General features: G+C 37.1%; 1 protein-coding gene across 1 annotated transcript; it reads left to right on the top strand.

The window, feature by feature from the left end:
- The first annotated feature begins 19,874 nt into the window (after positions 1-19,874).
- LOC139129153 (uncharacterized) lies at positions 19,875-68,355 on the top strand. Its single transcript, XM_070694800.1, has 7 exons — positions 19,875-19,986; positions 20,223-20,507; positions 35,679-35,861; positions 36,207-36,517; positions 57,027-57,498; positions 68,068-68,137; positions 68,327-68,355. Exons 2-7 carry the CDS (start codon positions 20,322-20,324, stop codon positions 68,353-68,355), a joined length of 1,251 nt encoding a protein of 416 aa, XP_070550901.1. The 5' UTR covers positions 19,875-19,986; positions 20,223-20,321.
- The last annotated feature ends 3,734 nt before the right edge of the window (positions 68,356-72,089 follow it).

Below are 72,089 nucleotides of genomic sequence, written 5' to 3'. Positions count from 1 at the left end.
AGAGTACTATCCAATCAAAAGTGAACATGTCAGATTCTGTAGACATCTGGTACATTTTAATATTCAAATTTGGTAACACAGCAGAAACCAGCTGCAACACAAAATCTGCTGTGCCCTAGGGCATTCATATAATGTGCCCTAGGGCATTTATAGGATGTTCCATTACATTGGAAGGCTATTTCACAAATAAAAGTTTTAATTCATATCCTAAACATGTTACATTGACAAAGGGGACGGTTGACGTAAACACATTGAAAACGAAAATATATCAGTAGGGGCGATAGTTTTTAAGTCGGATAAAACCCTCGTACTCGGGCTCTTCTGGTATATAAAGTCCAACCCTACGATAAAATGTCTCGGCCTGCGGCCTCGACATTTTATCGTTGGGTTGGACTTTATATACCAGAAGAGCCCTCGTACTCGGGCTTTATCCTATACACACACACACATATATATTATATATATATATATATATATATATATATATATATATATATATATATATATATTATATATATATATATATAAAGCGATGAAATTCATTTCTTCGCTTCGATAAAGTTTTTATGTGCGATGTATGATTGTGAGCATGCGTGCGTGAGTGCTTCAAACTCTACAGCGTGTTGAGCGGTCTCAGTCGTAACAACTTAGCCGGCTATTGAACCACTCTTTTTTGGGAGTGGAGATTTAGCCGAGCGGTTCTCTCTGTGGCCTCTCCACTAGGCGACTGATGCTGTATGTTGTTGGTTCGAACCCGATTGAAACTAGCCGTATATATATATATATATATATATATATATATATATATATATATATATATATATATATATATATATATATATATATATATATATATATATATATATAGTTCTATTAATCGAGCAATCGATCAATTTATTCAATCATTCAATCGATAGAAAGATCGATCTATTGATAGATCAGTGCATCGATCGATCAATCGGTCGATCTATCGATTGATCAATGGATTGATCGATCGATCGAGGATAGATCTATCCCTATGAATCTATTCCCATGAATCACTTGATCCAATACATTATCAGTTGATTTGATACGTTATCGGTAAATTTGTTGATACGTTATCGGTTAGGAAAAATTACTACGTTATCGGTAAATTTTTACTACGTTATCGGTTAGAAAAATTTACTACGTTATCGGTTCGTTACTACGTTATCGGTTGATTTACTACGTTATCGGTTAATTTTTACTACGTTATCGGGTTTGATACGTTATCGGTTAGTTACTACGTTATCGGTTGTAACACGCCCTACGCTCTAAAAACGTCGATGTCATCCCCTCCTCATTGTCATTCGTATCCAAAGACGTGGGACTTCGGCACATCTTCGAGTTCAACCATAAGGCACCGGACCTTAATTTACTCTGCCTAATTTCCGACAATTTCTAGCTAGTTACTACGTTGGACAAGTTGCAGGCTGACGACGAGTAACCATAGAGCTATACCTCCATGGAGTAACTGACTTTGCTTGCCCATATATCGCCCACGGCGATCATTTTCCTGGCCTATGTTGAGCCCGGCTTTTTCTGTCACGTCCGACCGCTCAATCCGACCCATCGTACCCATCCAGCGCCAGCCCCGCAAGAATTTCATAAGCATTATTCAGATGACTGCAAATCAACAGGACACAACAGCCTGACGCCATCAAGATGCGAACGTAACGACGGTCATAGTGACCACATTGACTCCAGACTTGGCCGACCTGCCTGTTTTGGTGGCGGGCGCCCTGAAACCTCATCAAACCTGATGTCATCAGTTCCTATCACGTACATCGTATCACGCTACACCAATGTCCAGCAAGAATCGACAAGAGGATCAGTTGACTGACCGACAACTGTATCAGTTTCCGATTCAGAATAGTAATTAGTCGTACTAGCCCGTCTTAGAACAGCTAGCTGCATAGGGAAAACAACGGACCATGACCCTGTGACGCCAAAACAAACTCAGTCTTAGGACCAAAGATGGCGGCGCCCATGTGTCATTTGCCACAGCGTCACTCTCTTCATGTCGAACAAAGATCACAGGCGACCATTTAATTAACATCTGCATGGTTTCAAGCATACCAACGAGTCCTTCCGACCAGCAGTTCATAACGATCTACACACGGCCTCATTTCCTGTTTGACTGAGTGAGTGAAAGCGAAACAAGGTACAGTTTCAACCCATGACTCGATTGAGCCAAGACTCTGTTTACGCGGTCAACCAACAATGACTAGCAATTTCTCCGAGCATGTAAATATGCGGCAGCTCAAGGCTACCCCTACGTGACAAACTTTCAGACTGTTAAGCAAAGAGTTAGATGCGTATCAACATGACACTCCTGCGTTTGTGGACAATCAAGTCAGACTAGCAAATAAATTCAGAGCACACATATGCGGCAGCTGAAGGCTAACTCGCTGTAAAACATCCTATCTGTGGCCTACTTAACAGTTGTCTCACCAATCGGACGTAACCTGCTCCCAGCTACCTACTGGATGTTACAGACCAGTTACACCTGTCAGTTAATGTGTCACCATCAAGCCCAGCTGCTGGATGTCACCGATGATCTCTCCTTACTTCTACCTTGGATTACGCTGCGGTGCCACAAGAAAGAACCAACAAACTACAGCTTGAGATCGAGAACACACCGGTCATCCTTTATCGCCTTCCAGACTGATGTTTGCCATCTCGTTGGCATGTTCTGTCTGCTAGGGTTGACTTGGCAATGAATCTTGCACATTACATGTCTCGTCGTGTTTCACGTCTGTGTTCTGTCACCTAACGTTCCTACATGTATGTTGTTTCAACCTGGGCTCACACAGTGTACCTGTCCCCCAGGACCCCTCCCCCCAAGCCGTATCATCACCACGGTGATCCCTTGGGCGCGAGAACCTCGTCTTCGTTCCATGTTTCCACCCGGGCTCGCACAGTTTACCTGTCCCCCAGGACCCCCTCCCCCAAGCTGTATCACCACCGCGGTGATCCCTTGGGTGAGAGAACCTCGTCTTCGTTTCATCATGTTTCCACCTGGGCTCGTACAGTTTACCTGTCCCCCAGGACCCCTCCCCCCAGGCCGTATCACCACGGCAGTGTTCCCCTGGGTGCGAGAACCCCTTCACTAACATCATTCTCAATTTCTTCCCTCCTTTTGGGGGTCACTTCAGTCATACTTCCTTCGTTTGGGCTTTGGATTCCATCCTGACCCCCATTTCTCGAGAATTCCACTCCTTTCCCATATTGCGGCCTCTCAGGATGGATTCATCATCAAGGTCATTCAGACCTTGACCCAAGGTCACCAATGACCGTTGCTCGGTTGCTTGACTGAAGGGGCCCTCTCCCATATATTTTGCTCATTTATCGTAGGTTAGTTTGCTACTTCTATTTTTTACTGTTTTGTATTGTAAGTTTTGATAGTACTTAGTTTAATTTGTGATCTGCGAGGGCACTAGTTCTATGCCCTTTACTACTTTATATTTGCCGTTTCATCTTGTGCTTTATTCTAATACTTTGTTGGCGTTTACATTCTCCTTTTTGCAATAAACCCTCCTGTCTTTCCTCAACTTAGCGGTGGTGTGTTCACAAAGTGGAATCTGTGTTTTATCACAGATGTGTTTTGTGATTACACCTAGCTATCTGCCTTCCTTACATCTTCACTGTCGTCCCCTTAGCCAATCGGCTCTTCTACCCATGACTGTTATCAATCCTCCTTCCCAGCCAATCAGCCACGTTTGCACACGACACTACATAATCAAGCCTTTGTCTCATCGCTCCCATTCATTCATTCATTCATTCATTCATTCATTCATTCATTCATTCAGCCGCTGGGTTCATGCCATACCAGCTCAGCCTATCCCACCACCATCCCCTGTCTCCTCCTCTCTTTTTCCCTTTCTTTCAAGTGTCCGGGCTTTGGATTCCATCCTGACCCCCATTTCTCGGGAATTCCACTCCTTTCCCACATTGCGGCCTCTCAGGATGGATTCATCATCAAGGTCATTCAGACCTTGACCCCAAGGTCACCAATGACCGTTGCTCCGTTGCTTGACTGAAGGGGCCCTCTCCCATATATTTTGCTCATTTCATCGTAGGTTAGTTTGCTACTTCTATTTTACTGTATTGTATTGTAAGTTTTGATAGTACTTAGTTTGTGATCTGCGAGGGCACTAGTTCTATGCCCTTTACTACTTTATATTTGCCGTTTCATCTTGTGCTTTATTCTAATACTTTGTTGGCGTTTACGTTCTCCTTTTTGCAATAAACCCTCCTGTCTTTCATCAACTTAGCGGTGGTGTGTTCACAAACTTTGCATTTGTATTTCTATGGCTCATATTTTCAAGACTGTTGACTTGAATTGATAAAGTTTATTTTGACATGTCATGTCTACTTTTCATGTTATATTGTTTGCTAAAATCAGATTTAATTTCTCTTTCAGATAACTCTAATGTGGCATTAGCATGATAGAGAACGACATGTCATGATGTATGAATGGAGCAACGACATGATTATATATAGGTTGCACCTCTATCGCAAAAGACAGCAGTTAGTGTTGAAACATGCTCAAATGAAGGAGAATGGCAACTGCTGTCTTGCTTCAGCTAGAGACAGTGCACATCTGTAGATTTGTCTGAAACTTGTGAAAGCTCTGTTTGAGCCTGAGATTTGATCGAAGGATGACAATAAAGGTGTTATTAAATTAAGTATTAATTTGTGTTTGTACCATCATTCAGTGTAGTCCATATAAAATAGATGTTGCTTTTTGCTTGTATAGTGTCTCACTTTGCAAATTCCCAGTTTACTAACAAATTTAGAAATTTACTTAAGTTTTTGAGACTGAATTTGTAAATTTACTAAGTATTTTCGGAAGCCAGAGGGGAAACAGGCATACCAGTGTGATGGGCGACCAGAAAGTCCATGGAAATCAAGCAGGTTCTTACATGAATATCGCTGTTTGGTGTGTTGATTTATGACACACTATGCTAACATGTTGAAATATCCAAAGAAACATTTGGAACTTTATGGTCTTTACAACATATTAATCAATATTTTAATTTTGTATAGGGATATCACAAAACAATGTTGTGATCATCGCGGTCCAGCTGTTATGAGTAAGCATGTGTACTTGGCTGGACCGATCAAGTTTCTCCAAAAATCAATTCACTGTCATGGAAAAGCTAAAGTGACGTCTTTAATAAATGTGTCCATTCAATATCCAAAGAAAATCAAGGCTATCAATGACTCGAAGAAAGTATATTTTTGTTTAAACTGCAGTTCTTTGACGCAGTGCTGTCGTCCAATAATCCATTATCACGGCAGATGTAGTGCATGCAATACACAGTTTACATTGTCCAGTCATGCATGCATGTTCTCCAGTTATAATTCAATTGGGTCAAAATTTTGTAGCAAGGAACATACCAAATCTTGCAGATAAATCAATTTGGATGATCTATGTTGATCTATGCAAATTCCAAGTTTGGTGGACATGTGAAAATTATGTTTTTTTGCCTTCATGTACGAGATGGCACGTTAACCAAGCTAGACGCTCTCTGCTAAAAAACAATAGGTTTTATTAGTTTCACATTTCAACCCTTTATTTGCATCTTTCTCACCAACATTCCCAAAACCTCTCTCCTGGCATTCCTGCCGCTAAATGCACGAAGAGCACAGTGTCATCATTGACGCTATTTTTTCTAAAGGAAATAAATCTGATTTTGAAGTGCCAGTACTGTCTCCATGGGCCGATGTTTTGAAAACATTCATGACTCAAATGAATGGGAGGCAAAAAAAGTTGAGTGTGTACAAGAAAATTCATGTTGAAAATTGTTAAATTGGGTGCAAAAGATGTAGGTAAGGCCATATGGCAGTGAAATTGCAAAATAATTTGACTCTCTGATAGATATTTTTATTGCAGGCATTGACTGGACAATAATCTATACCATCAGTTTTTTTCACAAGGAAATAAATCTGATTTTCAAGAGCGAGTACTGTCTCCATAGGCCGATGTTTTAAAGCCGCAAATTTCAATCCCAGGTTCTCGCATTAGTCTCCCAGTCAAAAACCTGGCCAGTACGATGTTTGATTTCTATAACATTAATTACACAAACTGATCTCAACCTTTTGTCACCTTTTGCTAATCCTGCAAACAGAGTTTAGACAAGCATTTGATTGACGGTCCGCGATCGGTTAAAATCGTCAAGGGTCATTGATTCCCCACAGCCAACGCTCGAATTTCCTAAAAATCGTCTTGAATGTAACCACAGAGTTTGATCGGCAGCAGCTTCGTGCTGACTGCTTGGTAGTCTGTCTTCGTTTTTGCGGCCGGAAAAAAACTAAAAAATGGCATTTTAATTGAGCGTGTGCCCGCTTGTTGTCGGTTTGGTGTTCACGTACACAATGAACGCCACCATAGCTTCGCGTCCTTCTAAAGGGAGGCTCTATCTTTAAATGCATTGATGACTCAAATGAATGGGAGGCAAAAAAAGTTGAATGTGTACAAGAAAATTCATGTTAAAAATTGTTAAATTGAGTGCAAAAGATGTAGGTAAGGCAATATATCAGTAAAATTACACAATAATTTGTTGAAATAACATGAAATATCTTGTCAGAAAAAAAAAAACATTTGTGTGTTTTAGAAATGAAGTGTATGTATAAAATGTAAGAGGTATATTTGTCCTACAAAGAAATATTGTTCTGTGAAAAATCTTATTTTGAGCTCCATACGACAAATTGCCATTCCTTTCAGGTTTGTCATGTTAAATAGCATATTTTCACTTAACATTGCAAATTTGACCAATATATCACAAAACTATTTCTCCCTTTGATGCGTAGATGTTGCAGGAAATGAGGCTTTAAGGAAGTTCAGGATAAGTTAAGCCAGGAAAATCAGAAGGAAAATGTACTGTGTCTCTGATTGTTTGTTTTGTTTCAATCAGGTTAAATTTGTGAGAGATAATTGTCTTTTGCTGAGCTCTCTGAAAATGTTACCCATATACAGTACATGACTGTAATTGTGTAAATGTTTATGAATTTATTTTGAAAGATTTTATTGTGACATTTTACATATGGGTAACTAAAATGCCAATTAGCCACACTGCAGTAAAAGTCTGTCAATTGCTACTTTTAGCGTAATTAATGTAGGTTTTTATAATGTTACTTTTTTGTTATGTTAGATAGCATGTTTTCTTAATATTGCAAATCTGAAGAACATCACATAATTTATTAGATGTTGGATATTTGCTGCTGAGGTCATTCTGAAAATAAATAAAACAAGCCTGCTGTAGTGAGACAGCTCATGAAATGCATGTTAAAGCCACAATTTTCAATCATCTTTCCTACAAATAGTTTACTAGTCTTAATATTCTTGTTATTTTGATGACATCACATTGGCATTGGTATTTAAAACATAATAAAGTTTGCGTGATCAGTTGAAATCAGAAAGTTTTATTTTTGCTCGGGAATGTTTAACCGCATCAACGCAACTAGCACCCATGCATCACGTCACCAGAAACGATCGATATGTTGAGTATATCTGGAACCAAGAATTGGTGCAAAAGAGTTCGAGAAAGAAGAAGATACGTTGATGACAACTTTCATTGATGTCGGAAAAATTTCAGACATAAGTCTTTTCTTCCTTTTAGAAAAAATAGGCAAGTCAAAGTAAACTTTATTATCGGGCATCCGTGCTGTGAGTTGAATTTGTCTACGATACCACGGCAGCAAGCCATATTTTTGTGGCGTCGGAAAAAATAATGAGCAATTTGCCACTAAATTGTAAATAAAAACAAGAAGCAGTAGGTGAAGTTCGTTTCTTCGTTGCTACTGCGGAATTACAAGGGATTTTCCGAAATAACTAATCACATGGATTTCATAAAATGGTTCAAATGAACCAACGCTTTACCAGACCGGTCGTACGACCATGTTGGATTGTAGTGAAAACGAGGCTCTCTGTTGCAAGGTTTCTAGAAATTTCCACGTAACTACGCCGCGCCAAAGATCAGAGTACATCGTATAGTGATTCAAACTCGCCACTCAACCTCCGCAGCACTTATAATAACACCATTTAGCTAAAGCCTGAAAACTTTAAGTTCCAGAGTGGAAAAATGGAATCAGATACTCAATATGTGTGATCGAATATATTTTACGTTTCTCAGTCAGGCTAATCAGACACCCTTACTCTTGTAGCGTACAGTAACCGTGATTCAGATTTTTTTTCTCAGAGCTGCTTTCTCTCCATACTGCTATATAATAGTACATGACTTTTTAATTTTGCCATCTTCCCGCTCCCGATCTGTCGAAGGTAGTTTATTTCATTCCTTTTTTCTGTAATTTTTCTCTACGACCGGTCGCGAGGTCGTGGCTGTAACTTTTTAGTGTTGAATATTTGCCGACATTTTTCTCCGAGACCGGCGGCCGCGAGGTCGTGGCTTTCAGGTTTTAGACTTTTTTCAGTAATTTTCCTCCACGACCGTGAAGAAGTGGCTTTCAAGTTAATGACTCTGTTTTTTTATTTTCTCTCCACGATCTGTCGCCAGGTTGTGTCATTAAAGTGCCATTGATTAATTTTTACGCTCCCATATATGCATATGTATATATGCAAATGGGAGGTATTCGTATAAGGTGGCAAAATGGCGTCTGTGTGTATGTATGTAAGTATGTATGTATGTCTGTTAGTCCGTCCACATCAAAAACTCCTAAACCGTAGCACCTACTGTCTTAGTATTTGGTGTACAGGTGCACCTAGGGGTGGAGATGTGAATTTGTTCAAATGAACATGTCAGTGCCAAAAATATGCAAATGAGGGGGGGGAAAGGAAAAATCCTGCAAATGGCTAAAACTCAGTAAGCATTGGTCAGATTTGGTTGAAACTTGGTATGCAGATTTCTTTAGGTATTCTAAATTATGTGTGCAAAAATTGGGATGAAATTTGCATGTTTGTATTTTTAGGGTATTTTTTCCGTTTTTAGTCAAAAAATCTTGTTCTCTGAAATCGCTCGTCTGATTGCTATGAAACTTAATATTCATGTTCCTCAGAATGACCTCAGTCATGCTTGTACAAATTGTATTGATATTGTCATATTTGTAATTTTGGGGCAATTTTCCCAATTTTTGATAAAAAAATTTTTAATCCAAAAACTGCTGATTTGATAGCTTTGATACATGTATTTGGTATACAGATATCTAAGATTTATCTCAATATAATGTATTGAAGGTATGTTGAAACTGGCAATTTTTTTTTTTTTTGGGGGCAATTTTTGCCTTTTTTGGTCAAAATTTTTTTTTCCTAACTGGTAGCTTTGATATCTAGTATACAGGTTCATAGGGTTTATGTTAATTAGATATATTTAAATTAGGATGAAATCTGCAATTTTGTATTTTGGGGGGCAATTTTTCTCATTTTTGGTCAAAAAATTTGTTTCTCAAAATTTACCAGTCTGATTGCTTTGATATTTAGTAAACCGGTCCTTAGGGTTTTTGTTAATAAGATATATTGAAATTAAGTTGAAATCCGGAATTTTGAATTTTTGGGCAACTTTGCGAAACTTTCAGTTTTACTGGGATATCTTTCATTTTGTATTTTTAATATTTTGTTTTTGTAATTAGCTACTATAGACTATAGTCTATAGAAGCTATTGGGATGGGTATCCGTCCGGCGTCCGTCGTCAGTCTGTATGTATGTATGTATGTATGTATGTATGTATGTATGTCCGTTTGTGAGGCGTCCGTCCACTCAAATATCTTGAGAACCGCAGTACTTACTGATTTGATATTGTTGTGTAGATTAAAAATATGATTTTGAGAAACAATTTTTTTCAATTTTTGATATTGTTGAAAATAGGCAAATTAATGCCAAAAAGGCGTTTTTGGTAAAAAAATCTTCTTCATAACCGCTGGTCAGACAGCTTTGTTATTTGGTATACAGGTCCCTAGGGATAACCCAACTTAGATTTGTTCAAATTGTGATGAAATATGTAAATGTGTATTTTTAAGGAATTTTTTTGTCATTTTTGGTCAAAGTTTGACTTACATTGTATGTAATTCTTGTACTGTATAAACCCTATCAATTCACCCAGAAAAAAATAATTAATATGATTTTAAATAATTGAATTAATTAGGAAATCATCAAAGCCAAAATAATTTTAGTGTGGAATTATCAGAAAGTACAACTTTTTTTTGACAGTTCATAGTGAATTGAGGATTAAAACATGTAAAGGCAACTTTCCTGAATCCCAACTTTGACATATTCTGAACCGTCATTTATTGTGCCCTGTATGTTATCTAAAGAAATTGCTCATAATAGTTTGTCATGATAGGGTGGTCAAATAAATAAAGATAGAGAAAGTTCTAATTTCCATTTATGGTTGACTTGGTAAGGATAAAATAAAATTACTTTTTGAGAAAAAAATAGAGTGGTCAATTAAAAGAGTGGTCAAAGTGATAGGGTTTTTATGGTAAAGCATGGCTGTAAGATTCCTCATGTGCTATTTATAGCAATTATGCAATCTGTGTAAACAGTGCATTGAAAGTGTAACATGATTCCTTATAATGCTTTTGATGATCTTGAACTTCTTAAGTTTCAAACATTTGTCTCTTCAGTGTGCTTTCTCTGAGTACGTACAGTCTCAACTTATTCAACAGAACTTACTTACAATGTTAATTTGAAAGTTAAAATGTGCTTGGTTAATAGGATGAAAATACTGATATTAAATATAATCAGCTCAAGATTCTTTATAACCTGACAGATATGCTGTTTTTTTATGACGTAAATCTTGATTGAAGCAAGTCTTGTTTACTTTAATTTAGAATGTAAGTAACTCTCGTTTATTTGCTATTATAGACTAATATAGTCTGATGAAATATGCAAATCTATATTTTTACAGAATTTTTTTTCCATTTTTGGTCAGGCCATCCTGAAATGAGCTATCAAAGATATCCACCTTCTTCATCAATACATGTGTCACAAAAGGTTATTCTCTACATAATACAGCAGAGCTCTGTCAACTGTTGAGTCGCTTGTTTTTTCAAAACGCTGGTCAGACAGCTTTAATATTTGGTTTACATGTCCCTAGGATGACCTTAGTGAGATAATTTCATACAGTCAGGATATACTTAATTTTGTATCCATGTCTATAGTAGCTTCAGGACTTTGGCCCTATGTTTTTATACCTACTGGAACTAAGAGTATATAATGTGGTGATTTAGTAAGCATTTGATATGGTAAACTGTATTTGGTGTTGAAATGCGGTAAAAAAATCCTGGCAGATTTTGAAAAAATTCCAAACAAATGCCAATAAAAATTCAGCCAGAGAAGGTTTGACAAAAAGAAAAGGTGGGAGAGTGGGGAAAAAAGAATGTACAATGGATTGGATAAAAAAGATAATGTACCTCATCGATCTTCCAGATACCATCCCTTATCAAATGGTCCACCCTGATGTATTTTGTGCACAATTAACCATGCAGTGTATTTTAGTTTAAGATGTCAAGTTAGGTAAGGATTGATAGGAATACTCAAGTTTACCACAGTTTAAATTTATCTCTTGTGTCATCATCCTTGTGTAATTGGTTAAGTTTGTAAGTTGTTCCAGATGTGGATGTACCAGCTGTTCTGGAAGAAAATTAAACAATGTTTACTTTTTCCTGTAGGGTTTCTGAGTTGATGATTGTATGTTGAAATTTCTCCATGTATCTGGTGTATGGGCAAAGTGTAAACATTGGTTGCATGTTATGTATTTCAGTCTATGTCAAATATTGTAAATGAAAAATCAAGAACAGTTTCCTGTGTGCTTGTAAAAGATAACATATTTGTCAATACATAAGCTGCCTTGCAGATTGATTGTCTTAACTATTATCACAGAAGTAGAAAAGGAAAGAAACTAATCAAATTGCTGTAACATATTCACTCTCAGTGCCTGTATAGGTCTATACTTAACTATTTTATCATTACATTCAGGTGTTTGTTATATCTTTATTACTCTCCATGGGCCAAGGCACACTTTGGGTCAATGTCATCACTCTGTGCCAGTCTGTCAGTCTGTCTGTATATGTATGTCCATGTTTCATACAATTGTTGACTTGTTTTGATAACTATATGGGAGCGAGCAGTGATATTGTCCCTATATTTTTTACATTTTTTCTCCATAAGACAGGTTGTGAGGTCGTGATTTTCAGATTGAGACGTTTGTCAGTAATTTTTCTCCACGACGGCTCGCCAGGTCAAGGCTTTCAGTTGTTTTAGTTTTTTTTTCTCTTGTTTTTTTATGACCAGTCGCCAGTTCATGAATGTTAAGTGTTGAATTTTTCTGACTTTTTTGTCCACTAGCGGTGGTGAAGTCGGGGTCGACTTTCATTTTTTCGGTTACTCTCCACGACCTGTCGCCTGGACGTTGCTGTAAAGTGTTGAAGTTCTCCAAAAGTTTTCCAAATAACTGATCGTGAGGTCGTGGCTTTCAGATTTTGACAACTCTCAATTATTTTCTCGAAGACTGCACCAAGTTGACCGCATAAAACGGCTATTCGGATTCGCGATCTCTTCCTACCTCCGTGGGGGTTTCTAATTACCGGTAACTTACGTTTGAAGTAACCAGACTGTTCAATGTGAGTTTTGAGAACGTGAAAATTTCAGTGTGTTTTATGACTGTACTTTGAAAGGATAAATTGAAATTTCATTTAGTGCCCCTAGAACATGAAAGTGTGTTTGAAGTTTAATTTAGTGCTCCGGAGAACATGAAAGTATGTATGTATGACTATTGTTTGTTAGATGAGGGACATTTAGAGTCGGACAGATGTCGTTTATGGTCGTCCGGGGCGCTTTGTCTCTCCTCCCTCTCCAATGGGGAAACGGTGCTTCGAATTATCTCGTCATTCGTTCATTCTTTTTCTATACGTAACTGAAAAACTAGAACTTTGAATTGGCAATTTTCGATAACCATTCTTTGTCATAAAAAGAGTAATAACCGTATTTTAAACCAGCGTTGTAATAGCTAAATAGGCGGAGCAATGTCGTCATACAGTTCTCTTTCGGCGTTTGAAATCCAACATCGTTTTTTTTTTCAAGTGATAGCAGCTAGCTTGCAATGCTGATCAAAATGTTTTGCCCAAATATACAATCATTTTGGCTAAGTTGAGTTCGTTTTGTCACCAGGCGATATTGAAGATGTGTTCAGCCACGGTGGGGGAGGGGGACCGTGGTTCAGCTCCAAACATGGCCTCCCGTAACTTGTTACTTATAATGGAGCTACCAAAAGAGCCATGCCTGTACAGCTTCCTTCGGTAACTGGTGAAGCCACCTGCCCTTCTTTTACTTCTGAATTTATCGATGTGTCCGTGTATTCGTCGGAAACACCATGTTCGAAATCCTCGAGTTCGGTATCGCTGAATTTCGGTTCAAAGTTATAAGGTTGGAGGCAAAGTGTATCTATTGGGTAGCAGCTCAATACAAACGTACTGTAGATCAGACCCCCTAGCGATACCCCTAACTTCCTCAACCAAACACGAAAACTTTACGTCATCAAATGTTAAGCCTCTCTGAGGAATTCCGATAGGTGGCGCTTCCATATCGCTAAAATGGCATCATACACATCAGTTAATAAAACATTAAATTCTAGGAGAATGAACATCACATTTTTAGCTCACATTGGTGTACCAATGTGAGGTTATCGTATAAGCTGAATCAATCATTTGCATCTGATTTGCATGTATGTATGTCTGTATATTTGTGGGTATGTGCGGATGTATGTCCGTCACACACAAAGGCTCCCATACCGCCAAAGCTACCATCTCAGTATTTGGTGTACAGGTAGATGCAGGGGTTGAGATGTGAAGTTGTTCAAATGAACACATCAGTGTCAAAATGTGCAAATGAGGTAAGAAAAAGTGAAATCCTGCAAATGTGCAGGGGGCATGGCAGTGAGAAACAGGCAAACTCCACTGATCTTGACTCATTTCCTGTCATTGTTTATGAACTGTTACATATTAACAGACCAGCTGCAACCATAGACAGTAGATGGGGGAAGACCGTTTATACTAACTAAGAGGGGCTTGTTTCTGCTATGCATGTTGCTAATTTGACCTCCAGTACCTAAAGTTAGACCTAATTTACTTTTGTCATTCTTGTTTTTCTGGTTTAAATATTTCTTGTTGTTTTTCTGGTTGTACTGAGCAGAAATCATTGCCATAACATCAACGTAGAATTTTCCTCCTCTGAACAGATATTTATTGTTGATCATTGGTAACCCATACTGGTATATACCAATTCTGATCAACTTTGAGCGACACCGTATAATTGCGGTATTTTTCATCTTTTCATCATAAATGCTACAAAAATAATCCTCTTCAACTTTTAAGGCATGTTGATGTTTGGGCGGACTATCCCTTTTATGTCACAGTTGCATGAATTCATTATGCTATTCCAACAATGTGTGCTTAGCGAGCATCATAAGTAGCTTCACGGGCATTCCAGTTTGGTCAATAGGCCTCTCAGCATTGTCCACCTGCCATCTGACGCAGTCTCTGAAAACTGCTCATTGACATCAACATCCTGTCAGGTCATGGCTGGTCCTGGTAGAAGCAAAACTGAAGTACCTACTAACTGGGAATATACAAGCTCTGACAAATGTTCCATACACTTACAACTTCTGCATATATCACCACCTGAACCACCATTCTTTCACCTATATTTTGATAATGTATCTGAATGGTGATCTGGATGGTACCTAAAAACTGCTTTCTGAAAAAACTACTGTGTTCTTGTATGGAAAACTATCCTAGAAGTACATTTCCCTATGTTATACCTGTCACAGGTTCAATAAAACTAATCAAATAAAGTACCCTTTCTGCCTTACAGTTTAAATCTGGATAAAAATAAAATCCTAAAAAATAGTGTTTCGCATAACTTGTGACAGCAGTAACATTAGACATTTTACTAGCCTGTCTGCAATTAGATGAAGGTAACCAGATAGAGAAGAAGAAGACATGAAATTTTTGCAAAACTTTAGATCGAACTTGACCTGCACAGCAATATGTGTGAAATGCTTTTAGTGAGATTAAAGTGACAAGAACCCAAAGTTGTTTTGGTTTTCTTTTTATCACTAACAAAACTAAGAGACTAAAATTACAGAGGCACTATTGATAGTCGGAGATCTATACACATAAGATTCCAAGTGGCTGAATTGGAGGATATACATGAAATGATGTCAATGACCTTATCCTGGGTGAACGTAACTTTTAAGATGGCGTGAAAAAGGACAAAGTAAATCTTGTTGTCCTGTAATCATGTCATGAGTTTGTTTTTATAAAAATTATTACAAAGTTTCGTTTGTTTTATCAGTTTTGACTACCAGATTATAGACCCACATACTCATACAGACAGAGTAAACTATGATTACCTACCACATGTCAGACTAACCCAAATTAAGTTTAATATCTGTATATATTTCAGATGCATTAAGGAAGCTAAAAGGACTATCTATCCTTATGGCATTTATAGCTGTCATATTAGGCATTCTATGTTTTCAACTTGGCTATTTTAGAAGATCAGTAGACCATAGTGCTCCTGATCTGCATTTTAACTTCATCCAACAGTGTACACGGCCTGAAGGTAAGTCTTATTTGCCGATTGATAATGGAGTAAACTTTGTTGGAATACCTTAGTGATTGTAATTTTGGAGTGAATGATCCGTCCTAGCAACTAGAAGCTCTAACATTTTAAGCAAAAAATTAAACCTATTTAATTACGATAACATTACATTAGTTTAAGGAACATCATTATTTGATTGGGCTATCTACAATGGTTATTCAACTCTTAGAAATACAATAACACCAATGTACTTGTTAGCCTACGTGTTCACACACGCAAACTAATGTCTCCATGCTGTCTGTCTGTATGTTGGCGCGATACCCAAAGAATAACTAATAGGATCATGTACATCTGGTGAATCTTGTACGTAAATTCAGTTTGCGAATTGCAAAAACTTATTTTTATTTTGCTTGCGGATTTTATGCTTGTTTGCATAAATAATGACTGTAGAAAAAACATAATATACATTGATTACGGCTGCACACAATTTGAAGAGAACTTCTACAAATATTGATCTACATGCTAAGTACTAATTTGCATTTTCATTGGATTTTCCTAATTAAGGATATGTATCTGGATTGACTTGATCAAACTGTACGATGGTGATTCTTGATATGACATCCATAAAAGTTTTGTAGCATTTTTTAGATAAACCAATTACTATAGAATGCATTATAATAATTAGGCTGTAATTAGGGATATGCATCTAAATAGATGATCAAAGTTGACAAAGCACGGTATGTACATTGAAGATACTATGGTAAAAGATTATTAGAAGTCATTTACGATTTTTACACCAGTAAGTTACAGATGTATATGTAATTACATTTCCTAATTAGAGACACAAGACTGGAAGGAAACTTAATGTGTATATTGACGAAACAATTTTATTAATGAAAGATATTTTTTCATTTTCACGTCAGCAAATTTATGATTTCCAAATCTAAGGAGCTTTCACAGTGTGCCATATGAAACTTGAACAACTTTACACTTGTAAAGTGGTGATAAAGTAAAAGTAGTCAAAGTTAAGTAGGGTTTTTATTTCAGCAAATTACATATTTGTACATTATTGACATTAATTTATTTATTTTACTTCAGCAAATCCTTAATTTACATATTTGATTAATTATCCTAATTATGGATATATACCTAGATTAACTTGATCAAAGTTGGCAAACTATACTATGTAAATTGATAATACTAGCCTAAGGTTAAACAATGTTGAAAGTAATTTAAACTGAATCCGAACTAATTTCTTCAAGAAGTACTTGAATCCTCATAATGTCATGAGTGTACGTTGGTAAGAGGTTCACAAATATGACCCTAGATTTAAATTTGTAATCCTAGAACTTGTGCAAAACCGTATGTGATCAGCGTAAAACTCAGCTGATTTTTTCAGCCGATTTTCCACGGCTGAGAAGTTCTGTAGAAATTTTCTTTTTTTTAAATGAGTTAATTCTGGTGAATATTTGTTTGTCAGTAATTGGCTGAATTTTTTGTATTTCCTGAAAAATCCGCTACATATCTTGTTTTTAGGCTGAAACTTATCAGATCTTTTAGAAATTGTTAAAAAATTCCGTTCAGCTAAAAATTTCCACTGATTTTAAAAAATTTAGCTTTTTTTCAACTGAACAATGTGTTCTTCTGAAAATTCAGCTGAATCTTTACCGAACAAGGTGTTCATCAAAATAATCCGCTGAATCTTTTTCCTGAATAACGTGTTCATCCAAAAATTTAGCTGAATTTTGTACTGGATATGAATTTTGAAAACGAATTTTTTCGAATGTGAAATATCTTATAGGGAAAGTTATGTTATATTTAAATCAGTGTTATAGTAACATTTCTATCTGGTAATAAAATTTGAAAGGAAATTCCGAAATATGATCGGATTTTCCGAAGTCGTTCGGATTGCGTTTCCACTTCAGCTGATCACAGATAAATATAGACAGATAAATATAGATACAGATTAGCAACGGGTATTGTTCAAGGCGTTGTTGCTCTCGCCTCTCTTTTCCGAAGAGTGCCGGCATGCATCCTTCGGTAATTTTCGGATTTTCGCCAATTGATAAGCCAAATTATGTTCGGCAAAGTTTGTGTTGTTGTCGTCGCGTTGTGCTGAGCGGAATTGGCGTGCTGGCGAAAACGGGAATGTTTTGAGCTTCAGAAAAGTTTTACAGTTTTAAAAATTCCTCTCATATTTTTATGAATATATAATGAGTGTGTTTGAACCAAATTTGAAAATCTTTTATCGACAATGTCTGTTTTTTATCAATGGTTTACGGTCAGTTATGCCGTCTTTTACACGTTCGTCAAGGAAGGACATGTTTATGAAACTGGTGGCCTGTTATGTATTGATTGGCGTGAAGCAGTGTTTCTGCCCTGAGAGCTCTCAAAGTAATTTTGGTTGTTACGCGACTGGCTGCACGATGCCATCTCGTTGTATTTTTCACATAATCTCGTGCAATTATCAACCACAAACAAAATTTCCAAAATGTATAACACCTTTGAAGCTCATTTTAATATGAAAAGGCAAAAGTCTACCGAGACGACCATGGAACAAAAGGCATGCTGCGTTGCTAGTCTGTTTCTATATTTGTCTGTGAGCTGATCACTAACTTAATTTGGATATTGAATGAAGTTTCTCTGTGAATTGGTAGGGTTAATTTTGACGAATTTTAGATACACCGATATAACAATAATGCAAATTGTTTAGCCAGTTTTAAATAAAGTTATCACTGATTTGCATATTTCAATAACTTTCCTATTTTTTTTATTCAATCGATCATCCAACAGGCAAAAATGCCGAACTTACGGGAGGAGGTTCCTATAACCCACAACCCAATGGAGCAATAGGGAGTAAAGTGCCCTGCTCAAGGGCACAAAATCATGCTAGTGTCCCAAACTCACAATCCTCCTACAGGGAATCCGTTACTTTGGACTTACCGGGTCTTAAACTAACCATCGTTCGATAGTGAGAAGCTCGAGTATCGATACTCTAACCATGCACTGCCCCATTGTCCTCCCTCCCTATCTGAATTGACTTTATCAAAGTTGACATTACTGGTGACTGACATAGAAGATACTATGTTGAACATTATTGAAATTCACAAAGCATTTTTACTTCAGGTAATTGCTAATTTGCATATTCAATGAACTTTCCTTATTATGGATATATAGTTATATTTACATAACAAAGTTGACAAAAATGTAATGACTATTAAAGATGCTAAGTTAGCACATTGAAAGTCATAAAGCACTGTTACTTTAGCCAATTACTAATTTGCAATTTAACAAACTTTTCTAATTAGGGATATATATCTGGATTGATTTAACCAAAGTTCAGGAAACTTGCTATCTCCCTATGAGACACTATGATATAGTATTACCAAAATCAGTGTTGATGTTTTAAAAGATAACTAATTTGCATATCTAACGAAGTGTCCTTATCCAGTGTTCTCCCCTTTTAATTTCACTTTTGTTTGCATAATTGACAGATCTCAACCATTCAATCAGATAGCCTTATTTTACTCTCGGATCCCCACTTGGTGTTAATACTAGAGTATGCATAAGCAGGTTGTCTTTCACAGAATGCTCTGGCCGAGAACTTATTTTGGAATCTCTTTTTCAATTATTACGGACTGTAGACACACAGGGTAATTAGACCTATCCAATTCAAGAAAAAGCTCAATACTTAAAACAAACATGATGATAAAAAAGAAGACAAATATTCACAGTGAATTTGCAAAGGCAAATATAATGAGACCAGGCAAGCATACATCATATTTAAAAATGCAGGCTGTTTTTCAAATCATGTTACCTGGAATCAAGTATAATGTTGTTTAACTTTCAAAGGAATATCTGCTGTTTTATAGTCTTTTGAAACAGAGATTGTATCCTTAATAATTGTTCAGTTTGTACTCAGCCCTTATAGAGTTAGCAATCGTAGGGCTATTCTGTCCATAAAAACATACATATTTCTGCTACCCTTTTTTGCATTTTAGATTTGCAAATAAATCTCTTCACATCAAAAATGAGTCTGTAAGCGCCTCTAGCATTGACACTTTATCTTTGATTTGAAGGTTAAATAACTGTTGCCTCCATCAAATTAAGTTTCATCAGTAAACTGTTACAACTTGATTAATTGTAATTACTCACTTTTACCAAATTTCATCAAATTTGCTCATGTTCTAAGTCCTTAGTTTTCAATAATTTGGACCTGTAATGTGAGATCAATTTGGTTGCATACATCAGATGCACTTTTAGCTCCTAATTGGTTTTTTTCTGTATTTGCAGTCACAGAATCTAAAGATTTGCCCTTTGAGGATCTCATTCCTGTTTGTTCTTCAAGCATATACAATCAGGACAAATGTCACATTATTAATGCAGCGCCAGGTGTCAAGGACAAGGTCAGTTTGCATAATATTTTTGAAAACCTACAACGGGACTATGGTTCTCTGTTACATAGTTGTTGTAGAAGATTGCAATTAACAGAATAAAACAGTTTATTGCTGCAGCATTTATCTTTTAACAGTGTTTTACTAATTAAATTTAATGTATTGTTACTTATACCTTACTGGTTAGGATTTTGCTGCATTGTGACAATTTCAAAAATGAGCTATTTTTTAACATCTTGCATTTAAAGGTCCAAGTGTTGCCAGCACGGTTTTGCATAAGTATCTTAAGCCATACAACTGAATATGTGCATAATATTTATGTCCAACGCTACGAGAATGAAATCACCATGCCAACAATGGGGGACTTTGAATACATTGAATCTAATGTTATTGAGATAACTTTTGGAAGTAGCAACAGTTTCAGAGGAAAGTCAATTCTCGGATTTTGGGCTACCAACAACCAATCAACGAGACTGCATTCAATTATGACATCTGAAGACGGAATTTCTTGGCAAGAATTGCCATCGAGCCAGGTTAGTTTCCTGCGGAACTTAATTACTTTAAATTACACACTACTAAGTAATGTATGTATGTTTTCTTGACAAGTTGATTTAATCCAAAGCGTTGAGTTATTCCATTGCTTTTGAGATATGCAATATAGGTCTGACAACAAAATGTCTGTTTAATACTGCTGAATGAATACAGTTATTGAGCATTCTTAGTTGGTTCCTGTCACTGACATAAGATTAATATATACCAATACCAATACCTTATGCACTTTACAAACTTGTGACCAACATAGCAGCACATATTACCTTACAAGCTGCGTGACTCCCCTTGCCTGAAAATGGGTGACCCGGTACAATTATCAGAGAAAGATCATCTACAAGTTCTACATATCGTCCTGATTACACTTTCATAATATGCCTATGATCCTTGCACATGGTCGTGTATAACGTGCATTGGTGGTCACTAGGAATGAGATTCCACATATTTATTACTCTTTACAGGGGTGAACACGTTTGAAGTAAAAGTAGCCATTAATGTACAGATGACCTGGATTCTATTTACAATTAGACTCTGACAGAACATACTTAGCATTTCTTACAAAATTGTGCATTGCCTGATGAAAGTATCATGAGTAAAGCCACTTTTCTTTTTTTAAATTGATTATGCCACATATCAAGAATACTACAGAGATCATCATGACGGATTTCAAACTGTAAAACTGTAAATATATACCGATATGAAGATTACAAAATACAGAATGCTAGGAAACTAAGCCTTTTAAAAGTGAATGGAAAGCCAAAGCAAAAGTTGCAATTGGTAATGTTGTCAAATTGATATGACACTTTGTCAGCTGAATCATTAACCACCCACAAGTACAATAAATTTAATGTCAGCATGCATAACACTTCTACAAAATCTTTCATGCTTGGTTTTCAATTTACATGAGTATATTTTAGAATAGAAGAGAGCATGGTTTATAAAGAATGTTTCACAGGATCTTGACTGAGAAAACTGGATATTACAAGTTTTAATTTAAGATGTTGCCTGTCATTAAAATTATCAAAGGTTTGCTGGGTACATAATATGATACTTACAGCACTTCATCACTTACAAACGATCCTTATTTGATTCCTATAAGATAAAGATAAATATGATTCCAGTGGCGGGATTCCTATGAGATTAGGGTATAGTATTTTGAACATTTGACAATACAACGTTAATGGTAAAGGAATCGCGTAATATAAGACCTTAAACTGGCCAAACAATCATTTTCAGTCAAGGTATTTTTTTCTTATTATTTGGCTTTATTAAATGAGGGTAACCTGGTAAACTCTAGAGAGAGTTTATCTCCCCCCAGGGCCCTCGACATTACAACAAATATATACAAAAACAATTTTCACCGTGGTCAAGTGGTTAGGGCAAAGGACTAACTATCAAAGTACAGCGCGTTTCTGTTATTTGAATAACTTGTTTATATTTGCACTAGTTCCCCATGCACTACAACAATAGTCCAAATGGGGAAGTATATATGCATTATAATATGTTCGTCTAGTACCGATGTCTTACTGATTCAAGACCATCATTGAGTGTTTGTTTCAATTTCCTTTTGCCGTGTAGAACCATCGTCATACATTTGAATGTTGTTGTTGACAGCTAAAGGTAAATCATTTTTAGCTCACGTGTGTAAACATGTGGGTTAACATCATAGCGATGTCTGTCTGTCTGTCCGTGTGTGTGTGTTTGTGTGTGTGTGTGTGTGTGTCTGTCTGTCTGTTTACACGACAACTCAAAAATGCCTGAACGGATTCAAGTCAGATTTGGTACACAGGTACCATATGCTACTTGCAAGAACTTATTAGATTTTGGTTAGTGTGGCTTGCATATTAATGAAGTTATGCAATATTGTTTTTTTTTTCCGTACAATGGTTTCCCTATGGAGACGGTAATGACAGTGTAGACATATATCAAGAAATACTGCACAAAATTTCATGAAACTTTTCACAGATGACAATCTAAGAACATTATGATGATACTGTGAGTGTCATGTCAATTATCTTCTCAATTGCATATTTAATGAACTTTTGTTATTAGTGAGATAACTCTGAAATTCCTGCACCAAACTTGATGATACTTGCAACAAATATTGATCTAATATATATCTAATTATAGTTAGAAGCATTAGGCAGTGTCAAGTTAATAAATAGCTCATTTGCATATTTTATGAAGGTTTGTAATAAGTCATATAACTCCGATATAACTTCACCAAATGTGATGAAATCTGCTGCAGATACTGATCCGACTGATATCTAATTGTGGTGTAGAGCATTTAGTTGTGTGAAGTTAATTAAGGGTTCATTTGTATATTAAATAAACTTTGTAATTAGGTATATAACTCTGAAATTACGGCACCCAAGTCTGTGAAATTGGGTACAGATATTGTTTTGACAAATATCTAATTGTACTGAGAAGCATTTGGCAGTGTCAAGTTAACAAATAGGTCATTTGCATATTTTATGAAGTTTTGTAATAAGTGATATACGCCAAAAAACTGCACAAATGTGATGAAATCTGCTGCAGATACTGATCCGACAGATATCTAATTGTGGTGTAGAGCATTTAGTTGTGTGAAGTTAATTAAGGGTTCATTTGCATATTTAATGAACTTTGTAATTAGTGATATTACTCCAAAATTACAGCGTTAAATTTTATGAAACTTGCTACAGATGTTGATCTGATAAATATCCAATTGTACTGAGAAGCATTGAGCAGTGTCAAGTTAATAATTAGCTCATTTGCATATTTCATGAAGTCTTATAATTAGTCATATAACTCCGAAATGACTGCATCAAATGTGATGAAAACTGCTGCATATACATATACGACAGATATCTAACTGTATTGTACAGCATTTAGTAGTGTAAAGTTAATGAAGGGTTCATTTGCCTATTTAATAAACTTTGTAATTAGGTATATACCTCTGAAATTTCGGCACCAAAATTTTGTGAAACGTGCTACAGATATTGATTTGATAAATATTTAATTTTGCTATGAATCATTGAACAGTGTCAAGTTGATTTAGGGTTTATTGGTCCCTACGGACACCGCCCGAGGGGACTTATAGGTTTGGTCATGTCCGTGCGTGCGTGTGTGCGTGCGTGCGTCCGTGTGTGCGTTCGTGCATGCGTGCGTCCGTCCGTTCACGCAGATATCTCAGACCCCTTGAGCGATTTCATTCAAACTTAGTACGAGGATTATCACCTATGCCGTACATATCCACGTCGATCGGTTTTACGATCTGATTCAATATGCCGTCTGGCAGCCATTTTGTTTCCTGTATTTGATGTTGGTGCGTATGTTCACGCATATTTCTCAGTGATGCTACGAGCGATTCCATTCAAACTTGGTACATAGATTACTCTATATGTTATACATATGCACATTGATTTTTGTTTTGATCTGGTCTAAAATGCCTGCGTGGCGGCCATTTTGTTTCCTATATTTTACGACTGTGCGGGCGTTCACGTAAATTTCTCAGCGATACCGGGCGCGATTGCATTAAAAGTTGATACCTATATTAATCTCTATCACATATATATGCACGCCGATTTTTGTAATGATTTGATCATAAATGGCTGTGTGACGGCCGTTTTCTTTCCTGTCTTTGATATCCATCCACAGGGTCCCCAGGTATGATCCACAGGGTCCCCAGGACAGATTAATATTAATGCTTTGTCCATGCACAGGGGCTTATGAATGCAGATATCTGAGATATTCCTGTGCCAATTCTTTTTAGTCCCCACTGACACCGTCCGGGGGGGACTTATAGGTTTGGTCAGGTCCGTGTGTCCGTGCGTGCATGCGTCCGTCAGTCTGTTCACACAGATATCTCAGAGATGCCTGGAGGGATTTCGTTCAAACTTGGTACAAGGATAGTACTCTACCTCATACAGATGCACGTCGATTTGTTTCAAGATGCAATCAAATTTGGCCACGTTAGAGGACTTTTTAGTTTACATCTCCATAGACTCCCATGTATCCTATAAGGCTGTTCTCCATAGACTCCCATGTACCGGTATACGGCCAAGAAAAATAAAATTTAGTTTCTCATCGTATTCATATTGCAAAAAGGATGCAGTGACACAGTTTTTAGTCCTCACAGATAAAGTTCAGGGGGCTTATAGATTGGGTCATGTCCATCCGTGAGTCCATCCGTTCACGCAGATATCTCAGACACTTTGACAAAATGTTACGTGACCTTGGTGACCTTTGACCTCAAATATAAATATTTGTCCATAACTCAGTAACCACAAGTGCTAAACCTTTCATATATAGTATGATGGGACACCTTATGATGCCACATATTGTACCTCATTAATTATGTGCATATCTAATTTTGAGCGAGCCAATAGAGCTAGAGGTCTGATTTTTGGTATATAGGGATAACTTTGCAATACAATTTTTTTGACAAAATGTCACATGACCTCAATGACCTTTGACCTCAAATATACATATTTGTCCATAACTCAGTAACCACAAGTGCTACACTCTTCATATTTGGTATGATGGGACACCTTATGACGCCACATATTGTACCTCATTAATTATGTGCATATCTAATTTTGAGCGAGCCAATAGAGCTAGAGGTCTGATTTTTGGTATATAGGGATAACTTAGCAATACAATTTTTCTGACAAAATGTCACGTGACCTCAATGACCTTTGACCTCAAATATACATATTTGTCCATAACTCAGTAACCACAAGTGCTACACCCTTCATATTTGGTATGATGGGACACCTTATGACGCCACATATTGTACCTCATTAATTATGCACATATCTAACTTTGAGCGAGCCAATAGAGCTAGATGTCTGATTTTTGGTATATAGGGATAACTATAGGATTGAAATTTTTTGACAAAATTTCATGTGACCTCGATAACCTTTTACCTAAAATACATGTTTATGTCAATAAATAAGTAACCACAAGTGCTATGTCCTTTATATTAAGTAGGATGGGAGACCTTATGAAAACACATGGTTAACCTCATTAATTATGCGCATATATAATTATGGGCAAGCCATAGAGCTAGAGGTCTTGATTTTGCATATAGGGATTAATTAGCAATACATTTTTTTTTTCAAATGTCACATGACCTTGATGACCTTTGACCTTGATTATACTTATATATGCATAACTCAGTAACCACAAGTTCTTTAAGCTTCAATTTTGATAGGATAATAGACCTTAAGATGTCACATCTTATACCTCATTTATTATGCGCATATGTATTTCTTGGCTGGCCAATACAGCTGGAGGTCTGATCTTTTTTCCGATTTAGAACCATAACTTAGACATGCCTCTTGTTTCAAATTGGGAACAATGATATAGACCTATGTGTCCATAGATCTGAACGCCACACTCCAGTGATACTTCTTAATGACCACATTTCCCTGCCCCATCAAGACTAATACTCCGATTACAAGTGGGGACTATGTCATTGTCAATGACTTGTTTGCATATATAATGAACTTTGTAATTAGTGACATTACTCTAAAATTATAGCATTAAATTAAATAAAACGTGCTACAAATGTTGATCTGATGGATATCTAATTGTCCCATAAAGCATTGAGCAGTGTCAAGTTAATGAACAGCTCACTTGCATATTAAATAAAGTTTTGTAATTAGTGATTAAACTCTGAGAGTACTGTGCGAAGTTGAAAAAAACCTGCTACATATAGTGATAACATATATCTCATTGTTCTGTGAAGCGCACTACTATTAATGACCTGTTGTAAAACACGTGAGCATATTCAGTTCATATCTGGTTAACAATATGAAAAAAGGGACCCAAGTATGCTACCTTGAGGAACCCAAGTATAAATCGGTAAAGCATCTGAAATTTGATCTTGAAAACACACAATTTGTTTCCTATTTGAGAGTAAGAATGAAACCAGTATATGGATGCTATATCACAATTATAGATTTCAAGCTTTTTAGGAAGTACATCATGGTTCACCAGGTCAAAAGCTTTGCATAAATCTATAAAAATTTCACCATTTAGATCACCATTATCCATAGCCTAAGACCAGGTTTAAACCATTTTACATAAAACTGTCTCACATGAGAAACCTTTTTGAAAACCTGACTGTGAGTCATTTACCACAGGTTTTAAGAACCCGTATAAATGAGAATGAACATGTTTTTCAAATATCTTTGAAAGGACCGGGAGTACTGAAACAGGCCTGTAGTTTCCACGATCTTGTAAGGATCCAAACTTGTGCAAAGGTGTAACCTTTGCTTCCTTCCACATATCTGGAAACACACCTGTATTTAAGCTTAAATTGTAAATGTAGCATAATAGCATTCGATATAATTTGAGAATCTTAGGACTTATCTGATCAAGTCCAGTAGCTTTAGCTGTGTTTAAGGGGGAGACCCACATTCGCAGACACTTTTCTTTAACCTGATTTTTTACCAATAACCCAACATGTAGTATATGTTTGGGTAGGTCGACAGTTGAAGATTATAAAAATTGTGAGAATATTTCAAAACCTGTTTGCATGTGTTTGTTTTGCTCAAAAATGTTTGTTTTTGAGTTTTTTTCACTTAAAAAAGTTTAAGTACGAGAGGGTGATGGCAATTGGTGAGCCGTTTACTGCAACCGATAGCAGGGTAAGGTGTGTAAAAAACCGTGTCTTGGATTTTTGATATCCGCTTTGTTTTTGCACAATTAGCCTTGAAAGTGAGAAGTGGTGGATTCTGAATAAATTAACGGCTTTTGTCCACGTTTGTCACGATATCTTTTGTTTTCGGAACATCATCTGAATTCTGAGACACGTTTCTGTAGAAACAATCACTAACTACAACCTGTGCAAAGATAAGGCTAATCTGTCAACGCGGCGCCAAGTTACACTCTCCAAAGTTGCATACATTGCCAAAACGGAACGGAGTAAATCGCAGAAATGTGTACGCGACCCTTGGAGTCGCACAAAGTCAGCTAAAATTCCGGTTCGCTCACATTTTCGATGGAAATTGCCAGCCCATATTGAAATACAGGACTTTTTACACAATTGTCTGAATTTGTGGTATGAATGAAATTATACATGACGTGAAAATTTGATGAAAATGAACACTGAAACGGCCAGTTCGCGGCGTAAGCGTTAGGCTTTATTTACACAACTGTCATTCCGAGCTAAATCTGGGGATAATCTTCTTGCTAAATACAAACTAGCCGTATTGACTGTGCACTGTAGCGTACCGGTTAAAATTTGATTATCAAGCGAAGAAATGGCTGACTGCATATATACTTCGTAAAATTATGTGATTTTGCATGCCAAGTCCGTTGACATTGTGTTTTCCTCTCTTTTGGTTGCGCAATCGTCACCGCGTTTTCAGCTTCCTGCCTGGAGAGAGACACGTGACAATGAATTTACAATGTGGTACATACCGACAAAGACGAATTCATTCAGATGCCGTGTTACGTACGTTAGCTTTTACGTTCCGTACTGCATATTGAAGTACGACCACAGTCCGCCTTGAACATGGCATGGAGCTAAAAACGGACAGCTGCATGAACGCGGTTCCCGACCTCAGAAGCACCAGTGCCGGGCTAACTTTGTGTTGTGCCATGTTAGAACCCATCGTTAGGCTAAACTAAATATAACACCTGACAATATCTGGTATCTAAAACAATTTCCTAATAGAAAGATAAAAAGTTTGCGAAAAACTGAAATAAATTGATTCTGACACGAAACTTGAACAATTCTAAAAGCGATTTATTTGGGTTCGCGAGTGCCATGGAGGCAAGTACCTCAAACAGATGTGAATCTGTGACCACGCTGATATAAACTGAATGCGTCATTCTAAAATTGCGATGGTCGAATTTTGTACAAGTAATGAAATGCGTGAACTTCAATCAAACAGTTGAATATCGCGTTGGCTGATGTGTGGAAACGACCATTCGTCGTTCTCCGGTGGCGACTATCCGTTGACTATAATAGCGACGATAGACAGGCCAGCAGCACGCTGTTTTTCAGCGTGATTGAGTTTATCCACAGGAAAAAGTAGTTGCCGATTCGAAAAAAGCACGTTCATGGTTGTTTAATTTTTTCAAGTTCATGAAATTATTCTCTCATTTTCAATTTGGCTTCTTAAATTTATTGCATAAGTTTATAATTACCTAATATTATATAGGGCTCAGCCCTTGGTGTCGCGCCAGGGGTTAAGATTGGCAATGTTATTTGTATTGATTCATGATAAAATGTAATTAATTGTTACTTCATAAACGTATATATGACAACTATGCCAGTTTCCGTCTGATGAAAGCAGTTCACGTACGTACACGCGCGGACGTCAAACCCTGCAGCAGTGCAGGTAGGCTATAGATTTTCTGTAACGTGTAAAAATTTTGGACAAAAATTGGCAAGTTTTACATTGATAACAGCCTATTGCGTTAAACAAGGGACGTATCATGCAATCATTATCATTGCAATGGTAACCGCACTGCCCAACTTCCACTTGCAAGCTGAAAACTATAGCGTTCCGTCTAAAAACTGGCAATTTTTGAATTTAATTATTGACACTGGGGGCGCTTTTCTAAAATTCAATCCCAGCATTCTTTGCGTATGCCACCGTTATATGCGCGACTGTTTCTCCCTTTATCTATATTAACGATATTCTGTATCAGCGACAAGGTGCATAATAACATTTACTGGCTAATAAAAGAGGTATATTTTATAAATGGCACGTTTATATAATAATAATTTGTTTCGTATTTGTTATTTACGAGTACTCAAAAAAAAAACATGGCGGCGCCCACGAAAGAAGGGTACACTTCCGGTTACTCGCATGGTATGAATAAGCGCATGCGTAGTCAGTAAGCCGCTGGCGCGACTAATAACAATTCAATCGCAATGATTTTAAAGCTACACCGACATGAATTTGTGCTGTGAAATATTGCATACTTTTCAATCGTGATTGATTTCGACCCTGGACTTCGACTCACTTCATGAGCAAGTCCGCCAATAAAAGTTCAGGTGATCGAGACAAATTATATATGCTCTATGATTAGCTCCGGTACAGATTGAAAAACAAATGCTGGGTCAACATTGTGTTTACATTGTAAATCACGGCATCATTCTAAACTGTACGTGCAATACTCGCATCACGTTCCCTCTGTGTCCGCATAGAATTTACAAAACAATAAGCTCACGTTTCCAAACCGGGCAGAGCAGACACCGGCGCGATTTTCTCGTTATAAAATTTCGAACTATTTGCATATTTCTCGCCCAACTGTCGAAACAAAAAGACGTCGCAACCATTTTCACAAAAAAGATAGAAAACTTGTGGTGACGTACAGAACGTAATCTTCATTGCATGCTTTACGTGTAAACCGTAACCACCGGAGGGACGGTGCCGTAACGTAGCGGTAACAATTTTGGTTGCCGGACTTCACTGGGCATTTGCAGATGTTAAAAAATCATCTGACATTTTTATCATCAGTCGCAATTAGTTCGGAGCGGGATTAATTTTGAATGTCGGCCTTCATAGGTGCAGACAAACATGTAAAGTGTTATCAGAAAAAGACGTAATTTTTTTATTTTCGGAGTAGCCTAGTTTGATTGGGGCGGGGTCAGTTTTGAATGTCAGACTATACTTTTCATTGAGTCGGAGCGGACACAAATGTACTTTTGGTTTTCGGCAGCGATTAATTTTGAATGCTGGACTTTATTTAGCAAACATGTAAAGACAAAGACCTACTATTTGGATTTTCGGCCGTTATTTGTTTTGTACGGGAACAGTTCTATTAAATACGTGTTATAGGAAAACGAGGTAAAATTACGTAAACTACAATGAGCAGCCTCTCTGTTGTGCGCAAGATGTATCACCAGTTTTTATTCGAAGCTCAGTTTAGTGTTGAATGAGTAAGCGTTCTGCGTTACATTCCTCGCTTGCGACCATTTCCAGTTTACACCTTTTCAACGCATCGGAAACTGGAGTTTTAAGCCTGACTGTAACTCTGACAATTTTAACTGTTCTCTCATTCCCGGCCATATGCTTGATATTTCGCTTTTGTGGACCATGCTTTTGCAATCGACGGCTACCTTCAGCATGTTCAGTAGCCACGACATACTTCCTGCCGGCAGCTGGGAAGAAGACTGACGCATGCGCACTCCTCCAGACGGATTAGCGTAATCTACTTACGCTCTTGAGATAGCATTGACTAACCTGGAAACCGTTAAGACACAAGAAAAACACGGCACGCGAACTGGCCTACAATGTTCATTTTTGTTAGAATTTAACTCATTTCCAAGTATGTTATGGTTTCAAACTTATCGTCCACTCAAAGGCCATATTTGACAGATTCAAAATTTACCATAAAACAAAAAATGACCAAAATCACTCAAGGAGGGTGGGTCTACCCGTTAAACTTGATAATTCTTTAACACAAATTCCTCACTAACTGTTGGGTTTTAAAACTCACACCTGGACCCAAAATGTCATGAACATGATCTCTAAGTTTTGTAAAATCTGTTTCTGAATCTGTAAACTCTGCAGTAAACTGATTCACTATATCTGTGAAAAACTTATTGAAATATTTCTATTTCCATTGGATCTGTAATATCTAATCCCTCTACTTTCAAGGAAGCGGGGCAAGTGTTTGACATTTTGGGCACCAGATCAGATATGTACGTCCATAGCTCTTTAGTTTTTGTTTGCATTGTTTTCCTCTATGAGCGATCTTTAATAATCAATTTTAGCCTTTGTAACCATTTATTAATTTTCTGTCTCCAGATTTTATATTAAGTATGATTTTTCAATGCCTTCAATCTAATTTAGTGTGAATAGCATTCAAAATATCATTAGACAACCATTCTGGTTGCATTTGTTTCTTGACACGTTTTTCTCGCCATGGAGCATATTTGTCCAACACACCAATAGACATTTCATACCTACTTTCTAAATAATCATTTGGGTCGTCGAACACTTCCAAAACTAACCATAGAGCTCATCAAGCTCCCTGATAAAATTTGCTTCGTCAAAAAGTTTTGTAGCACCGATATTTAATTTTGATTGAAGTATTCTTTCGGGCTACATTTCTTTTCCTGACTATGATGGTAGGATTAAGATCGCTCATTTCTAAAGTAGGTATATTGACACAACAAACATAAATGTGATCTAACAGTGATGCTAAATGATCAGTTACTCTGGTTGGTTGGGTAATAAGTTGATCCAACTGAAAAGATGACATACGGTCTAGAAAATCAGTGTTGACCCTCTTCCAGTAGGTCAACATTGAAATCCCAAGGAATGGTCAATTCTTTATTTTTGGCATAAACTTAAAATCTCAAATTGGGGATCCGCCATGATAATATTTGGAATTGTGGCCTATACACAACCCCAGTAATAATTCCCGGTGAATTGGGATATGTTACTTCCTTCCATAAAGTCTCTAATTCTAGTTCATGAAAGTCGTCTCCAATCTTGTGATGTATTGTTATCTTAACGTAGGCAGCCACACCACGCTGTATACCTATTTGCCGATCTTTCCACAAAGGAGGATAATATCTTTGAATCAATAACCTGACATTACTAAATGAATCGTTCAACCAGGATTCTGATATATACATGATGTCAACATTACTCTTAGGGTTGTCCAGATACGCATGTTTTAATTGGTCAAGCTTTCCCTCTTGCAAGCCTTGCACATTCCAATGGCAGATCTTTAAACCATATGGAAGTTTCCTTGCAAGTCCCGATTGGTTATCATCATTTGTATTGCCGTAATGCATTACCAAGTCCATGGAATATTTGTGATTTCCAAGTTCAGTAAGACCATCCTGAACCACTGATAGTTAATGGTGGTACCAGGTGTCCGAAATGGGTAAGCGTACCCTGCTAGCATCCTACACCTATCAGGATTGGTCCCAAATTGTCTACATCTTGTATGAAGTGATTCAGTATAAGAATAACTTTAAGAAGTCAAAGCAAGAATTGCTGTCGCAAATCATTTGAGTAACCAAGGTGCCGTATATGTCATAATATCGACTTCAGGACGTTTTGAAAGTCCTCACTAGATTTTTTGGTATGTATCCTTGTCTCATTAGTTTTGAGGCCAATAAGCTTGTCTCATTTGAAAATCAGATCATAAGCTCTACAATATCTTAGAAGTTGAGACATGTATACACCATAAGGGAGTACAGACAGATATTAATTGACAAGTAGAGATAATTTACAATTTCAAGATCGAAATCATCCCTTTTGTCATACGGCTTAGTTTGTAGCCCATGAGTATCCATTTGCGGCAACAGATCAAGATATGAAGCTGAGTTCTTATCCTCGGTTGTTTCTTCATTTTCCAACTCATCAGGATAAATATGATGAATGAATATATATATATATATATATATATATATATATATATAATATATATATATATATATATATATATATATATATATATATATATATATATATATATATATATATATATATATATATATATGAATGATGGTGATAATGTAAGAATTAATTTGAGGAAGATGGGGGTTGTTTTGCCCTCTGATTGCCATTAGTGACCAGCGGTTCTCAGTCCACCTAGTTATAGAGGTCAAGAAGAACAACTATACCTGTGTAAAATGGTCTGACCGTACATTCCTAATGACTTCAAAGATGTTACCTGTGCATGGCCATAGTCGGATTGTGCTTGCGTCAACACCAATCACTTGATGATTATGCCTTTTTAATGTTTGTCATTTACCTTTTTAACTCTGCTGTCAGAAATGCAAAATTTATCAGATAGGTTAACTGCCTGTAATTGTATCTGTCTGTACGTTTATTCACTATTTGTCAACAACTTACTTATGTTAACAGTTTGCTTTGAAATTGGCTGTGCATTTTCTTGGAGTGAGGGCTGTAAGAAATGTGCTGATTTCGGTAAAATATAAATACGTAACGTTTGATGCATTTGTGTATGTGTGATTGCATTGAAATGCAGCATGTTCCTTCAAATGGTGGTGAAATTTGCTTGTTTGTATTTTTGTTTGTATTATTTCAGTTTTAGTTTTGCTGAAATGTTTTCTTTGTAGACACTGCTTTCCTGACTGTTTTGAAATTTTAGTGTGCGGTTTCGCTAGGGTGATTATTTAAGTAATTGACTACTGGGACCCTTCTTAATTTTAAATTTCCCACAAACTGTTCTTATGATTACAGATTTTGGGGAATAGTTTTTCCTGTCCCACTTTGGTACCACAAAGAACCTTATAGTATAATATGGTAATTTAAACTGTAATAATATCTATCACACATGTTGAGTTGCTCCCTGATTAAGTACGTGTGTTACATTTGACTTGAATATCGAGTAGATAGATATTGAAATTATAATGATGTTAGAATTTTTAATGATGAACATAAGAGCTGTCATTTATATTGAAAAGAAAACTTAAGTTATTTGTTTATGACTTGTATTTTGTATAGCGATTGATTTGGCTGCTCACTGACACAAGTATGTGTGGTTCCTTTTTAGTCCCAATGGACACCATGCGGGGGAACTTATTGGTTGGTCATGTCCGTACATCGGTGTGTGCATGTGTTTAGACTGTCCGTCCGTCCGTTCATGCTGATATTTCAGAAACCTACAAAATATAGAAAGCTCATCACCAGATAACATATGCAAATCATATTCTCCATTCTACATTTCAAACATGGTACAAACGGCAATCGATAGGTAAAACAAAATGGAGGGTATCATTCAAACCATCACGGAAAAAGCTGGAATGAAGGGACTCATAATTACCCACAACACACGAAAGACAGCAATCCAGGAACGAAGTGAGCGTGGTATTCCTCCAACCCAAATTAATGCAACTTTTAGGCAACAGAAATGTCAAATCTATTAATTCGTACAACATAAACTCTTTAAATCGTGTCAGATATTTTGACCAGTGCCGAATATTCCGGAAATCAACTGATGCCAATATCACGGTGGTCGTCTCCCGCTGCCATCTAGCCTCTGTCAATGACCATCAACAACGTGACAAGGAGCATCGACGATGGCTGAAGACAGAGTACCATGACCACTGAAGCAGCAGGATTTTTTTATGGGGAAACCTTAATGGGCTGCAAATTTAACATCAGATCACTTAGCCAGTGCATCTAGTAGCAGTCAAAGTGTCGAGCCAAGGAAGCAAAGGTTTTTTTTTTCATTTCAGACAGCAGTGACGATATTTCTCCTGACTACAGACGTGTTAGAGGAAATGCTGTTTTTTCTCTCAGGGCGACGATAGTGCGCAGGATTTTCAGTGAACTTGAAATTTCAATTAAGTGTATTTTGCATTGTATAGTATGCATCCATCAAGTCACCCTTTATTCTTAATTTCATTTCAACAAGCTAGTTTCATTCGTAAATATACGATTGATCATTTCATGAAGCAAACTGTTAAAGTTTTCAAAAGTTCATACAAAGTTTGGAAAGCAGTGATCTGTGAATAATGTTCCAACATCGTCAACATTTTTTGAAATATATTTTATGGCAATCTGTTTTCAGTAACAACGTGACAGACTAATGGTGCCATCCCGCTTCACTCGCACGTTATTGTGATAGTTATTTTGATGGATGCATTTTCACTGACATTGATGTTATAGTCGATATGAAATAAATACCTTGCCATCAACTATACCTGGTATTTCGTTGTTCTGCCTGATTCGCACATAAAACACCTAACAAGAGTAGTTATTATCCATAAGAGCAGCCTCAGTGTGCTCCAATTTACTTTGGCGTGGCCATGAACAGCTTAGGGTGGTCAGGTCAGCTGTTACCCAACCATGGCCACATAACATGAGCGCAGGAATTCTTTTTAAATAGCCCCTATCGTTCAACCTCGGCATTTAGTGTGGGATGCAATATATAAAAGGTTTATTCATGGAAAACAGGGTCTATGCATATGATAAATACATAATCCCCCCGTATTCTGAACGAATCAGTATGGGGGATTATATATATATATATATATATATATATATATATATATATATATATATATATATATGTGTGTGTGTGTGTCTGTGTCTGTGTCTGTGTCTGTGTGTGTCTGTGTATAGAGAGAGAATGTTGTCTGTAAAATGAAAATGACAGCAGTGACAATATACCGTGTCAGCTTAATCTTGTCACTTGACAATCTTATCCCACAGGCAGGACAGATCGTTGCTGCTAATATACAGAATACAGGATACTTTTTTGTGAAGTCAAAGCCTTATAAAGACTTCTTCAGTATTGATGTGAATGGTTGTGAATATACTAGTCCAATTGATGAACTTTTAAAAATAAGTATTCCTGACAGAGCAACACTGGAATCTCAGCTATATGAATTGACTGTAAGTTATATATTTAGTCACTTAAGTGAGTTTTTCTTCAATGAATTACTGTGGTTCTGTTTCTCGAAGGAGGTTCTTGGATTTAACATAAGACAAATGTCATTGCATGACTATGTAATTGAAATTGCCTTCTTGACAGAATAAAATTTTAAATTATTGATTTTCATCTTGTAAACTTTGTTGATAGGAAAACTTGTATGTAGGTAGCAATCATGTTAAAATGTCTCAACTGTGTACAAATATCCGTGATTATGCAATATATGAGAAATAATTTGATATTACTCTTCGAATACTTTTCAAATACAATACAACGACCGCATTTTCAACACTTGACTTTCTTTGCAGGTTGTGTATCCTGACCCAGTGATTTTGCGTGCTGCATTTAAACATCAATCACAATATCAAGAGAATTTACAAGCGTTGACCCCAATTGTGTACATTAATGATATGGAAGGAAAAGAGGTGAAATTTAACAGGAATGTCATTGTCACATTGCCTCTAAGAAATCAGCAAAGCAAGAAAATAGATGTCATTGAGATGAAAACCTGGGTATTTGAAAACAATGTCATTGGCGATCGATGGCGGGATATAACTAGTGATGTACAATTTTATAGGCATCATGATCATCTGTCATTTATGGTAAACCATTTTTCTGGGTAAGTATTTACTTATGCATTTTGCCACTGCCAAATCAGCTATCATAATTCTAAATGTTAATGCAACACATGCTATCACCTTTCCATCTCTGAACAGGATTGTGCTGACAACAGTAGTATAAATAATTCAGTTCTGTTTGTTCCCTGATTTTGTGATGGAAATCGATGATTTTCGCCACAGCTGCACTAAAGTCAGGACAAAGGCCTTTCATGTCTGACCTATTTATGTAGGCAGTCATGCATACGTGCCTGACACTAACTAGAACCTTTTCTGCTATGTAGAGAGACAGCATAAAAGCTGCTTTCAGCAGAGCACTTTTGTACCAACGAGCAACACCCCTGACAATGTACGCAGTCCTGTTTGTCCTCGAGAGGTTATGAGTGAAAATTCCTTTTTTTTCACATATTATAACCATGGCAAGTTGTTTTTGACTCGCACTAGGATTCAACCTAGAGGTAAATACAATCCAAGATGTGAAAGTTAATAAGGGCACAGAGATCTGCCAGCAGCTCTGTCTGAACTGGCTGACGTAAACTCAACTGTGTTACATTCAATGACACGAGCAATGATCCAACCCCTCTTGATTTTAGTTGGAAACAGGGACAGAAGATACCGGTATTTGTGGCCTATAATATTCCCCTTAATTATAACCACCTGAATTGTTAGATTTAGTGGTACATCGTATATCCTACCAGTACATACTAGATAGAATTACCTAAATAGGAAGTTTAATTCGGATTGGTGGATTTATTGACCTTGACAGGAAGTTTGATTGTGATTCGTGGATTTGTTGTATGCCAAACATATAGATGAAGTTAAGTGGAATATCTACTGCATCTAAAAATTCAACCACTCGGAGTAATAGCAGATTCACAAAAGCAGTAATAGGATAGAATAAATGGTGGCTGCAAGTGCTGTGTCCTTACTACGCAGGCACCTAGACGTTTTGGTTTCATAGCTGGTTGATGAATGACTGAGTGAACTCATGTTATCATCATTCATCACTGCAAGGAGTGTATTCCTGCAGATAATAAAACATATAGCTCATTGATTTTCAGATGTTCCAAGTTGTCAACTGAGGGAGAGCAAGACCTGTTGGTTGATAGAATCAGTATAAGAGTAGAGCAGGCTGTAACAGCTAGTGCTTTTATCCTAATTGCTGACGTATATGTTAATGCGTTCCTGGCTGAAGGCAGTGGACATTTATCTGCTGCTTTAGCACTTGTGAGGGAAAACCTTAACACCCTGTTATTTACCCCAAAGGCAGCATTATTAACAAAACCGTATATTTTCCTGAGATTTTGAGTAATGAAGAAAATACTGCAACCTGTAGTCAGATCAAAGCCCAAGAAATATCACCATATCAATCTTGTGTTACAACCAGATAGCTTACAACTACCAAAAACGAGAAAAACACCTCTTGTTTTTATTTTAGAATGACAGATACAGTCTATAAACTGCGGTAGTCCATTTATGGTGACTCTGGTGATTTGAGGATATATGAGTGTAAATAGTACAAAATTAATTAGTTCCAGAGACCAGCTCTGGAACTGTTAGTTTTTGCTCACTTTCCTTCTTTCTTTCTTTCTTTCTTTCTTACTTTCTTTCTTTCTTTCTTTCTTTCTTTCTCTATTTCCGGTTTTACTACCGTAGAACATGCTATACACAAATTTTACCTTAATTACCCAGAATGCATTGCGACACGCTTATGACGTCATCGCTCAGCTCGGACGGGTTTTACGGGCATTTCTTGTTTATTTATTTATTTATTTTTTATTTAGCATTGCTCAACTATCATATTGCGTTCAGTTATTAATAATTCTAGCTTTCTTTCGCTTTGTTTTTTGTTGCTTTTTGATTTTATTTTTCTCTAAATAGCCGCCGTACGTGGCGCTATACTGTTTCGCCCGAATGCTCATGAGACAACATGGCGGCGTATCGATGGCCTCGCTCGCACATAGAGAGAAAAATAGCCTTTCCCTAAGTTTACAAGCGCGGCTGGGCACATCGTGTACCTAGGCGAGGTGGGTGTGCTCTAAAACGATGATCAATGCAAAATTTGAACTCAAAATCGGCTGTTTTGGCGGAGAAACTGCCCGCCGTATTTCTGAGGAGCCACCAGCGGTTTTTCCTATATCAGTCTGCGGGGCTGTGGTGGGAGGCCGTTTAACGCCGGTAACACACAGCCCTGCCGTGCAGAGCTAGGCATTCATAGTGAACGTACTGTCTGTCATGCACCGGCATGCGTTGGCTGCACGTAAAAGCAACTCAACTTTCCAAGATCAAATGGCAGTATCTTGTGAAAACAGCGACATAGCAATGAAAATTGTTTTAGTCTGTGCTTTTAATCAAATGAAAATGCATGTGGCTCAATTTCAACGGCCTAGGTCCGATGTTTCCTCTCGTCTGATCATCGTCGTAAATGACACGGCTCTTTACGGCAACAACTCAGCGCTACCCGTCAAGCGATTGATTTTTGCGTAGGTCAGCGGAGCGAAAATTATGGCAGATCGTCCATGTAGCCGACACGAACACAAAGTGTCTGTTACCGCTACCAAAAACTATTAAAAATAGTAAAGAATGAGCTACAAAATCACCGTCAGTTTTAAGTTGCAGGTAGAATAAGTCTGTGCCTTTGAAAAAAATACTATAAAAATAGTAGAAAGTGAAGAACCAGCTGAAAGTTAGTTGAGGAGACCTTAACCGCATATCATTTGCATCTCATTGTCGGCTACATGGACTGTGTGCCAAAATTATTGCTCTGGCTCGCGAGAATGTCGTCTGATAAACATTTCCGTGCGTTGTCGCCCCCGTATGTATCTGTTGCGTTTTTACCGTACATGTAGGCATTTGTAATCTGTGTACTGTAATTCCCCGGACTGCCTTGCTTTTAGTTGTATTATGGTGTTTACTGCTATCAGCCCTGAATATTAAAATCCAAAGCACTCTTTCATTCTGCACCTATCTTTGTCACACATTCTCTTGTTTCTTCCGCTGCTCTGGTCTCTGGAACTTCGCTTTTGCTTGCAAATGCTTTCTAGTTTCTTTTGAGATTTTTAAGATTTTGGCCAAAATGTAGGACTCAACAAGCTCTAAATCATTTGTTTAGCTATTGATTTTGAGGTCAATTACAGGTGTGTAATTGAAGACCATATATTTCCAGTTTACTGGAGAACCATTTCCATAAATGTATTTGTGAGACTCGCTTGGACTGGAATTGCCGTGTCCCTTTTTTTTGAAACTTTAGGAAAGATACAAACTTGGCTAATGACTCTTCAAAGCAAGGCAGTTAACCAAGATTTTGTAATCCATTTTGGATCACATAGTCATGGCTTATTCCCCCTCACATAACATAATCTGATTAACAAATATGGTTGATCCATTACGTTCCTGAAACTTACAGATTTAATTGAGCTGAAACTGTGTGCAGAAAAGCAAAAGAACAGCTACTAAGGGTAAGTCATAAGCATTAAATCGTCGGATTCAGACTCTGTTGACTGCACTGCACGTGCCCATTTGATACAGGGTGATCAGCAGTAAAGTTTTTGTGACAAAGATAATAGATGGTCGATGACAGCAGACTTAGTAAAGATGCAGGAGTTTGGCATCGTTCGTCATTTGATCTAGTATCTTCTTACAGTGATCAATATTGTCAGAGAACATGCCTGGACAGTGCCTAGTAAGACAAAGTCTAGTAATGACAAATGAGTGCATTAAAGAGCATGTTTAGGCTTAGGCCTTGTTGACAAGAAACGTTGCAGACTAATCAAGGTCCCAAGATTGGCTCTGGGTTGAAAACACTTGTTTGTTCAGTGATAATAAAGAAGGCTGGTGTCATTGAATGTTCAAACCAGATATTGAAATGACTGATTTTGCAATATTCTTCCTAGTACACAGAAAATGAATGTGTTACCTTAATTACTCGAAAACTACAGCATTACTAAGCATGGATGTTTTCTTGTGAAAGCGAAATATGTTATGGCACAGAATGACCACAAAGCACATTACACACACTCCCTTGCCAGTGAGGAAAGACAGCCAGATTCAGACAGCCAGTTCAGATTTCATAAAAGGTCTGTAATGAAACATACAAGGCCATTTTAAGGGAAGAGTGCCTTCTCATGGATAGAAGAGATGTTTGAAGTCTCAAGTATTCTGTACTTTCTACCAGCAGTGTACAAACAATTGTAGGATGAAGAAGTGTCAGATACATATCATGAACATGAATTGCAAAGTGCAATAGTGAGACTTGATACGTTGTAATTGGTCAAAAAAATACTGAAAACCAAAGTTACAGATAAACTTTATTACTTGATTAAATTTAAAGGTTATCCTGATATTTTCACATTACCATGTGCTTTTTGGAGTTATGGCATTTATGCAATAAATTTGTTAGTGTTCAGTTGTAAGGAACAAGACCTCGCTTGTGATTGTAATTGCATATCGTTGGATCTGAGATCATGACAATTGGTGGTTGCTAATGATGTTGACGAGGTAGGCGAGTGCCAATATCATTCTGAAAATGGACCCCAGGAATTCATCCTGAAGTAAGAGGCAAGATTGCTTTGCACTTGTTGCAGACTACAGTGCGGTGATTTGAGCGCGGGAAAGTCAGAGAGCCAGTTGAGTCGACGGACTGACCCTTGGTTGTTGCAATAAGTAAATGTTGTATCTGAGAACTGAGTTCAGGCAACTTGTGAATATTCCTGAGTCTATAAACTGTGAACTGAAGTCGGAACAAACACAAATTTAAAACTGATCAAAACTGTCAAAGACAGAACAGTTAAGAAAACCTTGCATGTGTAGTAAGTGATGGAGAAAAGTCTGTCTGCAAGCAGTGAAATGCAGAGAACTCTATTTTAACTACAGTTAAACGCCAGTGAAGAACTCGCTTGAAACAAAGAAAGTCATCAAGGAGAAAGCAAAAACTGAATAAACGTTGGGACACTTGCACATTTCAAAGTTTGCAAGTGTAAGTGGAAACTCTGAAGTGACCTTCACTTAAACGTCTATAATGAGGAGCCCATTCAAGATTGTGTGAGATCCAGCCTGGGATTAGGCCTACCTCGTATACGCTAGTGTGTGCAGAGGTAGAAAATTTTGCAAGGTGTGCCTCTCGCATATGAACCAAGCCAGTAGAGTTCACTACGGCCCAAAGGCGCCCCATTTTGTACGGTATTAGCGTCCCGAATTTTCGCCACACATACGTGGAGTGCGCGTTCACAGAGTAAATTTCACCTCCCGCGTCATGTTGAAAATTTCGCCGTATTTCCTTGCTGCACAGCTAAATATTAATGAAAGAGTAACAGGTCCTATTTCCCGTATATGCTGCCCTTACAATTATAATATTTTTGGAAGAATTTCACATGGGAATTCCAAAAATACGTAAGCGATAACAGCCATATGCAAAATTACGTGAAAACACAGTCAACAGCAAAACGATCTTCAACTCGTCATTTCAATAAAATAAGAGGGAAACTCAAAAAAATAAACCATAGAGTTTTAGTTACCCTTCATGATATCTGTCATACCGAATATTATAAAAAATAACAGCGAACTGAAAAAGTTAAACCAACGGTTTTTTTCAGATGTATTTTTCATTTTACGATGTGTCTTATCAGCTCGATTCCCATAGAAAACAATGGCGTTTAATGTACTGAACAGACCGTACAACTCTCGCTCGTTCAAATTTCTCAATTCTGAACCAATGTTAGTGAAAAACGGCACAGTGTTTCTTTGATTTATATACAAAATTCCTGTCGTTTTAGTTTTTTTAATTTCTCGACGAATATGTTTTAGTTGCATTTTATTTTTTTCGATCGCTGAATTTTTGCTCTTGCCCTCAATAAAATGCGATCTTACGGCGTTTGCATATGCAGAATCAGGGTCTTATATTGACGCATTTTAATCGGTTAGCGTCTCTTAAATTGTACAGACCAAATACCTGTCAGGTTGTTGTAATTTACACCAAATTTTGGCGAATATCAACCATGAAAATTCCAGTAAACTGCAAAAATAACACAGAACAGAGGCGAACGGGCGTAGAGTCTCCACTGTAATCGTGCAGTGAACGTTATCGATCGATATTCTTTTGTCCGAAATTGTTACATTGTTGTCTCACTCACTCGCGTGCAGTTCCCCGTTCACAATGGCGCCAAACTACGCCGAAGTGCGCCAAAATGTGCTGAAACGTACGTAAAACTATCACCAAAACTGAAAAAAGTGTCGTCGATATACTTTCAGTACAGGAAACCAACGGATACCTTGATGTTAAAGTGTATAAGTCAATATACGGGTAACTGTGGAAATGTTTATGACGTGACCTCAACACACGAGCGCCCGGCACGAGCGGCACCCAAACAGATTTTCGATCGATAATCTATTGAAAATAAATTGATACAATGTTCGCCGTTGTCAATAGCGACCGGCTGAAAGCGCTGTTCGATAGAAATTATGCTTCGCGGAATACCGTACACTGAGGCACACTTTTGGGCCGTAGAGTTCTGTAGAGTGGTGCATTTTGAAGTGAAGTCTTGGCATAGCTTTGCTATGGAAAAGACTGAAGGAAATGTGAAGACGTTGTGATATTTTCTGTGTTTACAGTATATTGTGAACATGGGTGTGATATTGGACTTGATGAATGAACCACAGTAAAACAAATAACATCATGGTTATTGTGTTGACGGTATTGCATATCAGCTTTATGTATCAAGGTGCTTTGCAAGTCAAATATCAGAAAAATCATATATATATATATATATATATATATATATATATATATATATATATATATATATATATATATATATATATATATATATATATTAGTGCTGCAATGCTTGGCAGCTGTGTATGTATTTTGGGTATTGCTTACAAGTTGTGTATTCGAAGAGTGTCCTTTCATTGATACCTTGCTGTGGTATATTATCAGTGTCAACTGTTTTACAGTCATTTTGGCTGAGTAAATTGTGTAATGAGTAAGCTTAGAGTGTACTGTAGTAAAGTTAAGATGAGTAACACTGAAAGACGTGAAGGTGACCATAGTGCAGCTGAGCACTTGTACATTTCTTAACGGAAGAGCCAACCAAAGCTCATAATCAAGACATGTTGACACTTGAAAAGGAACGGCATACACATGATTTGCGAATCAGACAAGTTGAAGAAAGACAGTACAAGCAGAAACAAGAGTTTAAAGAACATTTACAGAAACAGAACCAAGATTTTCAGCTATAACTCCAGCAATTAGAGACACAGTTAGCGAATTCTAAGAAGTCGGAGTACAAGGGACCAAAAGTGCCAAAGCTTGAAGAGGGGAAGAGATAGATGCATAACTCACAACTTTTAATAAGTAAGCCAAGGTGCATGAATGGGCCAGAGTCAACATGTGCGACTAGGTTGGCCACACTTCTGTCAGGAAAAAGCACTTATGCATACTCTAAGCTACCCCTTGCAGAGAGTGAAGATTACAAGAAAGTTTGCAAAGTGTAATTGAAACGGTATGAAGTTACGGGTTAAGCATATCGATCTTTATTTAGAATGTTCAAGAAACAGAAAGATGATTACTATGGTTAGTGAAAAACTGTTTTTTTCTAGATTTATAGACAGATGGCTAGAAGCAGTAGATGCCAGCAGTTTTGATATACTGAAGGACTTTAGCAACTGCTAGAGATGTCCCCACCTTATCTGCAAGTACAGTTGAGGCAAAAGAAACCAAAAAAGTCTTAAGAATTAGTTTACATGGCTGATAATTATGTGGAGCTTCACAAGAAGAGTGAACATACCATCTTACGTCTTTCAGATGTAAAAAAGCAACCCAGTGAAGCAAGTGATAAGGCTGGCTCCAAGCAAGGTAAGCTAAAGAATGTTGCTAATGAGGATATATGCTTCTATTGAAGAGATGGTTTCCTGTACAGGAATGGACATCAAAAGTCTAGCTTCGGTGAACATTGAAAAAGTTGGTAGTGCTGAAACACTGTCGTGCAACACTACTTCACCTTTCTCATGATATACCTCTTGCTGGACATCTTCGGGTAGAGAAGACAAAGACGCACCTCCTTAACACTACTATTGACCAGGAATGTTTCCAGATGTAGCAAAGTATTGTCATACTTGTGAAGCATGCCAAAGCTGTTACAAGAAATGCTGGTATTATTGCTAAACTCATTCCGGTGCCGATGGTTAAAGAACCATTTCAGCATATAGCTATGGACATGATCAGTGCATTACCTTTTACTTCACGTGGTAATCATTTCATGTTAATCATATGTGATTGTGCTACGCAATATCCTTAAGCTATACCTGCACTTAAGCAAAAAAGATAGCTGAAGAGTTTGTTACTGTGTTAAGCCCAGTGGGAATACCGAGAGAATATGACATTAAACTTGTCCAATAATCATTTCCATTCAAGGTAATATATTACCAGGTCCATGGGACAATTGTGATTTACAAATTTAAGTAGGACCATCCTGAACCACTGATAATTAGTGGTGGTACCAGGTGTCCGGAATGGGTAAGCGTACCCTGCTAGCATGCTACATATCGTTCATATTCTCCATAAAACTAGTCAAAACAATTCTGCGACAATGATGGTGTCTCTTCGTGAACGTCCTTGAACCCATGGCTGCGACCATTCTTTTTTTTATGTGTTCCGTGGTTGATGATTGGTAGAATTAATGTATCAAAATTTGAAGACACACTAGATTGGATCCTGTGATTGTTAGGAAATTGACGGTGTGTAGGGACAGTCACAGTCCATGGACCCACTTGGAGCATCAGCAGTACATTGCATCCTTTCTGAGAATGGACAGCGTGTTTCCATAGCTACCATACGAAATCCGGCTTTGACCAATGTTCCTGTCCTGTTTTGGAGGATAATTTTCGACCTGCGTAGCTACTGTTGAGGTTCAGATAGCCGAATCTTTCGTGTTCGAAAGGCTTATCGATTTACAAAAAATACTAAACTTTTGTTATTAGTTAAACGTTTACATGTAACCCACAGCACACGGGGCAAAGCCAAATACCAGGTTGGAAAATTTCAGCGAGTCGCTCTCACCAGCGGTCGCGAGGAAAAAAATACGTCGGTATCATTGATGCGCCATGTTTATTGTTGTTTGTACGACTTAGTTAGTTTGAAAGTCATAGACTTTCTTAATGGTGAAATTCATATTGCCATTCAATATTTTACGCACGGAGTCACCTGTGCATTAAATACGTCCATTCGGAAGCAGTAACGTTTACAGGTTTTCGATGGTGATAACTAACTTCAGGCCGTGACATGTCTCCAGTTACGAAGTTTACCCGTTCCTGAACCGTTACATAAAAGTCGGCAAAATTAAAACATCAAACGGCTATACCCGAAGAGAGAGAGAGAGAGAGAGAGAGAGAGAGAGAGAGAGAGAGAGAGAGGAGAGAGAGAGAGAGAGAGAGAGAGAGAAAGGAGAGAGAGAGAGAGAGAGAGAGAGAGAGAGAGAGAGAGAGAGAGAGAGAGAGGTGGTTTATGCAGTCGCGAACTTATCTTTAGGATGGATGGTACATTTGCTCTGCACAGATATCGAAAATGTACAGATACTTTCCCGAACTTTGACTAATTTTATAACAAGAGTAGAACAAAACCAAAAGTGTTGAAGTAACTTTTCAGATGTTTGATTCGCAAGTTTGCTAAAGATAGATTATACTTACTGAAAATAGTCGCTGTAGTCTTCTGTTCAGAAATATGTTCTTCAACATCACGTTTCTTATGATCGGTGATTTTACATTTTATTTTTTCTATAAACAAGGTTATAGATTAATGCACCACGGTGTGAATTTACGATTAATCCAACGATTTCAAACCGTAATTAGTCCCCGCGGACGAAGTCCGGCGGGGACTTATAGATTGGTCCCGTCCGTGTGTCCGTCCGTCCGTCCGTCCGTCCGTCCGTCCGTCCGTCATCAACAGTTTCTCAGACACTGCCAAACTAATTTTGTTCAAACTTGGTACAAAGGCATAGCACTATGACCTACAGATGCACGTCGATTTATTTTGTGATACGATCCAATATGGGCGTGAGGCGGCCATTTTATTGCGATTTTTCATGTCTTTGGACCATAACTTGAGCACATTCTGCTCAAACTTGGCACAAAAGCATAACATTATGGCTTTCATATCTATGTGAAATAATTTCGCGATATGTTTCAATATGGGCGCGTGGCGGCCATTTTGTTGCGATTTTTCATGTCTTTGGACCATAACTCAGACATCCGTGAGCACATTCTGCTCAAACTTGGCACAAAGGCATAACACTATGGCTTTCATATCCATGTCAAATTATTTTGCGATATGTTTCAATATGGGCGCCTGGCGGCCATTTCGTTGCGATTTTTCATGTCTTTGGACCATAGCTCAGACATCCTTGAACAGATTCTGTTCAAACATGCCACAAAGGTATAACACTATGGCCTACATATGCATGTCAAATTATTTTGTGATACAATCCAATATGGCCGCGAGGCGGCCATTTTGTTTGTGATTTTTCGTGTCTTTGAACCATAACTCAAAGATACTTGAACCGATTCTGTTCAAACTTGACACAAAGGCATAAAACTATGTCCTACATATGCATGTCGAATTATATTGCGATACGATCCAATATGGGCATGAGGCGGCCATTTTTTTGCGATTTTTCATGTCTTTGAACCTTAACTCAGACATCCTTGAACCGATTCTGTTCAAATTTGGCACAAAAGCAAAACATTATGCCCTTCATATGAACACCAATTTATTTCGTGATATGATCCAATATGGCCGACAGGCGGCCATTTTTTTGTGATTTTTTCATGTCTTTGAACCATAACTCAAACATCCTTGAACCGATTTGGTTCAAACTTGGCACAAAGGCAAAGCACTATGGCATATATATGTATGTATCAATTAAGCTTGCGATAGGATCCAATATGGCTGCAGAACTGCCATTTTGTTGGAATTTTGCATGTCTTTGAATCATAATTCAAAGGTTATTATACCCATTTTGTCCAAACTTGTCAAGATCAACACTTGGCACAAGATCAAGCAACTATTCGTGACATTTACATGTCAATTTACTTCGTGACATGTTCCAATATGGCTGCCAGATTGTCATTTTTTCCATATTGCTGTCAGATGGTCATTTTTGGATTTTTTCATGTCTTTGAGGCTTAATCATATGCAAATATTCTTTAACCAATGTTGTTGAGACTTGGTACAAAGATAAAGTACTATGGCATACATATGCATGTCTACTAATTTTGTGCTATGATCCATATGGTCAATAGACAGCCATTTGATTTAAATTTTGGTGTGATTTTTTTATGTCTTTGAAACATTTAACATAGGTCACTGTCCCTTGATGGACTGATTTTGTTCAAATGTGATACGAAGATAAAATACTATGGCTGCATTCTTGTGCACATTAATTTGTTTTATTATATGATCCGAAATAGCTGATTACAACAACATACCCGATCCCATACCATTTCGAAAATTCCACCAAACCATGTGTATAGTATGTGCCATCATGACACTGGAGGCAGTAAGGGCATCGTTATGTGTGATGTAATCAAAAGTTCCTTGAGTGGTCATTACCGGCAGAGATGAGTCATTTATTGAACGCTCCTCAGATTACTTTATTATGCAAGTCACAGGCCTGATGCACCCGTTGCATCAATGTCATTCCACAGCTACCTAGACCACAGCTACCTAGACACCAAAGATTATAACAAAATGGACAAGCGGGGACTGTGTCATCAACGATGACTTGTTCATTTTTTAGTCAGAGGGTTTTTAGTAGTTCTGTAGACGAAACGATCGGAAATAGCAGAGTATCTTGGCAATGGCACGACGTCTACGCTATCGTTTAGCTGCAATGATTGTACAGTTGAAGCCCGCGCCCGGGCCCCCGGGTAAGCCTAATTCGGAACGTAATACAGGGCTTGACAATTCCTATCGTCCGACCCCCGGGACAAGTGAAATTTACGTTTGGCCAAGTCAAAAATAAAATCTGGTCGCCCGCCGGACAAGTTGTTTTACACAACTTCTGGCGCAATCAACGCGAACCTAAGTTGCGGTTTGTGCATGTGTCGCCCGATTTGCGTTGTTGTTCACACAAAATAAATGTCAATCACTGACTTTTGTATATCCATAGTGACGTTCTTCTGAGATTCACTTGGCGACCGTGCAGTACTTCAAAATCATTTATGCGGCCTCGCGAGGTAGAAGAACATTGTTGGCAGATAGTTTGTGGAGTGATCGCTGTAAATATATGAGTATTTTACGGTAATATTTGCACTAACGCAAACAAGGCATTGTGCATTTTCGCGAGCCAGACCTACGCAAAAATCAAGCAAAGCTGTTGCCGTAAAGAGGCACGTATTTTACCACGATGGGCATTGTGTAACTCTGAGAAACGACATTGTGATGATTTACGACGGCACCACGAGGGCCAGCATGAGTGGGATCGTCTGAGAATCGACGACTCGATGTGATAATTAGAACGATGTTTCTGACAAAAGATCTAAACATAAGCGTTATGATGAGGAAAAACGCCGTAGATGTTATCTCCCGAAATGGAAAGCACGGTGGCCTTGGTTGAAATATGACGGTTCCAAAATGTTCTATACATCGTGTCTCAAATACCCCACCATTGCCAAACCACTGGGAAAGCGAAATGCTTTTCTTGACGGATGCGGCATGTTTCGCGTTGAATCGATAAGGTCTAACGAGTTTCAATAGTCAACCGCATTTGGACTGTTTGGCGCATCACAGATGAGATCGTGACGGGGACAATGATTGTGGAAATTTTGTGGGTCCCGCTGAGCCCGATACGGTTTCACTTGCCAACACCCCGATCGCATGCACTCGCAATGCGAAAACCGAATGACGACGACCAGCGACAGAAACTGACCAATCTTTTTACGACGGCATTTATGCTTGCCAAACACGGGAAGCCGAATGTATGATATGTACCTTCATTGATGTTAGACCTGCGTACAGCCTACAGGTCTGTGTGTTCCCGGCGTTATACAGCCTCTTGTGGTAGGGGACGTATAACGCCGGGAACACACAGACCGTACGCAAGGCTATTTCAATGTAAACTTTTGAGAAAAATCGGCGTCAACATCGGCGAAATTTACCAAAAGAAGAAAGCCCTGAAAGCCGCTACGGAATTCGTCGCAAGAATTTTGGTCCTAATTATTACAAATGGAGGACAAGTAAAATTTTTGTGAGGACAAGTGAAATTGAAAATCCACTTGTCCGACAGACGAGTGAACTGGAAAAAAATTGTCAAGCCCTGCTAATAACGTCGTTAGTTGCAGCGGCGTGGTGCTGTACCTTTGTCATTACTGTTGAAGTACACCTGATCATTGCTACAAGCATCGCGGGCTTCGAGAAACGTTGTTTCCCAGTGTACTGGTCTCGCCGTTATATTCAGTTACGTATAATCTGTTGTTTGCATGTCAACACATTGGCATGTTTACAACCTCCTGTGCACACTAATCGTGACCGTAATTTACAAAGACATAAACATTCGATCCCGCCCGTGAATGTCAAAGGTGAACGGCATTAACTTGATCCCGGGTATCAAGTCCCTGGCCTTTAATGACCACATTTCCCTGCCCCATCAAGACTAATACTCCTATTACGAGTGGGGATTATGTCATTGTCAATGACTTGTTTCAGTATATTTTGATAAATATCAGCTGTCAGTATTGACATATTAACGTGCCGCTCCCATCTTATTACCGTAAAGGATCGACAATCAACTTAAGAGAAACACATATCAAACATAGAAATTGCTTAGAATACTGCAACCTTTTGTACGTTTATTTTCCACTTTAACCTTTTGCACCCAAGGCCCTGGGTGGAGTTGACATTTGGAATTACCATCTAGCATTACGTCTTACTTCTTAATTAACAATTAAATTATACATTTGAATCACTGTAAAATACTTGTCCCAAAAATAAGCAAATTATTGTCACATGAACTCATTAAGTATTCAAAATGGCCACCAACATATAAAATATTGTATTTTTTCAACACATTTCTTTATTTCATAGGAATTCCTCATTAATTCATCATTTTTCATCACCAAACCTGTTTTCTATAACGTCAGCATGGACAGAAATGAAATTGTGACAAAAAATCTGAAAAAAAACACTGATATTTTGTATCATTTTGACCTGCTAAGTGCAATGTAAACAAAGGCCCTGTATAAGTGTTAGGTCGGTCAAAGCATAATATAACATAACATCCAGCACCTAATATTATGAAATATTTTCCACAGTAAGAATGTATATTTTGAATGAAAATGACACACTTGTCCCAAAAATATGCTAATACTGGTCATATGACCTAATAAGGTAGTCAAAATGGCCGCCAACAACATAAATCTATCATTATTTTTACGTTTTCCAATTTTTCAGTAAAAGATAGTCTATGTTGTATCATATCCCGATGCTAAATTATATTTTATAGTCTCATGACCATAGACTTTGATAAACCTTACACAGATTTTCTTGTCTTCACTCATAAGTGAAGAATTACACACAGCGCCCTTGAATAGGGGTCAGACAGGTCAAGGTATCCTATTTTATAACATCTGACTATTGGATTTATCAAACTTTGTCCACAATTACAAGATATTTTTGGAATTGTAGTATTTCAATTGCCCCCAAAATATGCAAATACTGGGCACATGACCTCATTAAAAATATATACTGATTTCCACATATTGCTTCTCTTTCTGACGACATTTTAAAGAATTTATCACTTCCCATTTCTCAATTATGTCTAAATGTATATTAGATTCTGTTGTCCACAACTGATGGTTCCAGGAAAATGCTTGTAACATCATTTTTATGAACCCAATAAAAGCTTCCTTCAAATCACAGTGTACACTAACATTACAATCATTTTGCAAAACTCAGAATTTGATTATTCGAGTTTTGCAAACTTCATCCAATATACATGCAAAAACATGATAATACACAATTTTATTGTAACCAAAAACAATTTGTATTGCTTTTTTTTAGTAAAAAAAGTAAAATAATGTAGCAAAGCCCTAAAAATCAGACTAAATCCCTCAAAATGTCACAAGGGAACCATTTCTAGGTAAGGTGGGCTTTGTGGCATGTACTTCATTAGTATAATAAAATTATATAATAAAATTAGGTCTTAGAACACAAAACTGTCAATGTTGGTGATGTCGCTGTCTTTTTTCATATTCTGAGCTCTGCATGTCATCTCCAAGCCTTCCTCTTTCCATCCACCAACAGTAACATTGAAGAGAAAAAAATGCAGAAAGGTCTGCAGTATATTGTCTTTTCAAAGTACAGTACTGTATGTAAAACCTACTTAAACTTTCTCAGTTTGTTTTCTCAATTATAAATCGCATACAATAAATCTCATTCTGTCTTCAATTGCATTTTGACTGTCAACTCAGACCCCTTTATATGGCGTTATTATGATAACCTAGCACTGGTAGTGAGATATAATCTCGACATCATTATATGCTATTACATTTTTACGTATTCAGAAACCACAAAGCATTTTGAAATACATACAATATCAGCGGATGTTTATAATTATTACAAAATGCGTTAACTAATGTTACAAAACGCGTTTTATTACAAAACGCTGATACCCTTATTACAAATCGCGTAAACAATATTTTATTACAAAATGCTGATACCATTATTACAAATACGTAGACCATTTAATTACAAAATGCTGATACCCATATTACATTTTGCGTACGTTGTTACAAAATAGGTTATATTAAAAAATGCCACAGTACAAACCTTCATATCTTCAAGTCTTTCTTAAAATGCACCATATGAGACATGTTTTGCTTCATTAGTTTTAAAAAACTTGATCTGATGGTGAAATGTGAACTTAGCAGGGAATGGGAAAAGGATTCCTTAATAGATTTTTTGTCATTTGCCTTGTGGAGGACAAAGGTCACTATCAGGTCAAGTTGTGAATATTCCGACAGATCTTACTCCTGTGGTATATGCACTACCAAGAATGTTTAATAGATGACTCTGTGACTATACCCATAAAACAGACTCTGAAATCAGGAAAAATATGGATTGTCGATGTGGAAGATGGTTGTATTCATAATGGTGCGTGTTTTTCCCAGTCAGTTTTATGCAAATCTGAGCCCAAGATATAACCCAGTCTTCACATCAACACAAGCAAAACATGCGACATGCAACAGCAGCCATCTTCCCATGGCATGATGCATCTGTCGGATATATATATATATATATATATATATATATATATATATATATATATATATATATATATATATATATATATATATATATATATATATATATATATATATATATATATATATATATATTAGAAACTTAATTGAAAAACACACAACTACATCTGAGTGTCTCTGCACAACAAATTTTGGGGCTTGAAAAAATGACCCATGTAGGACTTGAACCCACGTCCCCAGAATTCAGTTTGGATGCTCTACCAACTGAGCTAACGGATCAGTTCAAGTTGGTTTGACGTGCACCGTCCTGTTGGCCTCTATCTTCCCCGAATGAGACCTCAGATTTACACTGGTTGATCTCTCGAAAGAGTTGTTTTAAGGAACCGTAAATATGTAACTAGAAACATGATATTGAAAAATATGACAGGTTCCCCAGTGTTGTGTACCGTGAAATTTAAAGTAGAAACTAATTGAAAAAAACACAACTACATCTGAGTGTCTATATATATATATATATATATATATATATATATATATATATATATATATATATATATATATATATATATATATATATATATATATATATATATATATATATCAGTATTTCTGATAGCTCAGGCCATGTCTTCATATGATTTACCTCATATTTAAACATGGTAAATATATACAATTTTTCCTTTAGTAAGTTTCATTTTACAATACCGAGAGATGTGTTATACATGCCGTCAATTTATTTTTTGTGAGCAATTCATTTGTTGTTCAAATCATGAATAAATTTCTCGGGGGAAACACTAGGACCAATATATTCTGTCTGATTGACATCTTTCTGAAGGCTTAGTGACATCCTCTGTGCTTGCAGTGACAGTCCCTTTTTAATCAACTATACTGATGTCAACGCTTTATGAGCCACCTAGCACAACTCGCAATTCTGATGTAAAAAAGTTCCATAACAAAAATATACAATACATAAACTGTACCAATGTGCAATCAGGAAGCACAAAGTTCCAATGGTGCAATTCACATGTTGGGCACTTCTATGACTTCCCCATTTGCACATCCATCTAGTAAATATTTACTTCAGCGAAACATCAAATGGGAGTACAGTGTCATTGACACTGTCATATAGTGAACTTTTGATGTCTTTCCTTACATAAAATATATATTGGTAGCAGTATGTTAATACCTGTTTTCTTTGCTGTCGAAATTGTCACGGTGGAGGCACCGTGGCAAAGTGGTTAGGGTAACGGACTCACTATCGGAGGATTGTAAGTTCGAGACCCGGTTCAAGACCCAGTAGGTCCAGAGCAATGGACTCACTGTCAGAGGACGGTTAGTTCAAGACTCTAGCATGGTGTTGTGCCCTTGAGCAAGGCACTTTACTCCTCAGTGCTCCATTGGGGGGTTAGTGTGTTATGCATACCTCATCCTGTAATTGGGCTAACGCCTGTTGGATGATGGACCGATAAAAAAAGTCCTGGTGCCTATGTTTGACCTTACGGATGACTTTACAAGAGATATTTGCTGTTATTATTTAAGATTGCAATAATCAGTCCTGTCAGTTCCCTCGAGGCAAGCATTTTATATAACTTGCCCCTCTCGCTCCGTTTCTCTGCATTAGCTAAACAGCATGTTATCCCTAAGATAAGGATATCATCCAAGGTTAACGCCGGTCTGATATCCTGCTTTTTCATCCAAATGCGTTACACTGTGCTGCTCTAACCAATCAGAGCTTTGCAAAATCACAGCATATTTCATTAATTTGTACCGAGCGTGGTCAGTGTAGACTTTGGTTTGCTCTTCTTTTATGTTGGCAACATGACATAAGAATACTATTTATCGAACTATGTGATTGGTTAACTACTGCCATTCACCTAGAAAAAACTTGTTGGTCAATCCTCTGCGATTATATATAATGTATGGTATCTATAAGCCTACATTATATATTTTTCATTTTTCAATGAAATTCCATTCATACATACACATCTTTTAGGTAAAAATATACATTTTCTTCAGCGTGGGAAGTAATTGTTTTGGCTAATTTGAATTACATTGAAAATCCGTGAACAAAATTTGAAATAATAGGCTCGGTCAGCCCACAGCCTTTAAGCTCACAAATGGAATATGTATTATATACCAAAGAAAAGCTGTATTATGGAAAGCCACAGCTGACTTAAGTTTTTAGATAGTAGTATATTAGTATATTATGGAAAGCCTCAGCTGACTTAAGTTTTTAGATAGTAGTATATTAGGAGGGTACATAATTATTTTATAACCAAGGAAAATTATTTTATGTGCCGACACTATATTTTTATGTAGATCAGGCATTATTTCATGAGCAAACATTAAGATATTATGTGCATAAAGTATTATTTTAGGCTAATTCACTATTATTTTATGTTCAAACACTATAATTTTATGTGTGTACAGTATTATTTTATTTGTAAACATAAATATATTATCTGCTTCTAGTATTATTTTAAGTTTATTTACTATTTATTTTATAATCAAACACTATAATATGTGTCTATAGTAGCATTCTATTTGCAAACATTAATATATTATGTGCTTTAAGTATTATTTTATGTCAATTCACTATTCATAATTGTGTTTTCGGGGCAATTTTTCTCATTTCTGGTCAAAAATCATTTTCTATCAATAAACTGTTCTGAAACTGTTTTGAAACTTTGTACGAATGTTTCCAGGGGTAAATTTAATTCAGTATGTGTAAATTGTGACAAAAATTGCAATATTTGTAGCTTTGGTAAAAAAAAAATGCAAAATATCTCATTCTTGAATGTCTGGTCAAATTGCAAAAACTTGAGAACCGCTGCACATTACAACTTTATATTTGGTGTATGGGTGCATGCTACTAAACTGTAAATGGAATAAGCAAAAAAGTACGCTAAGGAAAAAAAATGATAAGTAGTAAAATTGTAAACTTGCTTAAATGTCAGTAACTGTGAGTCAGAATGTTATATGCTGGTAGGATATTACACAAACACATCCAAAGACCTCCAAGCCAATAATATGATGGTTTCTTAAAGATTACTGATTAATGAATTACCAAATATATTTTACATTAATTCCATGTAATCCGCTATCACAAGAGAACATCTTCACCTTATTCTGCTGCATTGTTTCACTAATTTTGATGTACCAGGCTGCTTGGTGGTGTATATATGTATGTTCATTGCAATATTTAAACCATTACATACTTTGCTTTTGTATTTGATTGACATTGCATCAAAATGTGTTCAAAAGCACCTGACATCATGATTATTGCAAACGAAGGCCCACAGAAACTGTTAAATGTCAAATGTACACTCACTGTAGCCTGCCACATCGAACCAAATGTGAGTGTAATGCCCTTGATATTATGTGTACGAAAGTCTGGTGTTCAGTTTCTCATCGAGGCTTGCATCTCTTGTCAATGACCATGATTATCATTTTAACTATCTAAATGAAAGATGTTATCAGTTTTCAAGGTAGAATAATGCACAAAATTTCTGAAAGTTGACTAAAACTTTTAAATTCTTCTCAGTAAGGGAGTACCCTGTCTCCATGTCTTTCCAAAAATCAGAACGTCAAGTTAAAATGTGAAAAGTTAAAATTTTTATTCACAAATTGTTGTAGACCGTTAGCACGCTTTGTTGAAGCAGCTTATACTGACAGGAAAACTTTTTTGTATCACCAGTGCTAATTTATTGTACTTTACTGCTTTGAAGTGACCTGTAAGCCCGTGTGGGCTGGTTGCACGTATTGTATTTTTACAGTTTTGCATTTTGTATTTTGTCTCAGTTGCAGCGGAGAGCTGCGAGTGCAAATGTCACTATAATAAATATCCATACCATACCATACCAGAACGTTTACTAAATTCTAAGTCTCTTTATGCTACCTAAACTATCTTTTCGAGAAATTAAATAAAGTCGTTAAATAGATTCATCATGTATAATTTCTTTTTAGCTGATGAGGTGAAATCACCTCAGTTTTCCGATTTGTTGAAGTTATTGACTTTATGTTTTAATTACCAGAAAAGGTGACAAGTAGTTTGCCGTATGTTCAAAAACTTAATCTGTGCAGCCTTCTGCCACGTTGTATACGAGAAGGGGTCACTTCAAATATGTTGCAATTGTTTGGGGAAGTTTGGGTGCAGTTCAAAAATCAAGAGGAAAATTTATAGAATATCCCTTCAAAAGTTGTATGTGTATATCGATTCTATATTTACTACTTCCTATTTATTCTATGACAAACTTCCAGGTACCAGGCTTTGGTAGCCTCTGTTGCAATTTCCAGTTTAGCAGTAACTACTGCTGCCAACAATTATGCTGAAAAATCAAGAACTGGGGAATATCTTGTAAAGTTCTTGCTATTGCAAAGCCAGTTTGCGAAAACAAGCCTGCTTCTAGACTGTGTGGAAAGTGAGAACAGAAGGGCCAAAAGCAAAGAATGGGCAAACGAAGGTTTCACTAAGCCTGAGACTGGTACTCCTCATTATACGAGAGATGTAGATGTGGTACCAGGAAAGATAATCAATATCATGGTAAATCGCCCATTTGTGGTCATCGGTGGAGCATGTAAACACATTAAATGCTTGCGTAGACATGATAATCACTGTGCCATGATGGTTAAACTTCATGAAGCAACGAGTGCTGAAGACCAAAGTACAGGCACTGTTGTGTTTGAACATGACGATACTGGAGAACCTATTCTTTATTTTGGTATAAAATGGGTAAGTTTAAAAATACACATATTATTTATATATGTATTATCCAGATAAAGGTAAGTTTTCTTGTTGTAGCAGCACCTCTGAAGTGAAAGACTTAAATGTTGCTCAAATTTGCCTCAATGAGCCCTCTGACCATTGTCTTACCGCCTCGAGAATATAATCAAAGGTTTCAGCGCAAATATTAATACCGGAGAAACAAACAACTGCCTATGTACCGATACTTGAAATTCAAAATGGTGCCATCCCTTAACTTCTGTGTGGGGAAAAATACCAAACTGCACCAACGACACTCGTAAATTAACCAAATTTACAACAACAACAATAACTCTCTATAATGTTACATGTAAGCCCATAAATTGTAGACCATAAAACTATTAAAAATAGATTTAGAGCCCTATCACATGTCCCCTAGGTCTGTGTCATTTACTTAAAGTAAATTTTGTACCAGCATAAGAGAGTATGCTACACAATTACTCTTTTAGAATATAATAACAATGGCATTTATTTTTATAAAGCTCTCTTTTGGCAATCCGAACTGAACTTTTAACGCACACATAATATTTGAATGTGCTTCTACGTGTACAAGTGTAGTCATAGTACGTGATATAAAAAATAGTAATACATACAGTTCAAAAGAATTTCATTGAAATCTGGGTGTAAACACAATGGCAATTTATTGTCATCTGCTGCTACTTCCGGTAGAATTTTAGTCAGCTACATTGACCATCACTGAGGTTCTCTTGAAACTGATAATGCATGATGAGAATGATTGTCATGAATATATAGAAATATTTAATCAAGTAACCTGGACACAAAATCTATTCATGTATACGTACAACACAAAAGCGCCCGGGAGTAAACTTAAACATACTTCAGTGTACTGCATGTACTGTGATAGTTTAATGTTTTATTCATGATTTTCATGTGCCAAGAATGTTCCCTTTGATTTCAGACAGCATTCTAACTACCTAAACACTACTTGTTATCTTCTCACTGCTCATTACTCGATGCCAGGTTCGCACCTTTACGTTTTTAACATGTGCAGTGGGTTTGAATGATAACTTACATATATAAGTCAAGATACAGGTAAATTATGTTTTCATTGAGACCAAGCCTCAAAGAGGGCAGAATTTTAAATGACAGATTCTGAAGGACAATGTTGCTCTCTTATATATATATATATATATATATATATATATATATATATATATATATATATATATATAAGAAACGTAGGTTGACACACATACCACACCTGGTTGTTAGGTTCCAAACGTATTTATTTTACCTCAAACACAATGTTTCGCTCTAAACTTAGAGTTTCTTCAGGTGTTTTCTACAATGAAAAGTACGAACGTAAAAATTACAATGGTTGAATTGTATAGGAAAACGAGCAATGTGGAGTTACAAGTATCTGAAAATCTGTAAATGTACATAAATGACAGGAGAGAGACTAACCTCGTGGCTGTGAGTACGGTCAAAACTGTCTGGACCGACGCCCACAGCTGGAAATTGGCGCGCTGAATTCCAGGGGGTCCCATTAAATACTAAAAAGCTGGTATAAGGGGGCGTTATTGGAGGCTACGTAAATTTTGGGCGAATATTTAGACCGGCTGGGGACAGTGTGTCAAGTTTTTTTATCCATTGTGATTCTTAATGTTTGCGTAGTTTGTCATCCTGTTTGTTGACTTTTATGATGCCAATTACTGAAATATCACTGATACTGTGTTGAACAGAATTAAATTATTATAGGAGGTCTTTGAGGTTAACATTGCGTCGATATGATACAATGGGCATATTAGGTATGGCGTCTTTACATCTTGATGACTTATTGAGTGTTGGTAGGTTCGGGGACATGATGAATTTCAAGTTAGATTGATGGGGATTATATGTCGTGACTAGTGAGATGCGACAGTCTTCCTGTCTGTTTTTGTACTGAAGGTGAGCCGGCCTCGAGTTTGCTCTATTTATTTGTTCTTTGACGAGGTTGTGAGGGTAATTTCGTTCAATCAGCGATGGTTGTAGTATGTTAAGGCGCGTATCAAGCCATTCTGGCTCCGAACAAATGCGACAAATGCGTATTGTCAAGCCGTACGTGACACCTAGTTTCATATGTCTGGGGTGTGATGACTGAAAATGTAAGTATTGATGGGTATCAGTTGGTTGTTCGTACAAGTCTGTCATGATTTTGCCATTGTCATCCTCGTGGACTCTGACATCTAATAATGGAATGGAGGTTTGAGAGTACTCCATGGTGAATTTTATTGTTTTGTGGAATAAATTGATGCAATTAAAGAATTCTATGATGAAATTCAGGTTTGCCGTAAATAAAGTGTAAATGTCATCAATAAATCTATGTCAAAACCAGGCTGACACACTGTACTGGATGCCCCCTTAAGTAACAGGCTCTCCAGGTCACCCATGAAAATGATTGCGTACCTGGGCCATTTTCTGGCCCATGACTGTGCCGTGAATCTGTAAATAATGTTGATTGTTGAACACAAAGTTGTTGTTATATAGAACAAGTTTCAAAAAGCGTATTATAGTGGAAGTTGGTGGAGTTTTGTTTTCTCTTTGATCTAGTGCTCTTTGACATGCCGCAATGCCTTCCTCGATAGGTGTTTGGGTACAGCGATACAACATCGAAAGTAGCCATGGTACTTCCGGGAGGGATTTGTTCCAAATTCTGAAGTAACTGTAAAAAGTGGGTAGTATCTTTGACATATGGTGGTAATTTGGCAGCTAATGGTTGCAAATGGTAGTCGATGTACTCAGAAATACCTTGTGTAGGATGGTTTATGGTAGAAATAATCGGTCGAAATGGGATATCCTTTTTATGCATTTTTGGTAGCATATAAAATTTTCCTGGGCGAGGGTCACTACAAATGAGAAAATCACCATGCCGAGATTTCCCGGCACAAACGCTGTAGGTTCGAAATCATTTCCATATGAAAAGATACCTTACTTGAGGTGTGAAATGACTGTCAATCGGTGATTGCTCTACAAATATCACGGGTGATGTCATATTCATAAACATTGTGATCTTTTGTTCTACTTCATCGCTGGTTTATTTACTCTCTGGGGAGTCATAAGCCGTTAATTCGGTAATGCGTAATTTTTTTCACTCTCAGGGGATTAGTCTACCTACATGGTTTGTGCCGGCTAATCCCCTCATGCACGAGTATGCTTGGTGATGTTACCTTGTTGAATCTAACAACCAGGTGTGGTAGTGTGTGTAACCCAAGTTTCTTCTATCTATATCCCACTCCACGCTCCACTTGGGATATATCTATATCTATATCTATCTATCTATATATCTATATATATATATATATATATATATATATATATATATATATATATATATATATATATATATATATATATATATATATATATAAAAATTCATAACAAGTAGAACACAGGACTTAGGTGTTACTCAGAGTTTTACGCTACGTCACAGGGTACTCAGTAGCCATTAATGTTAATAAAGAAATATGAAAAATATTATTATTAATAAAGAAATATTTAAAAATATGAAATTATTATTAATAATAAAGAATATGAAAATATGAAAATTGTAATCATCGTCATCATCATCATCATCATCATCTTAGCATCATTGGCAGTGTTGAATTCTTAACAAAGTTCGCCCGCCTCAACTAAAGTACTCTTCCCAAAGTTCGCCCGCCTCAACTAAGTACTCTTCCTTATAATAACTTTTTGGCGAGTAAAACTGACTTGAACGGATCAGCATTTGCATCCCTTGATGCTGAAAGATGATGATGATGATGACGATGATTACAATTTTCATATTTTCATATTCTTTATTATTAATAATAATTTCATATTTTTTAATATTTCTTTATTAATAATAATATTTTTCATATTTCTTTATTAACATTAATGGCTACTGAGTACCCTGTGGCTACATGTGTTCTCTGTAGCGATCATCAGACGAATGGTTCAACTTATCTTCGAATGTTTCCGTTGCTTTGCTTCTGTTGTTCCGCGCGTGGTTCTGCGTGTTCCTGACTCCGTTATGCGTGTTTCCACATAGTGCGCTGGATGGTTCTATTCCTAGAGGAGGGGCATGGTAGTTGGACAGGAGGTATCTGTTCTCATGGCGACACTTTGAGATGAGCTCCGATCGCTTGTTTAGCAGGTTAGGCTTCTCAGCATTGATGATGAACAGTTTCTCTTTCAGGCAAAGGTTACATCTCTTTGTTGCATTAGAGTAAGCAGCAGCATGGCACAAAACAGACCAGCTGGTTGAGTGTTGCATATTTTTGTTCTTCAGATTCCATATGTGCTTTGAAAGTTCTGTACTGGTTTTGCACTTTTCGTTGGTGAAAGAGTGTAGGTGGTTGTAAAAGCGGGTTTTGAAAGGGTTTTCTGAGATGCCGACGTTATTTTTGCTGCTACCATCATTTGTCGATACCTTGGCATTGTAAATAATATTCTTAGTTTGGCATTTATTTCCGAGCGGGCATGTATTTCTTGCCCGAATTGCCCTCAGCTTTATTAGGCTCAGCGCGGTGTTCGCTGAAGATCTGCTTGTTGTGTGATTTATTACATATGCTATGTTTCCAATACTGCTATAACTGACCTTGACAGTTTTCGTGTTGAAGATTTTGTACAGCTTGGATTCTGTTGGGAAAGTGTTTCTCGATGACGAGGAGGAATATTTTTCCGATGTTTGTCTCAACACTTGCTAAACGGTGGAACGAACCAGATGGTGTTACGATGTCGCTTCCTTCTTGCCTGGCCTTTAAATTCATTTTCCTTTGTGTATTTTATCTCCTCGTCATAGCCACTGGCCTTGAGCGCGTTGTTGTAGATAGGTGCTTCTTTGTTGAAGATCTGTTCTTTGCTTGAGAGCGCCGATATACGCTTGCTGATCGCGGACGGTAGGTTTTGGTGATCACAGTGGGACGGTTGGACTGTTTGTGAATACCCTACCGGACAGTCGCAGATCATTATTTTGAAATCGCAGCTTGCATGTCGATGTCATATAAACCGGATTTCGGTAGGGTAACATAGGCTATAGGGGATGTAGCCACCGCGCGATGGGAAGTTGCGTGTCACGGGCTTTTGTGTACGGAGTGCGCATGTCAATGTGGCAGATCGTCCATGTAGACGACACGAACACGAAGTGTCTGTGACCGGCTACCAAAAACTATTTCACCAAAACTCTGCCATGCTACATACAAAGGGGGGAATTAAGTTTAGTCACAATAGTTGGTCGATATCGACTGCCGACCTGCAGTGACGAGCACAGTGACCTGGGAGAACATGTTATTTCCAACGCGTTTTGTGTTGTCCCTGGGGAAAGCAAGCATTAATTTATTAATTTATTTACGCAAGCTTGTTTATCTGCAGCAATATAGTAACAATCATCAGAAAGACTGTCACATCGCGGGGTCAATCAAGCAAGTTTCATCGCTGTTTTGAGCTATTTACCCTTCAGGACATTCGTCGACCTCAGGGAGGTTGTCTTCTGTTCCCTAAATCACGGCCCATTTCTGACACAATTTAAATGTCTGTCTACATCTACCGATTCAGATATAAATCCGATGTTGAAAACATTTCCCGTTCACGCTATGGCTAAAATAACTTTAAAATTCGTTTCGTTCCCGATGCTTTTTCACAATGTTTATCGATGTTCAAAACTATTTGTTATTACAACCGAAAAACTAAGTTAAATTGGGTCCGTATCTGACACCATTGATATTGTTTGCAGTTAATCTGAAGTTCAAATTTGATATCGTTCCGACGTTTATTTTAAGGCTAGAAAACTTAAAATCGGATCCGTTTATAATACTATTTTACATAGTTTGTCGATACAGATAAAATTTGGAAGTTCAATTTCATACTGTTCCTATGTTTTCACGACAGAAATAAAAAATATCAATCGGGCGCGTTGTAGGTCATCAATAAAGTCCTACATTGTACTTTCAGACACAGTCCCTCTATAGAGGGACTGTGTTTCAGATCATCTCGTAACTGTTCTGTGTGGAGTGACTGATAACTTAACAATAATTTAAGTAGGTCACTAGAGTTTAAAGATTACGTAATGCGGATGTAGGAGAAAACGTACTAACATCCAGCGATTATTAGGAAATTACCCCTTCGGCCCCCAGCTATGGATGTTGAAAACTTTTCCCGTTCTTACGTTTTAATGGCTCAAAACAAGTTACGATTCGGTTCATTCCTGACACTATTTATGATTGTCGGTACGGATAAAATCCCAGGTTTCCGATTTTCAAAACTGTTCCTGTTCAGACGTTTCAAGGACGATCGTGTTAAATGAAAATTGGATCCGTTACTGACAGAAATGTACAATGACCCTACAGTTGTAAAATCCGATGTTCAAACTGTTCACGTTCCGGCGTTATTACAACCGAAAACTAAGGGACCGTGGTTAAATTGGGTCCGTATCTGAGACCATTCACATTGTTTGTAGGTAATCTGAAGTTCAAATTTGATATCGTTCCGACGCTTCTTTTACGGCCGAAAAACTTAAAATCGGGTTCGTTCATAAAACTATTTTACATAGTTTGTCGATAGAGATACAATTTGAAGTTCAAATTTCTTACTGTGACTATGTTTTTACAGCCAGAAAACATAAAATCGGGCGCGTTTGTAGGTTGATAAAATTCTACTTTCAAAACATCTCGGCACTGTTCTATGTGGAGTGACTGACCCTGAAATGAGTACGTCAATAGAGAGTTAAAAGGTCATGCGATGCGGACGTCGGAGGAAACGTAACGATATATCCGTCAGCTATCATGGATTATGGGCATGCGGCAAAACACTGAATTTACGTTGGGTGCGTTACCAGTTTAGCCCAGGCAAACAAAGACGACACACGGGGAATGTTAACAATCTTATCGACGATATTTCCGATGTGCGTTGGTTGTCTACACATGGTTAGAAACCTTGGTCAATCTACGTAACTAGCCCTGCGTACGATGCTGTGTGTTCCACTACAGCTAATCGCCCCGCTCACCACAGCCCTGCAAAGACCCATACGTAGGGTCGGTGACTTCAATCAATTTTGGGACTTGACGTAAAAAGCCAAATTACTGCCGAAATTCAGCGCTCTTGGGCCCAAGTCGTATCCCTGCCTACCTCAGCTACTCGATCGCTTCCAAAAATGCCAGTCTTTTATTCACTTCTCGTAAATAACCGTCTATGTCGGCAACTCTCTCGCTAGCCCTGAGTACGATGCTGTGTGGTAGGAACACACAGCATCGTACGCAGGGCTATCTACGTAACGTGACGATGAGGTTGGAAAACAGGGCCCATGAAAATAATAGGTTGTTTCCAGTGTTGTGTTTTCTTGAACTTGCCTCGTTTCCTCAATCATTATGATGAGAGGCTTTTTATAAGGAAAGGGGTCTAAAGAGTGAATTTCTCGGCAATTTATATCACGCAATATACCGTTTCAGAAACAAATAACCTCACACACAGCTTATACTGTCTACATGCTACAGTCGGCGTCATCAGTTGCCGATGGAACGAAAATCTGTTACCCGTCCAATAGAGCTAAACGAGGTTGATTTTCTTGAAAAGTCTGAAGTTTATTTGAAAGAAATAAACAATGTTACTATTGTTAGAAATACAAGAAAACATGACAATGAACATTGCATGGCATGCACTATAGACAAAACAAAATAATTAGTCTATGTTACGTAGGCCTGTATGAAAAGTTCGTATTTTTTTAGCCCTGCGTACGATGCTGTGTGTTCCGCTACAGCTAATAGCCCCGCTCACAGAGGGTGAGCGGGCGATTCGCTGTAGCGGAACACACAGCATCGTACGCAGGGCTAGTATTTCTTAAGTTCTACATCGGCCAATCAAGACACTTTGCAATACAACAACGGCACTGGCGTTTCAAACCTGCGCTATTCACACACGGCCATATCCGTCATTTGATCGGGGACGTGCAAGGTGGTTCTGAGAAATTCTCGTCTACGATGATGAACCGTAGGTGGCGCTCACACTTACTGTTCACAAGCAACGCACTGTGTTGAAGTACACGCAATGTCGTGTTTGCTCGAAGTACACGTTCATTGTTCGCGTGAAGATTATAACCCACCCGCGGTACATAATGTCCGATAACGATGTTTACCTGAATTAATTACGATAAAATACCGTCGAAATACTGCGTGAAGTGGTCAACTTACATCTGTCCGGTAGGGTATGTACTGGTAGGTTGTTCGACTTTCTATATGGAGAATACTTTCCATCTGAGAAGTTCAATGTTAGATCCGATTGGTTAACTATTTTAAGGTCGTCTCGATAGTTATTTTCAGTCCAATATCATGGAAAAGTGATGTAATTTCTTTCTTTATTCTCTCTGCCTTGTTACCTGAGATATTTTTAAAGACAGCGAGGCCGTCGTGTCCGTATAGACCGATTTGGTTTTGTCGTAGTTTTGTGCAAGGATGTTTAGTATTAAAGTAGAGACCTATCAGTTCACAAATTTACGCTCTGTCATTACTCCCAATTGTGACGTCGAACATATCTCTATTGTCTCGTTTCGTCCTGTTTATCATACATGCTGAGAAGCCTCACCTGCTGAACAAGCGATCGGAGCTCATCTCAAAGTATCGCCATAAGAACAGATAATGCCCCACAGTAAATGAGGCTACCCACAATTGATTTGTTCACTCAGACATTTTTTGCTAAAGGCTTTTTCAATGTTATCAGTTTCTAACGATTTGTAACTTACAATTAAGTTCAGGATTATTTGTTAAGACTATGTTCCAAAATTATTGATTATGTTAAAATTCAAGAGTAAATTGAATGAGAAGTTGATGTTTTGAGGTGCTAAAAATTGCACACTTGTCAAGATCAAGTTATCAGCAACTAAGATGGTCTCATCATACCATCTGTCAGACATGCAAATTTCCTTTGTTACGAACATTAAAAAATTAATATGCTTTCTTTTGCCAACACAGATGCAACTAATTCCCTTAGTTTCCTTGAAAATATTATGTATGGCTGTCAAAAATTTACGTTGACAAAATTACAAAATTGCTATCTCTTCCGCGGAAAAGGCGTTGATCTTCTCATTATCCACAGTGAGAAACCAGAAAATTATGATGATCAGAACTATGTTGCCAGAATTTTGAAATATGGACTGAGTTGTTCTGTGTACAGAATAAATTTGCTTCAGTTCAGTGAGTGCAGATCTCCGTGTGTACAGATCATGGAGGATTGTGGGTAACCTCACTTACTGTACGCCCCTCCTCTTGAATAGAACCATCCAGCGCACGATGTGGAAACACGCATAACGGAGTCAGGAACCCACTGAACCACATGCGGAACAACAGAAGCAAGCAATGGAAACATTCTAAGATACAAGTTGAACCATTCGTCTGATGATTGCTACAGAGAATACACGTGGCGTGAAACTCTGAGTAACGCCTAAGTCCTGTTTTCTTGTTGTATCAATTTTAACTATATATATATATATATATATATATATATATATATATATATATATACAGATATCTTGTGAGAAATTAATGTATACAGATATATTGTAAGAAATTAAAGTGATCGATGCGGAAATAAATGATACCACAAATTACTTCAAGTACAAAGTAATAAAGTAATCAAACTCTCCAAGTAGGTTTCAAAATGTCGCCACCACAACAAATATTTTTTATCAAATTTTAACACCACCCAATAATAGAATGGTATGTCCCAGACATATAAATGAAAGTGTAGAGCTAAGGATCTGAAGTTTGCAGGATGTATGAAACTTAGGTAACAGATATTATTACTTTGTACTGGTAGTACTATGTGTTATGATATATCTCATACATCACCCGTAGACACTTCCAAATTTTGTCACTTGACAGAAATTTTGTTCTGTTATATGAGTCAACTTTCGATAAAGAATCCACAGCGCTGCAACACAGAGTTCAGACTGCAGCAACAGCTTGTGTCTTCACTATATAGCCCTACACTACAGATTTGATTCGGATCAAGAATGTATGGAATTGTTATGTCATGAAGGAAATTCATCATTGTTCATAGAATGACTTGATGTTTTGTGTCTTTTATGTCACTGTCCCAAAATCATACCGTACTTATTCTGTTAAACTTATTTTTGGTGTAGTTTTTTTTTTGTTTATCGCTAGGTAAGACATCCACATTGAGCCATTTGACTTGAGCAACTACGTTACTGAGCTGTTAAATTGATCAATAGAAACCCCCATTCGATTCTTGGGAATATAGCTAAAGCTTTAGCGACTCAATGCCACGCAATATATCCAGACATGGAAACATGGAAGCATTTCACTGGACTGCCTTCCATGTTTCCATGTCTGGATTTATCGCGTGGCATTTTCGTAAAAATGTCATGAAGCACTGATGGGAGATCAGTCTGTGCAAGCAAGTGTCGTGGCGTGCATGTATGAACGGTTCTTGTGCCGGAAAAAAAACATCATATATATATATATATATATATATATATATATATATATATATATATATATATATATATATATATATATATATATATATATATATAATTTGTTTTATGCCTTCCAGCTTTACAAACGGGAATCAATAAACACTAGACAACAATCGGAGGACACAAAATACTGGAATGATGTAAAAGGTATAGTAAAATGCTCATTATTACCAAATTGTCAATATTATTTCAGTCAATATGTATGTTTGACAAGCACCATCAGTCCTCATGCCATTAGCACCTCAGGGCAATATATTATCAGGCACCCACCAGGATCAATATTCAGATATCTGCGGTAACTTCCCAACATTGGTTTGGTTTGTGTCACTCACCAAGTTATATATGTGCCTCACGGTGGGTGCTAATGTACAGAAAAATGGTACCATGGTCATAAAACATCAAGGGAGATATTAACAAGTTATGCAGTATGATGGAAGGTTTTATTCGAGTTCATATGAGAAATTAATTAAAATTCGTTTAATTAATATTCACATGGTGTAATTTGCATATCATTACCATGTAACTGCTTGAATGTTTACAGAATCAAAAACAGATGTTCCTCAGCAAAGAATAGCTGATGTTCACAGGTGAGAATTAGATTTTCAGTCATTAACCTTTACCAAATGTCGTATATTAATCATCAACACAAATTAACTTACACTTTCATGTAGCTGTAGAAAACACTTAGAGATTGTGTGATCATAGTGCATATCATATCATATCAATTTCTCTTTTTTGTGTCAGTCTGTATCTAAGTCTGCCAAATAAAAAAGGGCGAACATCTCTGTTCACTAAAATCATACTGGGCAGAGGGCTTCAGCAGTTCACATGCCAGTAACATTGAAAGCCATGCAAATGTACTGAAATATACATCATATAATCATACCCCAAGCTTCACTTATCAGATTGCTCCAAAACCGTATTCGTGTACTCTAGTAGAATGTGTTTGTCCACAAACTATTCCTCATTCGGATTTGTTATTAATTTTTATCCTAGTTTGCAGAAAGTTTAGGCTACTCTTCCAAAGCAATGTACATAATACTCTACAACATGACCTATGCCCTGCTATGCTGACATGAGTATTTCAAAATGACTAAATGGACCACTTTAAATCTATTTCAGTAGAAGGACAGTGTATAATCATTCATGTATCAATTTGTATTCCAAAATTATCAATGCGTGTTCAATAAATATGTATGTTTAATAAATCAAATTTATGTTGCAGCCTTAAACAAGCCAGAATTGACAATGTATTTTTCATGCATGTGCCCCCTTATCAGTAGCAAAATTGCAACTATGCATTGAGCTCTGTATGATTTCATTGTTTCGATCAATGTGTGGTCTATGCCCTTAATTAGTGAGCAATTAGAATAGTTCTAGAAGCCTACATCTTAATTAATCGCATATTGTAAGTGGTTCACTAAATACAAGAAATGTTACAATGCAATTGAGGATCAGCAGTTCACACAAACAGTTGATACCATTAGAGACTGTCCTTTTTCGGTGGCTAATACTTGAGCATCAAATCACAGATTATCTCACCAAAGCACATTTGTCTATTTGTGGCAGGAAGAATTCTGGAATACTTGTCATTGGTACTGAATGGGGAACTATGAAAGGTGGTCTATCAACTGTTAATAAACTGATTGCTGAATTGGCTGTAGAAACTGGAAAGAAGGTATATGCTACTACTCTTGAGGCAACAGGTGCAGACAAAGCTGATGCAGAGTCAAAAGGAATCCATTTATTTCTTCCATCAGCAGTAGATGCTTCTGAATCTCCTAACCGCTTGTGGTTGACCGTTTATTATCCAGTTCACTACAAAAGCATTCAAGAACACAAAGACATTGATGTCATCATAGGTCACCTACCAATCACCTCAGCAACTGCCCTATGTATACAAAGAGACTGGTTTCCATCAAGTAAAATAATCCTTTTGAACCATGTTATACCTAAGGATAAAGAAGAAGAAGAACAACTCTGTGAAGAAGCTGCTAATTCAAGTGTTGTATTTTCTGTTGGCCAGAAAATTTATAGACATTTTAAAAATCTTTATCGAGCATACACGTTACAGAGACATGAACTATTTTTGCCACTACCTGACAAAATGTTCTTTGATGTCAAGATGATGAAGCCATCAGCAGACAGCAAAATCCAGATCCTTACATTTGGTAGAGTTGAAGAAGTTTCTCATCTGAAGGGTTATGATATTGTTGCAAGTGCCTTGAGTAAAGTTGCCGAAGATTCTAAGACACTCCTTGATCCTCTTGTCTGGAACATCAGAGGTATTCCTGATGAAGAACAAAATGTGTCAAGGGAATACATTGCAAAACACATCACCTCTAGGAAATTAACTTTTAATCTGTACCCTTATGAATCTCAAAATCACATCAGAGTTGATCTTCAGCAAAGCCATCTGTGTTTGATGCCATCACGCAGTGAACCATTTGGTATGCTTGGTCTGGAAGCCATTGCAGCTGGTACTCCAGTCCTTTTGACCAGGAATTCCGGTTTGGCAGAATTCCTCTTGGAACACATTGGTTGGGATATGGCCAATGCAGTCATCGTTGATGATGGTTCCAATGATGTCAAACCCATGGAAGATGCTAAGGAGTGGGCAGATCGTATAAATATAGTGTTGAATCACTATGATGTTGCATTTCACAGGGCACAGAAGATGAAACTACTTTTACAGGCGAATGTTGAAATAAAAGAGACACATGACACATTCAAGCAATATTGTAGAAATCAGAAACTGGATGAAAATGATGCTATTCTCAAGGAAGAAGTGAAAGATGAATTATAAAATACCAGTTAAATCATTGAAAAAAGGAAATGTTACAACATGTCTACTGTATTAATATCAAAATATTTTGCCCATTGTCTTCCAGCATGAGAAAAGAAACATAAGATTTAAATTCATGATTTGCATAATGTACAAATTTGATGACAATAAATTTCACAGAAAGGATTTTGTTTATGTCTAATGAAACTATACACTTCCAATGCATATTACATCAAATTATGATTACCAGTGTTATTTGAAGAATAAAGCTGTTGCATGATACGGTACAGCACACATCGCCTGCAGAGCAGAGGCAATTAAAGCAGTTCAGTTAGATCTCATCATACAAGCAATCAAACAATGGGAACAACAAACGTTCGGTATGATAAATATAGAATCGCTGATCGCGATTACAGATTTTGTCAGTAATACTAAATTTACCTGCATGTGTGCAAAATCAGACAATACTGCTTGGATTTTGGACACATTTTGTCGTTGCATGTATGGCTTTTGTTGCAGCTTGTACATGTGTAGTCTGAGCCATAAATTAGTGTGACTTTCAGCAGCCATTGTAACACTAGCAGGTTTTATTTTCGTTGTTTATGTGGAAAATGCACACAAATATTTATTTATGCATATTAATAAGAGAAAACACGATGTCATTTGCAATCAGCGCTATTAGACAGAATGGAATTAATCTATTCAACCATTATTTTTGTCATTTAGAAGTCCATGTATCATATGTAATAAAACAATTTATGTTTGAAACATAGAAATGAGATAAGGACACTTAAATTAGATAATTGTTGAACAATTTGGATTTTTTTAAAGCATTTTGATTTTGTTTTCATTGTACAATGTAAAATGGAACCCCAGTTGTGTTAGTATAAAGGCCAAACTGACATTCATTAATAGATATTTGCTCACTTTTCTTGTAATTTTAGAGGAACACCTAAGTTCAATATTCGAGCAATTGTCTCAATGTTGAAAAGATAAAATACAATTGAGAACTGGCTTTTGTAGAGTCCAAAGGATAAGTTTTACTTTGAATGATGGTATGGTACCGTATATCAACTTTTACCATACTGATGTTCTTGTTACTGCCCATGATCAAACGAAAATCTAGTGATAAAGATTTGCATCATATACACTTCAATATTTTTTCATTCCATTGACAAATGTAATGTTTTCAACAACTTGCTTTCCATAATTACCATGACTCACTCATGGATATTGTTTTCCAAAAAGAGATCGTTTATGAAAATATGTTAATATGGATGATACATGTAACATGCTTTATTTCAGAATATTACT

This window comes from Ptychodera flava, unplaced genomic scaffold, assembly GCF_041260155.1.
Source record: "Ptychodera flava strain L36383 unplaced genomic scaffold, AS_Pfla_20210202 Scaffold_95__1_contigs__length_380228_pilon, whole genome shotgun sequence".
NCBI classification, from domain to species: Eukaryota; Metazoa; Hemichordata; class Enteropneusta; family Ptychoderidae; genus Ptychodera; species Ptychodera flava.
This window is presented reverse-complemented; position numbering and strand designations above follow the sequence as displayed.

Bases quoted from the DNA above. Each gene is read 5' to 3' on its own strand.
- LOC139129153 (XM_070694800.1), top strand. From the start codon at position 20,322: ATGCCAACAATGGGGGACTTTGAATACATTGAATCTAATGTTATTGAG. The intron at 20,508-35,678 runs GTTAGTTTCCTG...CTTATCCCACAG, and splicing joins AAGAATTGCCATCGAGCCAG to GCAGGACAGATCGTTGCTGC. The intron at 57,499-68,067 runs GTAAGTTTAAAA...TATGCCTTCCAG, and splicing joins TTTATTTTGGTATAAAATGG to CTTTACAAACGGGAATCAAT.